General features: G+C 56.6%; 4 protein-coding genes and 1 long non-coding RNA gene across 7 annotated transcripts; 4 read left to right on the top strand and 1 right to left on the bottom strand.

Moving 5' to 3' along the window:
- The first annotated feature begins 6,911 nt into the window (after window positions 1–6,911).
- CD93 (CD93 molecule) lies at window positions 6,912–8,826 on the top strand. Its single transcript, XM_057433147.1, has one exon. The coding sequence runs from the start codon at window positions 7,054–7,056 to the stop codon at window positions 8,740–8,742; it is 1,689 nt and encodes a 562-aa protein (XP_057289130.1). The 5' UTR covers window positions 6,912–7,053; the 3' UTR covers window positions 8,743–8,826.
- A 9,226-nt stretch (window positions 8,827–18,052) lies between these two features.
- Window positions 18,053–19,867, top strand: THBD (thrombomodulin). Its single transcript, XM_057433148.1, has one exon. The coding sequence runs from the start codon at window positions 18,109–18,111 to the stop codon at window positions 19,771–19,773; it is 1,665 nt and encodes a 554-aa protein (XP_057289131.1). The 5' UTR covers window positions 18,053–18,108; the 3' UTR covers window positions 19,774–19,867.
- A 2,235-nt stretch (window positions 19,868–22,102) lies between these two features.
- SSTR4 (somatostatin receptor 4) lies at window positions 22,103–23,594 on the bottom strand. Its single transcript, XM_057433153.1, has one exon. It carries the CDS (start codon window positions 23,526–23,528, stop codon window positions 22,221–22,223), a length of 1,308 nt encoding a protein of 435 aa, XP_057289136.1. The 5' UTR covers window positions 23,529–23,594; the 3' UTR covers window positions 22,103–22,220.
- A 32,358-nt stretch (window positions 23,595–55,952) lies between these two features.
- Window positions 55,953–59,923, top strand: FOXA2 (forkhead box A2). 3 transcript variants are annotated; one of them, XM_057433151.1, is made up of 4 exons: window positions 55,953–56,101; window positions 56,372–56,508; window positions 57,231–57,300; window positions 57,871–59,923. In XM_057433151.1, the coding sequence occupies exons 3-4, from the start codon at window positions 57,232–57,234 to the stop codon at window positions 59,131–59,133; spliced, it is 1,332 nt and encodes a 443-aa protein (XP_057289134.1). In that variant the 5' UTR covers window positions 55,953–56,101; window positions 56,372–56,508; window position 57,231; the 3' UTR covers window positions 59,134–59,923. The 3 variants fall into 3 exon arrangements, with proteins under 3 accessions (XP_057289134.1, XP_057289135.1, XP_057289133.1); XM_057433152.1 differs by having other exon boundaries at window positions 56,028–56,118; XM_057433150.1 differs by lacking the exons at window positions 55,953–56,101; window positions 56,372–56,508 and having other exon boundaries at window positions 56,666–57,300.
- A 1,176-nt stretch (window positions 59,924–61,099) lies between these two features.
- On the top strand, window positions 61,100–65,812 carry LOC130611911 (uncharacterized). Its single transcript, XR_008975348.1, has 3 exons — window positions 61,100–61,314; window positions 63,164–63,246; window positions 65,741–65,812. It is a non-coding gene; the product is annotated as an uncharacterized LOC130611911 (long non-coding RNA).
- The last annotated feature ends 2,593 nt before the right edge of the window (window positions 65,813–68,405 follow it).

Genomic DNA, 68,405 nt, shown 5'->3' on the forward strand with positions numbered 1-68,405 from the left:
ATCACCACCCACGTCCTGTGCTCTTCCTTGCCGTGCCCTGCAGACCGCAGCAATGGGAAGAGGGAACTGCCCCATCTTTTTGCTGTTAGGTAAAGGCCAACGTTGCATAAACACGCTGACCCGCATTGTGCCAACACGCTGCGTGAATACCCATGCAAACGTGACATTGATGCTGCTCTACAGCTTGGAGCTCCTAAAAACACAAGGCTGGGGCCCTCTTTCCCCTGTGCTTTCCCACACAGTTCTCCAAGAGGACAACCCCATATACCGACAGCCAGCGTTTAACCAGCAACAGGCAACTCGCTCCCCATCTCCATCCCTGCACATGAGCCAACCAAGGGAATGGCTGGATTGCTTCTCCTCAGCAGAGCCCGATGCTCTTTGCTAGGGAAGGTGGCTCTGGGTTTGTGCTCGACCAACACAAACCCACTGCAGCCCTTGGTGGGTCGCTGTGTGCCAGCCTCAGCCTTACCCATTGCTGTAAGGTCTGAACATGACAAAGAGCCCAGCTCCCCAACACCTCCAATGCCAGAGCAGCAGCCTGGGTGCAGCATCCAGGATGCACCATAGAGCCATGGAATAGTTTGGGTTGGAAGGGACCTTCCAAGCTCATCTACTGCAAACCCCCTGCAATGAGCAGGGACGTGTTCAGCTAAAGCAGGTTAACCAGAGCCACATCCAGCCTGGCCTTGAACGTCCGCAAGGGTAGTGCATCCACCACCTCTCTGGGTACCCAGTCCTGGAGTAACCTCCACCAAAACACCTTAAAACTCCCAACCATCGGCCTCAGCACCACCAGGCTGAGACAAAACCACCTCTGAAAAGCATTTTGCAATAGCTCACCCATTTCTTCCCCTACCTGCTGCAGCAGAGAGCGCAGGCGCTCTTCTGGAGTCCATAGGTCCAGTGTACGCTGGGCTTGGAGCAATGCTCAGTACCCAACACGGAGAAGATCCTCACGGCCCAGGCTCTCCGAGGGGCAGTGCTGGGGGAGCAGCCCGGTGAAATAGCTGTAGTTGGAGGAGCCTGATGCTCATCAAGCCCTGAGGAGCAGGGTGGGAGCTGCCTGATCCCCATCACCTGGGGAAGAGGCTCCACCCAGGTGCAAGGAAACCCGAGGAGCTCTTGGCCACAGCCCCAGGGCTCTGCTGCTCGTTGTGAGACCCTGGCACAGGGTGCCCAGAGAAGCTGTGGCTGCCCCATCCCTGGCAGTGCTCAAGGCCAGGTTGGACACAGGGGCTTGGAGCAAGCTGCTCCAGTGGAAGGGGTCCCTGCCCGTGGCAGGGGTTGGAGCTGGAGGAGCTTTAAGGTCCCTTCCAACCCAAACCATTCCATGATCTCAGCCATTAGCAAGCCAGGAGCAGCTGGGTCAGCTCCTCAGTTGAACTCTGCACATTCAAGCCCTGCAGAGTTTATCACAGCTTAAGGAATGATGTTATCTATGGGAGCAGATGCAGTGAGGTCTCTCCCAGCCACGCCGGGTGGAAAACAGGCTCTTTTGGCTTGAGGACAGTGAGTTCAGCCAAAGGGGCAGAGTGCAATGGGTGAGCAGCAACACGAGCTTTACTTAACCACTAAAAGGAAGCAGCAGCCCCCGAGACTTCTCTATGTAGGGGTTTGAAGTGCTGTGTTCGTGCTGCTGCACTCTCCTTGCTGGCCCCCATCCCACGTGCTTCACATCCCTGCTTCCCTCAGCTTGTTAAAGCAGGAGCCATCCCAAACATGTGGTTGTAAGCTAATGATGCTGCGGGTGAGAGGAGGAGGAGGATGCTCGATAACAGCCCTCACTCTCGGTCCTTTGGGAGAGTCATGCTGTAGAAAGCAAACAGGGATGCGTTGGGGCGAGGGGAAGGCCAAGACAGAGACTGTGGGCTCTGATCATTCCATTCACTAAGTGGGAATTAAAAGCCAGTCTTTATCTGTGGAGCACGGAGCCTGGGGAGATGGAGATAACGCAGCTCCGCTGTTATCTCCAGCTGAGAGATGGAGGAGCCCGGCCAAGCCACGGGGCTTTCATGCCTTTCTCTTAATCCCCCCCTTCGTGCTAAATACACAAGCAGGAACCTTCAGAGGGAGAGTCAGAAGGTGTCCACCCAAAGAGATTAATTACATCGATCTGCCCTAATGAAGTCCATTCCTTCCAGGGAGTGATACAGGCCCAGGTTCCAGTACTGGAACCACATCCCTGACATCTTTGTTCCTTCTTTAGATAGACTAGAATCCTGGAATGGTTTGGGTTGGAAGGGAGCTTAAAGCTCATCCAGTTCTGACCCCTGCCACAGGCAGGGACACCTTCCACTAGAACAGCTTGCTCCAAGCCCCTTCCAACCTTCCAGCCATGCTCCAAACCCAGCAGAGCCTATAAATAAATCACAGCGATCTGAGCATCCCCCCACCCCATTGCTGCGCCTCGCAGGGGCAGATCCCCCACAGCACAGAGGGAGAGGCAGGACAAATAAACAGAGCAGCACAATCCGGCCCCAGCCTTGGGATAAAAGCTCCTTTCCTTCTCTGGCAGGTGGGAGAAGCCGCTAAGGCTCTCAGGAGAGGGAAGTGCTCTCCTTATGGGGCTGCCTTTCATGTGTGCTGCTGATAGCGTCTTATTGTAACAACCCCTTGCTGTTCAAAAGCATCCAGATCCTGGTAAGCTGGGATTCGCACAGGCTGCTGCAGTAATGGAAGTTTAGATTGGATCTAAGGAGGAAATTCTTTCCTGTGAGGGTGCTGAGGCACTGGAATGGGTTGCCCAGGGAGGTTGTGAATGCTCCATCCCTGGCGGTGTTCAAGGCCAGGTTGGACAGAGCCTTGGGTGCCCTGGTTTAGTGTGAGGTGTCCCTGCCCATGGCAGGGGGGTTGGAACTGGATGATTTTAAGGTCCTTTCCAGCCCTGACTGTTCCAGGATTCTACGACCTGCTGCCCGAAGATGATGCTCTTCAGTGCAACCACATCTCCAGGGCTCTGTGGTCCATGTGCTCCGGAATACACCAGAAGACCCCTGGTGATGGTCACATCCTTGCCTGCTGCCATCTGCCTGCTCATGCTCTTCCTCCTCCCATCAGCAGCGCCTCTTTGCTGTGTCTCTGCTGTCCCAAAGGGGCCAGAAGCCGCGATTGTGCCTCATGAGCTGTTTTAGCAACACAGAGCGAGGTGGAAACACCTCCTGCCCCTCCAGTGAGGCCCTGGTTTGTTAAAGCCACTTGGAGGAATGAACAGCACCAAAAGAAGGTCTTAACAAAAATAATTACCCCTAAAAGACGTGAAACTCTTCTCAGAAAGGTGGTTTTGTCGCATGGATTCACAGGGGGTGTTTTGTTTTCCTTTCTCTGCATAAAGGCTCCTGCAAAACTCCTGGGAGGATCTGCAGAGCATGGTATTCCTTGGGCAGAATTAGGAGAACATACTCCTAGGATGCCCCATCGCTGGCAGTGTTCAAGGCCAGGTTGGACACAGGGGCTTGGAGCAAGCTGCTCTAGTGGAAGGGGTCCCTGCCCGTGGCAGGGGTTGGGGCTGGGTGAGCTTTAAGGTCCCTTCAACCCAAACCAGGCTGGGGTTCTGTGATTCTACTGTAGCCTAAAGGGAATTCTAATATATCTGTTGATAGAATTACACAGAATAAGGTTTAAAATCTGCATATGCAGGATGCACATGTTTGTGTGTGATGTTGTGTTATATATATAAATAAATAATGTATGTATTTTCTGCAAAGACAAGTACTGGGGCAGCCACAGCTTCTCTGGGCACCCTGTGCCAGCGCCTCAGCACCCTCACAGGGAAGAGCTTCTGCCTAAGAGCTCAGCTCAGTCTCCCCTCTGGCAGGTTCAAGCCATTCCCCTTGGCCTGTCCCTCCATCCCTTGTCCCAAGCCCCTCTCCAGCTTTCCTGCAGCCCCTTCAGGCACTGGAGCTGCTCTCAGGTCTCCCCTTCAGGAGCCTTCTCTTCTCCAGGCTGCCCCAGCCCAGCTCTCTCAGCCTGGCTCCAGAGCAGAGCTGCTCCAGCCCTCGCAGCAGCTCCATGGCCTCCCCTGGCCTCGCTCCAACAGCTCCACGTCCCTCCTGTTGGATCCATGACTCACGCACAAACCCCGTTCCCCATCCCAGGACCCTGCCCACTGCTCCGGGCCCCACTGCTCGCCCCAGGAGCGCTGGTTCCATGCACGGCACCGGCCCGACGCGATGTCCTTGAGGATGTCCCCAGAGGAAGCCCAGTTCCTTCTATTCTTCTCTGCCTGCTGCTGGCGCAGGTGTCCCCCCCCGGCCCCATTGTCCCTTGTCCCAGCCTTGGGGCTTTGCACAAACAGCGTGATGTCAAGCAGAGGGTGCACGTTTCCTTCCTTGGCCTTGGAGAAGCACGGTTTAAGCAGTGCCTTCAGCAAGCTGACAGCTTAATGCCTTTAATTTAGTTATATATACTTATATTTAAGTGCAGTTTTCCATTCAGCAGGGTTTCTGCTGGCCAGAAGATAACTTGGTTTCGATTATTATCCAAAACAGGGTGTTTATAGATGAATTCAGCCCTGGGGATTGAGAAACACACACTCCCCCCCCCCCCCCTTTTAACTTCGTAACCAGGACATGATTGGTTTTCAAATGGGAACCGAAAAAGCCTGGTGTATTTAAGGGAAACAATAGGGTATTGGTGTGTTTTTAAGTCACTCTCTTGCAAAACCAGAGCTATAAATATTAGCATCAGCTTCAGAGATGAAGATCCCACCAAAGGGAAGGATTTCTGCCCGTGAAATTGCAGCCAGCAGTGAACAGCTCTGGTAGGAACACCCAGACATTGACTGGGGGAAAAGGAAACCCCAAGCCAAGACTAAAGGCACTGGGAGAAGCTGTCAGTTATATCCTTGCAAATCAAAGGCAAGGATCTGACACCGTGGTCTTCAAAGAGCGCTCTTCCCAGGGACAGGAGCCCTTTCAGCTGGTTTGCCCTCACACGCATCCCAGTGAAGGACATCACCAGGTACCCAGCTGGAATGACCTCCGATACAACCCCTGGGATGAGCTTTGTCCATAGCCCCAGCTTGGAAGCATCCGGAGGAGCTGTAGTTGGAAATGACCGCTTTTTGTCCATGGAATTTGGCTGGGTAAAAGAGAATCCATCGAATCCTAGAATGGTTTGGGATGGAAAATGCTCATTTGGGTCCCTGAAATCACTGCTTGGTGAGCCCTCAGCTCGTCTGGGGCTGGGAAGAGAAAACACTGGCAGTGTTTTTGTAAGAGCACAGCCACGTACTGCCCGAGCAGAAAGGAAATGCTTTTGTGTTGAGCTCTCCTGCTCTGGGCAAGTCCAAGGAAAATTCCCACCCCCCCACCCCCCGTTCCTTTCAGGGGGAAATCTGGAATAAAACCAGCTCAAAATGGCACGAAAAAGGGTTTTTTTCCCTCCCAAGGCTGTATTCCAGTGTGGCTGCTGGCACAAAACACTCCGGTTCTGGAGTGCTGGTATTGATCCCTGCACCGTGTCACCCAAGTGATGCTTCCCTCTGTTTGTCAGTGAGGCTGCTGACATCCAGTAGCTTGGGGTGCAGGGGAGCTTGGTGAAGGGAATCCAGCTCCTGTCCCCTCCTCCTTTGCATCCAAGCTCTTTGCAACCTCCAGATGTGCCAAGACCCAAACCCCAGGAGCAGTCCCTGCTGCTGGCCAGAGGACATAGAATCATGAAATGGTTTGGGATGGAAAGGACCTTAAGATCATCCAGTTCCGACCCCCCTGCCATGGGCAGGGACATCCCAGGAACCAAGGCACTTGTGGGGATGTGGGGAAGAACAGAAATCCGTAGTCTTTAGTATTGGGATTTTGGGAAACGTTTATGTTCAGGGTGTAAAGGAGGGAAGGGAACAAGGGCACTCCTTGTTTCGGTTGCTTGGTTGGGGTGCTGTGGCTCACAACCATCACGCAAACCCCCCTCAGTTAAATCAGCAAATAGGCAGGTTACTGGAGTGAACACTGAATCGCTGGTGATGAAGGATGCCTGCTCAGCAGCACCAGGTAAGACAGACTCACAGGTCAAGGGCTTCACGCCTGAATTTGTTGCTGCAAGAGGGAGGCTCCAGGAGAAGGAACTGGGCATGCAGGAGGGCGGGCGGACCATCCGGAAGGGAACTGGGATTTGCTTCTCTTAAACTCAGCTTTTGGCTTGCTTGGCACCCCCTGCCCTGCACTGCCAGGTTCTGATTCCTGATTCAGCATTCCAATTCCTAGTCCCATTTCCAGAATGGGTTTGGGTCCCAAAGCACTGATGCAAGAAGCCATTTCAAGCCCTGTCAGGGGCTTTAGCCACATGAATATTTGTTTAAACATCACAGCACTGCTGCCCTTTCTCTGCAGAGCCACCAACACCCACCAGACACAGCTGATGCTCTGCACCAACACTGGCTCGGGGTCAAGTGATCAGAGAGTTATTACCATAGAGCATCACAGCACCAGCCCTCGGCCGGTGATGCTGGGGCAGCGCTAACCCCAGCACAGAGGGTTTGCTCCGGACAGCATCGGGAGCTCGGCTCTGTCCTGGCAGCCTGGACCTTCCCACGACCTAACTCCTATTTCAGGGCTTGTCCATCTATTTAAAGCGCACGGAGAAGGGGGAAAAATGCACTGGAAAAGGAGCCAAACATTCGGTTTCTGTTGGAGGCCGACAGCAAGGGATCCCACGGCTCTTTGTTTGTTTGGGCTTGATATGTTTTTATCCCCTTTTAGCAATACATGCTTGAAAACTATCAGGCCCTATTAAGGGTTAGAAAAACCATCTGCTGCGTGAGCCCTCGAAACCCAAACCAAAAAGGCACACGGCTGGTTTTAACTTCGGGATAGCCTTGCCAGCCCCTTCAACAGGCCAAGCCCGAGGATGGGAGCGCGGGGGGAAAGAGGAAGACAGCGAGGCGACCGCCACCAACAAGCAGCGAGCCGCACGGCGCTACAGGAAACCATAGCCTCCGGTGATAAATAGGAGACCCGGAAACACGGGATGCACGTCGGGCGAGCGCGGCAGGACGAGGGGATGTGAGCCGGCGGCTGTCGAGTCCCCCCCCCCCACCCCGGTCCGTGCAGCGGGATGGATGCCCCCCGGCTGCTCCTGCTGCCGCTGCCGCTGCTGCTGCTGGCGCTGCCGGTGCCCGGCGAGGAGGAAGCGGCGGTGCTGTGCGCCGGCACCGCCTGCTACACCCTGCACCGCGCCACGCTGGACTGGGGCAGCGCCCAGGAGCGCTGCCGGCTCAACGGGGGCAACCTGGCCCCGGTGCGCAGCGCCGGCGAGGCCGCGCGGCTGCGGGACCTGCTGGCGGCCGCGGGCTGGACGGGGCCGGCCTGGATCGGGCTCTCGCTGCTGCGGGGCCGCTGCGTGCAGCCGCAGGAGCCGCTGCGGGGCTTCGCGTGGGCGGCCGGCGGCGAGCGGGGCAACTTCTCCTCGTGGCTGTCGGAGCCCGCCGTGACCTGCCTGAGCTCCCGCTGCGTGAGCCTGCGGCCCGCGGGCTGGGCCGACGGCCCCTGCCGGGCCCCGCTGCCCGCCTTCCTCTGCAAGTTCAGCTTCCAGGGCATGTGCGGGCCGCTGCCGCTGGCCGCGCTGCACCGCGTCACCTACAGCACCCCGTTCGGCGTGCGCAGCGCCCGCCTGCCCGCCGCCCCCTTCGGCACCCTGGCCGAGGCGCGGTGCGACGGCAGCCCCCGCGCCGCCTTCGCCGTCTGCAGGGGGACGGTGGAGGGGGGCGGCTTCGCCTGGCACCCTCCCGGCCCGCTCTGCCCCACCGCCTGCGCGCACAGCAACGGCGGCTGCCAGCAGCGCTGCCTGGAGGAGCCGGGGCAGCCCCCGCGCTGTGCGTGCCTCCCCGGGCACGTCCTGGCGCCGGACATGGTGTCCTGTGTGCCCGAGGACGTCTGCAACCCCAGCCCCTGCCAGGGCACCTGCCGCGCCCGTCCCGGCGGCTTCGAGTGCGGCTGCGAAGAGGGGTACACCCTGGCGCCCGACGGACGGAGCTGCTTGGATGCAGACGAGTGCCAGGCCGGGCCCTGCCAGCACGACTGCTACAACACGGCCGGCAGCTTTGTCTGCCTCTGCCGGCCCGGCTACCAGCCGGAGGCGCCGGGTAGCCCCCTCTGCAGCGACGAGGATGAGTGTGCCCGGCCGGGCGTCTGCCCCCAGCTCTGCATCAACGTCCCCGGCTCCTTCCAGTGCGCCTGCCAGCCCGGCTACAAGCGCCAGCCCGGGAGCAGCGATGCCTGCGTGGATGTGGATGAGTGCCTGCAGGGTCCCTGCCCCGGGCTCTGCCACAACCTGCCCGGCAGCTACGAGTGCCTCTGTCCCCCCGGCTTCCTCCTGGAGGAGGATGGACACGGCTGCCGCCCTGCACCCACCAACGCAGAGGAGCCCGTGGGGGTCTCCAGCAGCACCCCGAGGACCACGGGCATCTCACGGACCACGGGCATCACTGAGACCTCGGGCACCCCATGGACCACGAGCATCCCCCACACCACGAGCATCCCTGTTGGGGCAGCAACACCGTCCCCCACAGCAGTAGGGTCAGCTCCCGGCGCCGAGCACAGCGCCGATGGCCCCAGGCTGCTCCTCTACTACATCCTGGGCAGCCTGGTGGCCATCCTGCTGCTGCTGGCCTTCGCCCTGGTCCTGGTGGCTTGCAGGAGGAGGGAGGCCAGGAAGGAGAAGCGGCCGGCTAAGAGTGCGGCTGACAACTACTGCTGGGTGCCCGAGCAGCCGGAGAGCCATGGGGCAGGCGGTGAGCGCAGGTAACGGTGCCCGGGGCAGCAAAGGGGGAGGAAAAGCCTCCATGGGACAGAGCTGGTTTGCAAATGGGAAAGGGAAGAAACAGGGATGGGGGGGGGGGGCGGGGGGTGGTGCTGTCTGTTCAACGTGGGGTTACGTGTCCAAGAGCCTGTCCTGGGGCTCCTTGTGAACCAGGAGCTGATCTCCCCCCCTCAAAGGCAGTGCTGGTGGGAAGGCAGCTGGAATGTGTCCTGTAATGTGGTTTAGAAACCAGCCACTGCTCCTCCGAGAGAGGGGATCACAGGGACAGTGCTGTGAGGTGAAAGAGAATGGGGTTGGATTCAGCGCTGCAGAACCTCACTGTGCTTAAACCCAGCAAGTTAAAAGGACTGATTTCACTTCCTAAAGGAAACCAGTTCACTTCGCTTGTCATTTGGTCTCCCCTCCCTGCGTTTGAAATGCTGACATGAGAAAGCAGCGGAGTCCCTGCCCTGTCCTTGCACCCCCCCCCCCCAGTCCTTTGCCATCCCAAAAGCACTGCCAGTGTCCCCCCTTGCCCGCCTGGCCATGGACAGCCTGCATTCATCCATGGGTTTGCTTTGTTCTCCATGGGACGGCTCTGAAATCCTCCTGTGTTTCCCCAGGACAAGCACCGGTGGCTGCAGCCACAAGCAGAGGGTGTTTGTCGTGCTTTGTTGTTAAAGATCACGAGAGGTGATGGAAATAAACCTGTTTAAAACCACAGCAGCAGCCAGCTTCTCACAGGGAGCAGGGCTGGTGGGTGTCAGCCATCCGCCCCTGCTGCTCCCAGTGGCATTGCGCTGGGTTTGGAGCAGCGGGACAGCGGTGCTTCCCAAGGGATGGAGCCCCTTTACCTGGATCCAGCCCCTAAGCTCGGGAAGTGCACAGCCCAGGGAAAGCTGTAGACAAGGAGAGACTCTATAGGTCTCTATAGGTGGGGAAAACGAGGTTTAGGAGCACCATGGACCTGTTTCCTGCACGTTCAGTGTAAAAACACTTGGAAAATAGAGAAGACAACGCTCTCCTTCACATACAGCCGGATGTGAGGGGGCTTTTCCTCTTGGATCATGCTTTTGGGGTAGAAGCCTTTCCTGACATCTTGGGGTCCAGGCTGAGCGTGTTTTCCATCCCTCTCCCTCTAAAGGATACACTGGATGTTGTGTATGTGCTGTTGTGTATAGAAAGCGTCTAACCTGGCTTCAGAGCACAAGTGTTGTCGGGGTGAAGTTGTTCCACAGCCTTGCCTTGGTACCTCACTTCAGAGAGCTCTTCATACTCAGTGATCCCAGACAAGGAAGCTTCATCGAGCTGCTCCAGCATGGACCCTTCCCCAAACCCCCAAAGGGCGCAGAGGCCGTTCCTGCTTCCCATCGAGCTTCATTGTGTGCCCGCACTCCACACAGCAAAAGGGTGCTAGGGAAGAACAGGGATGTCCTGGGGGGGGACGGGGACCGGAGTTTCCTGAAGTTTCTGCTGGGTTTATTGTCTCCTCGAGGCTTAATTGCTGCCGAGATGGGAACTGAGCACAAAGGAGTCTGCGGCAGGCAGGGACCTGCATCCTGTTCTTCCACGGGAAAAAAAACCCTTTCCTGCTGGGTTTTTTCCGTCTTCGTGTCTCCATTGTGGAATGACCCAAACAAGGCAGGAAAAGGAGGCTGATGGAGGGGGTTTGATGCTCTGCCCTAATGTGCTTCCTTTTCTGCACACAGCGGCTGGGAGAAGCAGTGAACGCAGCAGTGGCGTCCTTGGATGCCCCACGGCAAATCCCTGCCTGTGTTCCGATAAGCCCGCGAAGCCTCTGGAATACATGAATGAATGAGACCAGGGAATAATCCTGCTGAAATCAGTGGGACAACCTACATCCATAAAATGCTGCCTGTGCTGCCGGGCTGTGCCAGCTCCAGGTCCCTGTGGGAAAAGGCAGGCACAGCCATGTTTGCTTTATGGAATTTTCCAGATGTTTGGAATCTCAGGAGTGTGTCTGCCTTATTTTTTAGTTAAGGTATCAATCAGTTGTTGTATTCCACTATGGAAAAGGGAAAAGGAAGCACAGTTGTGGGCCCCGAGCTAAACGTTGTTATTTATTCCAGGAATTCCTCATTAAAGCCTATAATCCCAATTCCTGTTACAACCTGTGTGTATTCCAAGGGTGTATACTTTACACAATGGAGGATGGGAGCAGGTCCAGATTAGGGAAGCCTGATTTGTGGCTTGGTTTAGCTTGGGGTCTCCCTGGTGGAAGATTTCCTGATGTAGCATCCTTCATCCTGGTGCAGTCACACCTGGATAATGTCATGTCTCCTTTTCTTCCTGCCACAAACCCAGCGGGAATGTTTTGAGCCGTTCCTCACTGGAGTTACCCAGGGCCGTGGGATGGATGGGTTGGTACCCTGCCTCACAGCCGGAGGAGACCGGACCTTCATCCCGTGGGACCGGCACAGCTACCTCTGCTCCTCATCCTTCCATTGAAGCAAGGGCAGAGCCAGAGCTACAGCTGTCCCATCACCACCAGGGCAGGGCAGGGCTGGTTCTCTGTACATGGCCAGTGCTTCATGGTGACGTTGTGTTTTTACAGTGCAAGATTAAGACAGTGGCTTGTGCTAAGAGCAAGGTTTGCCGATGCCTTGATGGCTCTTGGATGTTGCTTTCCTGATGAGACACCAATAAACCCTGCCCGGAACACAGTGTTCTCTGTGGTGTTTAATAGGAGATCAACCCCTCTTGGTTTGGTACACGTGGGCCTTGTGTTTTCTACAGGGCTGGTGCTGCCAGACCCCAGTTGGTGCTCATCTGTGTAGTGAGGTGGGTGAGTGGGGTCTCAGCCTTTCATAGAAGCTGCTCTCCCGAGGGAGGGCCAGTCACATCATGGCCCCCAGGGCCATGGGGTGGGGGCACTGGGTGATCTCAGTTGGATCCTAAGCCCATGAGCAAGGTCCTAAGCCCACAAGTGAGCTGCTAAATCCCCAAGCAAGGTCCTCAGCTCATGTTCAAGGTCCTAACCCCCAAGCAAGGTCCTCAGCTCATGTTCAAGGTCCTAACCCCCAAGCAAGGTCCTAAGCCCACAGGCAATGTCCCGAATCTACAAGCAAGGTCCTAAGCCCATGAACAAGGTCCTAAATCCCCAAGCAAGGTCCTAAGACCACAAGAAAGGTCCTAAACCCATGGCTGAGGTCCTAAATACATGAGCGAGGTTCTAATTCCGCGAGCAATGTCCTAAACCCATGAGCAAGGTCCTAAACCCATGAGTGAGGTCCTAAGGACTCAAGCAAGGTCCTAAGGACTCAAGCAAGGTCCTAAGCCCACAAGCAAGGTCCTAAGCCCACAATCAAGGCTCTAAACCCAGAAGCAACCCCGGATTTTGCTGTAGCTCTGTATGAGGGATCTGCATTTCTGGCTCCGGGCAGCATGTGGCCACAGACATCACTCGGTGCATCCAAAGCTGCCTCCGTGATGTGCACCACAGGGGAAGGCCGTCCTGAAAGTGAAAAGGTCACAAAGACAAGGGGAAACCTCAATGACTCATAAACCCCCCACATGTATCACCCGCGTCTGGGACAGCGTCCATGGGGTGCCCCGTCCGTCATTGCCACTGGCCTTCAGTAGGGTTGCAAAGCAGGAAAACCCTGCAGGACACCACATCTCATGATGGGTGTTTGGTGCCTCCATGCATCGAAGTACAAAGAGCGTTCCCAACGTCGTCCTGCCTGCCCCAGGAAGCTCCCAGAGGGATGAGGCCATGCCAAATGTACCGGGGGGGTCCCTGGCAAGCACAGGGAGCTGCCAAGGGTGGGATGATGGAAGCAGGAGGTACTCATTCACCCCCCATTTATCATTTTTCCCTGTTTCTGGGAAAGCTGATGGAAGGAAAGAGCTTCCACCAGAGGGATGTAGAGGAAAGGCACTGCCTAAGGCTGAAATGCAACCTACCAAATGCCATGCACAAAGAGGCGGCCCCTGCAACCCCAAATGCTTCGAGCATCTGCTCATTTCCTCCTTTCCTTGTTTTTATCCTTTTAAGTGTTTCTTGGCATTTGGTTCTCCTGAGCCCTTTCGAGGCTGATCCATGGAGCTGGAGTCTCACCAAGCAGATCTGAGCAGTGACAGCGACAGCGTGACCGAGGGCAAGAGCCAGCTTGTGGCAAAGATCCTTCAGCTTTCCTATGGGAAAACCCAGCCTCCGGTGCCACAAGCAAGTGTAGGTCTTGGAGATGGTGCAAGGCTCAAAGACAGCTCCAGGAGAAGGATTAGAGTCCAAGGGTCCTAAATAGGCAAATGTTGAGCATCTTCCCTGCTGACCCCATCTGGCCTCTCCGTGCCCTGTAAATGGAGCTGAACAGGAATTCACTGATCAATGAACATCAGTGATTAAATCACCCATTAAGTCAGCTACACTGGCTTGGGGTGGGGGTACAGGGATAGGAGAGGGTGCAAAGGCAGGCTGCCACACGAAGGTGATGGCAGGAGAAGTCACACATGTGCCAGATATTGCCAACACCCAGCCTTGGGAGGCTTTAATCCCTGTGGGAAACGGCACTGGCTGCTTTCCCTGGTTGCAGTCCAGGAGTGAACATAGGAACATGAGCCAAAGGCAAAGGCAAAGGTACCAGACATGCTGGCAGGACCTAGCTCAGACCCAATGAGCATGCAGCAAATGAAGCATCCTCAGTGCAGTGACTGAGGTCCCTGCTGCCCCTTGCAGGTCCCAGCCTCACCTGGGTGCCCCATTGTGCCTTATTCCTGGACATACTGTCCAGCACTTCCTAACCTTGAGGCGTTTGTCTCCTCGTGTCTGATCCAGAGGAGGCAAATTCACCTTTTCCACAAGGGATTCCGCCCTGGATCTGCAGAAACATGGCTCATACGTGCTGGTGGACACCCCAAGACCCCAAGCACATCACCCAGATCAGCGAAGAGAGGGGACCCCTGTGCAGTTTTCATGACCCCAAGTGGGATCACACACTGAACACATATAGATGGGAAAGCACATGAAGCCTGTTTAATGGTCTGCTATTCATTTTGGTTTAATCTTGATGTAATGATTTCAGGTTATATTGTTATATGCTGTTTAATTTAATTCAATACTATCCCATTTAATTTTCTTCCCTTCATTTTATTCAGTTTAATTTTATTTCATGAATTATGATGTAAGAATACGTTCTTCCCTTCCCTGTTCATTCTAGACTATTTAATTCTATTCTATTCCATGGTATTAATGATACTATATTGTATTATATGGTACTACATGACATTATATTGCCTAATACTATACTGCATTACATGAAATCGTGTCCTGTCCCCAGCATTCAGGCATCAGGAGCCTCCTTTCCAAACCGCAGCAGCACAAGCCGAGCCAGTCCATGACACGTTCCCCATAAGCGGGGGTCAGAGCAGCTCTTCGGCACCGCTCTGCCCGGGGCACCGGGACCCGCTGAGTCAGGCGCTGGCCCAGGGTGGGCGGTGATGTCCTCAGCCATCCATCAGCTTTCCGAAGGGGAAAAGTCCTCGGGAACTGCGCCGCGGCGGGGGTGAGTCACCGGGGCAGGGAGCAGGGAGCGAAGAGGGCTTAAACCACGAGGAACCCCGCTCCTTTGTCCCTTCCCGTGGCCGCACAGACCCGGGAACCCCTTGTCAGCAGCAAGCGCCGTGAGCTCAGAGCGCGCTGCCATGGGGAGGCTGCATTCCTGCCTGGCAGCTGAGGCGCAGTTCCCGTCCGGCAGCCTTGACAAGCGCATTTTCATCCGGTTCTGTGATAACAAAAACAACAGAAATCTGTGGCGGGTGTTTGCTTTTTTTCTTTTCCACCCGTTACGTCCTGGCTTCTGCTGCTCCTTGCTTTGACACCCCCCCCCCCCCCTCGTGTTTTTGCTGGTTGGGTTCTGAAGCAGATGATGAAGAAGGAGGAGGACAAAAAAAAAGAAGGGAAAGGAAAAGAAAAAGACGAAAAAGGAAAATAAAGATTAAAAGAAGGAAATTTAAAGAAAAATGAAAATGAAAAGAGGAAAGAAAAAGAGAACAAATTAAAAATAAAATATAATAAAATAAAGAAAAAAAGAGAAAAATAAAGAGAAAAGGAAAAAGAAAAAGAGAAAAATAAAGAGAAAAGGGAAGAGGAAAAAGAAAAAAGGGAAAAAAAAGAAGAAAAAGGAAAATAAAAATTAAAAGAAGGAAATTGAAAGAAAAATGAAAATATAAAGAGAACAAATTAAAAATAAAATAAAATAAATAAAATAAAAGAGAAAAGGAAAAAGAAAAAGAGAAAAATAAAGAGAAAAGGAAAAAATAAAAATAAAAAGAGAAAGAAAAAGGAAAAGAAAAAGACAAGAAAGAACGAGCAAAGAATAGAGGATGAAGAAGGGGGAAAGGAGAAGGAAATGAAAAGGAAAATCAAAAGGGAAAAAGGCCACCCGAAGTGAAATCCGTGCGATAAAAACTGGGGACACAGCAGGTTTCACTGGAGCCGAGCGAGGTCGGCATTGCCGGGCCCTCCAGGAATTCCTTATTTACACCCTTGCTGGCCGGGAAGAGCAACCGAGCTCTTTTTGGGGTTGTTTGGTGCAGGCGGTGGCTGGTTCTGGCCAGGGGGACCTGTCCCTGCGCCCACTTGTCCCTCCTCGCCACGGTCAGACCTGCAGGACGCTGTGAGCCAGGGAGGACGCTGCTGTTGGGTTGAGATCAGGGGGTGAAAGGGGAGATCGGAGGCTGGCAATCGCTCCTCCTGCAGTCCGAGTGGAAAACAGCATTCCCGTGACATTCCCCTTCCTGGAGAGACGTGGAGGAAGGAGCAAAAGAGGCCAAAGAAAGCAGAGGAGTCAGAGCGCATGAGCTCTGCTGCTCCTGCTTCCATCGGGATAGCTTTGGAGCTACCAAACAGCACAGCTGGTTTGGTGATTAATTATTAGCATTATTATCACTATTGCTATTCTTTTGCTACTATTACCATTACTATTACTATTAATTACAGGGCTTGGAGCAAGCTGCTCTACTGGAAGGTGTCCCTGCCCATGGCTGGGGATAGGAACTGGATGAGCTTTAAGGTCCCTTCCGACCCAAACCAGGCTGTGATTCTTTATGATTATTATTTTATGGCTATTATTGCCATTATTACTAGTATTATTACTATTATTAGGGGTTATTAGTACTCTTTTCCCTTTCTTTCCTTTTCCTCACAGCCTTTCATGAGCTACCATGAACCGCGCAGGGCTGGAAGAGGACAAGCCAAAACCTAAGAGTTTAATAAAGGAACCTCCTTGCAGTGAGTGAAATAAGGAAACGGGAATCTGTGGCTCCCGAGGGCTAATTGTAGTGCCTGTGTTGGTGAAACACCACTCTCAGAGCTGGCAAAATAAGCAGGTCAAATGTCCTTTCCTGTAAGCTTTGGATGTTTGTGTTTCATCTGGAGTTTGCTTGTGGCTATGCTCTAACTGCAGAGCTGAACACATGGGAAAGGGTCCGGCTTGTTGAGCAAGAAGAGGAGCCAAACCCCAGGGGGTCAGGCCCCCATGGTCAACCCGTAGCCCTGATCCTGGCTGCCTCGGAGGGGATTAGAGTGACTGACGTGGAATTGGGACATTGGAGCTTGCACAGAGGGGATGAGCTGCAGTGGCTGGAAGGGGGCAGCAGCCACTGTGCTGGCACTGGTGGATGTCCCAGTTGGGGTGGCTTGTGGGGCTGCAGTTGGTGCTGCTCCATCACTGCGGCCTGGCAGCTTTATTGACTCATATCACAGAACCCCAGACTGGTTTGTGTTGGAAGGGACCTTAAAGCTCATCCAGTTCCAACCCCCTGCCACAGGCAGGGACATCTACTAGAGCAGGCTGCTCCAAGCCCCATCCCAGCTTCAGAGCTTCAGGTTGGTGCTCACTGCAGTAAAGCCGATGCTGTACCTGTAAGCTAAAATGCTGAGCTGTAAATTGGGACTGCTCTGTTGAGAGCAAAATGGGCTGGTGTGGCCCTGGGGCATGAGTAAAACAAGGGCAGCCTGTGAAGATACAGGAATGAGCAAAACAGACAGGGCTGGGGCTGGTTCTTCGAGATGAGGAACAAATCAGAGCTAACCTAAACCACACACACACTTGTTAAGTAATTCCCAAGAGACTTTTCACAGGCACAAGCACAGAGATCAAGCAGTGAAAGATGATGGAGGACAGAGACCCCTGGAGACCACCACTCGGCATGAAAAGTGCATGTGTCATTAAAATGCAAATATTACAGTGAGTTCTAGGAAATCTAATTAAAGCATTTCCTGGGAAGGCTGTACATATAGAATCATAGAATCGTTAGGGTTGGAAAGGACCTTAAGATCATCCAGTTCCAACCATGGGCAGGGACACCTCACACTAAACCAGCTCACCCAAGGCTCTGTCCAACCTGGCCTTGAACACCACCAGGGATGGAGCATTCACAACCTCCCTGGGCAACCCATTCCAGTGCCTCACCACCCTCACAGGAAAGAATTTCCTCCTTATATCCAATCTAAACTTCCCCTGTTTCAGTTTGAACCCGTTACCCCTTGTCCTATCCCTACAGTCCCTAATGAAGAGTCCCTCCCCAGCATCCTTGTAGCCCTCTTCAGACACTGGAAGCTGCTCTGAGGTCTCCACACAGCTTCTCTTCTCCAGGCTGAACAGCCCCAACTTTCTCAGCCTGTCTCCACACAGGAGCTGCTCCAGCCCCTGAGCATCCTCGTGGCCTCCTCTGGACTTGTTCCAACAGTTCCATGTCCTCCTTATGTTGAGGACACCAGAACTGCACACCATACCCCATATGCATAAGTCTGTTGGGTACATGGATGCCTGTAGACTTCAGGCACGCTCCCCTTTGTGAAATGACTGGCGTGTGCGCCCAGCGCTGCTTTCTAAAGCCCCACATCCAGCCTGAGAGTTGCTTCGACCGACTCAGGCGGTAACACACCGAGACCAGCTCCCTCCGAAGCAGGGCCAGGGACCCGCGGGGCGCCCTACAGCAGGTGCCCTCCCTCCAGCGCTGGTTTCGCCCTTGCTCAAGGCGATCGAGAGCTTTTCCCGGCCCCGCTCAGCCCGCATGGACGGGGCGGGGGGGGACCCGGCAGCTCCCTCCCTTCGGGCGGGACCTCGGTGGGAGGAGCCGGCCCAAGGAGCGGGGGGGGGCACGGGACACCCCACACCCCCCCCCCCCCACCCCCCCCCCCCCCCCCCGCTGGAGGGGGCCGGGATTCACGGGGCCGCCCCCACCGCAATCTCTCCGCTCCACGACGGCGGCGGCCGCGGCCCGTCCCCGGAGGCGCTTCCTTCCTGCGGCGGGCGGCGGGGAGGGCCGGGGCCGCTATAAATCGGGGCGGGCGGGCGGCGGCATGCCAGAGATTTGCCGTGCCGGCCGGCCCCTCCGCCGCCCGCCATGCGGCGGCTCCCGCTGCCGCTGCCGCTGCTGCTGGCCGGCTTGGGGCTGGGGCTGGGGGGGGACCCGGAGCCCGGAGGCCCCTCGGGAGCGCAGTGCCTGGAGCACGATTGCTTCGGGGTGTTCTGGTCGGCGCTGCCGTTCGCGGAGGCCGGCGCGGAGTGCCAGCGGGGCGGCGGGCACCTCATGACCGTCCGGTCCACCGTGGCGGAGGACGCGATCGCTTTGCTGCTGCAGAACCGGAGCGGGAATCTGTGGCTGGGGCTGCGCCTCGGGCTGCCCTGCACCGAACCGACCCAGCGCCTCCGCGGCTTCCAGTGGGTGACCGGCGACCGCAGCACCGATTACTCCAACTGGGCGCCGTCGGGGCGGCAGTGCGGGGAGTTCTGCGTGACCGTGTCCAAGGAGCTGCGCTGGGAGGAGCGGCCCTGCGAGGCTCCGGCCGACGGCTTCCTCTGCGAGTACAACTACTGGAGGAGCTGCCCGCGGCTGCCGCCCGCCGACGGGCTCCCCGTCGCGTACGCTACCCCGTTCGGGGCCAGCGGCGGCGACTTCCTGGCTCTGCCGCCCGGCAGCGCGGCCGTCATCGCGGCCTTGGGGCTGGAGCTGCACTGCGAGGAGGACGGGGAGAGCGGGAGGCTGCGCTGGGGCCGCCCGGAGCTGGGGCCCTGGTCCTGCCGCTTGGACAACGGGGGCTGCGACGGGGCGTGCGAGGAGGACAGCGGGCAGGCGCGGTGCTCCTGCCCCGAGGGCAAGGTGCTGAGCAGCAACGAGCGCGGGTGCCGCTCGCCCTGCGCCGGAGCCCCCTGCCAGCACCACTGCGTGGTGGCCGGCTCCGACTTCGTCTGCATGTGCGAGGCCGGGTACCGCTTGGCCGCCGACGGCAGCAGCTGCGAGGACGACGACGACTGCGCCATGGTGCCCAGCGTGTGCGAGCAGGTCTGTGTCAACACCGAGGGCGGCTTCGAGTGCCACTGCCACCGCGGGTACGCGATGGTGGACGGGCACTGCCAGGCGCTGCCCATGTCCCGCTGCTACAAAGCGCCCTGCGAGCAGCAGTGCGAGGAGGTGCCCGACGGATACCGCTGCAGCTGCTTCCCCGGCTACGCCGTTGACCCCCGGGTGCCCACCCACTGCGTCCTGCACTGCAACCACAGCCAGTGCCCGGCCAAGTGCGACCCTTACACCCTGTCCTGTGAGTGCCCCGAGGGCTTCGTGCTGGACAACGCCGACGACAGGCAGGTCTGCATGGACATCGATGAGTGCGACATGAACTTCTGCCAGCACAACTGCACCAACTACCTCGGCGGCTTCGAGTGCCACTGCCCCGCCGGCTACCGGCTCGTGGACCAGATTGACTGCGTCGAGATCCTGGGGGAGGACGGGGAAGGAGCCTACTCAGGGGATTTCGGGCCCGGACCCCAGCTGCCCGTCCCCACCCGGACCCCACTGAATGCAGTGCACCTTCACCCCGGTGCCCTGGTGGGTATCACTTTGGGTGTCCTCTCCGCAGTGCTGGCTCTGCTGGCCCTGGCCTACCATCTGGTGAGGAGGTGCTGCAGGGCCCCCGCCACCATGGATTACAAGTGCAATTGTCCCCACGAAAAGGAGATGGGATTGTACCCGGTCCCCTCGGGGTGTGCAGCAGCCAGCCAGAAGCTGTAGGGAGCCCTGGCAGGACAGGCAGAGGGAGGTGGACGGAACTGGGTAACATTCACTCTCCTCATCCCCTGCAGCCTTTGAATGATAAAAAGAGTTTGGGAAACCCCCCCCCCCCAATATTCACCCCAGAGAGCAGGGAAGGTGGAGGGGCCGGAGCGCTGCTCGGTTCCTCGCCCTTTGTGGGCAGTGTGGATGTTCAGCTTTCCTTTCCCTTTTCCAGGAGTCGGGGGGGGGTTCAAGGGGAACCCTCGTGTGTTACAGGAGGGACATCTCCTTCTGGAGGTGACTTGTAAATCCGTATCTATCACGGGATGAGAGCAGCACTGGTTGAGTTGCTGCTACCCAGGGAAGGTCACTTGGCCCCAAACCCCTCTCCCTTCACTGGGAAGCTGGGATGGAATGGATGGCATTCCCAGAGTGGCAAAGAGATGGGATGCCCCTGCCCTTGTGTTCACGTTAGTGGGTTTAAACTGACGGGTGGTGGCAGAAGGAGCAAAACCCTTGTGCTCAGCACCTTGAAACACACCCAGCTCTTGCCTCCTGGCCCCCTCTTGCCTCTCGCCTCTGGCAGCTGAGCACTTTCCACCTTAAATCACTACCAACAGCAGGGGCCCTGCTGCTGTCACAGTCAGGGCTAAACCACTTGATTTTGCTTCCCTTTTACCATTTTGGGGCTGTTTTGGTTAAATGTGGACCCTGAGACTGCCAGGGTCATGTTTTCCATGGCAGGAACGGTCGTTCCCAGCCTCGTGTTCCCCATCCCGTTTCTTCCATGATTTTCTGCCCTTGTTGCCTTAAAACGCTGTGGTTTTCTTTACAAACCCACTGCACCGACCCCTCCTGCCCACAGGGTTTTGTCCTTTGGGCTTGCCCAGGGCTAAGTCTAATCCATGTTGAAGCCTATGGCAAAACTTTCCGGGGCAGGGGGGGGCACGATCCACCCCGCTGCGCGCTTCCCACCCGAGGATCATCGGGAAAAGCATTTGGGTGTTTTTTCCAGCCCCATCGTTCCATGGGGAGTCCCGGGGCAAAGCCTGAGTGGTGTTGGGAGCCGGAGCGGCTGCGGGGTGAGTGGTGGGAGCGGGTGCTGACAGCTTTATGCCCATGAGATATCACCCTGCAGCAGGGCTTGGCTTTCCCACAGGAAGCTTTGGAAGGCCGGGGTCAGCGCTTGCGAGGACTGGATGCTGCAGAGGGGCTGAAGGGCTCGGGAGGGGGGTCCTGTCTCTCCCTATGTGCTAAACACAACAAGCAGCATTCCCCCTCCTCCCCGTTCCCGTATGATAGAGCTCTTCTGCAGCCTCCAAGGGAAATAAAAGACACCCGTTGTATAAATCAAAGCTTTCCTAATGTAAATAGTCCAAGCCCCTGTTTTATACACCCGGCACGTTTGTAAATACTTATTTATTGGAAACATACCCTCTGCAATGCACATCCCATGTGTAGACAAATAAAGCTGGTTTACAGAAAGCTGCTGCTGAGATATTCTTTCTCCCCTTCCCTAAAATGACTCTTTATTCCCCCCCCCCACCTCACCCCATCACTAAGCACTGGTCTGTCTTAACCTGTCACAAGCCTGGTTGGAGTTGGGAAGAAAGGAGCTGTGGGCTCTTAGCTGTAAACAAGCCCTGCCAGTTATTCCATCGGCGTGATTCAAACAGCAGGGATGAGCCATAAATAATGGAGAACGGGAATAACATTAACAGGAGATAGTTAAAACCAAACAAGCTGGAAATGGGGAATTTAATGGTGCCCCAGGGCTGATGTTTCTCTGGGGGTGTGTTTCAGGTGTCACTGGAGGTGATGCTGAGAGGGTGGGATTCGCTTTTCCTGGCTTTTTCATGGGGAAAATTCACCCATTTGTGCTAAAATCCCTTTGCCTGGGAATTGGGGGGGGGGGGAGTGCAGATTGTTGGTGGGACCTAAGTTCTTCCCTTTCCCCGTTAGCTGAAGGGAGGTTTGATGCTCCCTAGTTCCTGCCAAGGCTGGTTTGCTCAGAACCCCCTTTTTCTACATAGAAGGAACCCAATGGGGTCACATCCATCCTGTGCTCCCAACAGTGATGGAGAAGCCCAGCCTGGTCCTACCCCTTCACTCGTCTATAGCCAGGGGGCTGGTGGGCTTCCCTCCATCCTTCAGAGCGTGTTTTGGGAAGGAGCAGAGAGTTGGGGGTGCGTTGTTCTGTATTATCACGGAGAGGCATTGCCCTGTGGCTGGTCACTGCTCACAACTGCATTTTGAGATCCCTGCCACGCGCCATCCCCATGGAGCCTCCTCCATGCCGAAGGTAACCGCAACGCTCACGCAGCTGATGCGACGAACCGCACCCCAGGCCAGTCTTATGGCTTTTATTTGGTTGCACGGCACAGCACGAGGGTCCACGGCAGTTTATCCCCTCTCCATCCCCGTTTCCCGCGCCCGGACGACACCCACAAGGCCTGGGGGCCACCCTAGAAGGTGGTGGTCTTGGCGAGGAGCGGCGCGGGCTTGCAGCAGGGCTCGGGGAGCCCGGGGTCCTGCTGGCAGGACAGGGCTGGGCACACGCAGCCCTTGCCCTTGTCGTCCCCCCGGGGGGCAGCGCAGTAGTCGAGGGGCTCTTCCTCCTCCTCCTCCTCCTCAGTGGCCCCCTCGCCAGCGTGGCAGCAGCAGAGGCTGGCATCGAGGCAGCGCCGCAGCACGCCGTGGAAGGAATGCCGGAAGTTCTCGGAGAGGAAGCCGTAAAGGATGGGGTTGGCGCAGCTATTGGAGTAGCTGAGGATGAGGGAGGCGTTGTTGACGGTGGCATCCAAGCGGCCGGGCAGCAGGAGGTTGACGAGCTGCACCACGTAGAAGGGCATCCAGCACACCACGAACATGGCCACCACCATCAGCACCAGGCGCGTCAGCTTGCCCTCGGAGCGCCGGCGCTGCTGCCAGCCCACCCGCTGCGCCACGGCGCGCATCTTGCCCACGATCAGCAGGTAGCACAGCCCCATGGCCAGCACCGGCAGCAGGAACCCCAGCAGGGTGGTGTAGACCACGAAAGCAGCCGACCAAGCCGGGCTCGGCCAGAGGAGGTTGCAGGCCACCGCTTGGCCATCGCGGGTGGTTGCGGTGCCGGCGAAGATGGGGATGGGCGAAGCCACCAGCAAGGAGAGGAGCCACACGCCGCCGTTGACCATCTTGGCCACCCGAGGACGGCGGTAGGTGGCCGCCCGCAGCGGGTGCACCACCGCGATGTAGCGGTCCAGGCTGAGGACGGTCAAGCAGAAGACGCTGGTGAACATGTTGAGCCCATCGACGCCCAGCACGGTGCGGCACAGGGCCCGGCCGAAGGGCCAGTGATGCAGGGCAGCCGACGTGGCCACGAAGGGGATGCTGAGCATGAAGAGTTCGTCGGCGATGGCCAAGTTGAGCAGGTAGATGTTGGTGGCCGTCTTCATCTTGGCGTAGCGCAGGATGACGAAGATCACCAGGGAGTTGCCCAGCAGCCCCAGCAGGCACACCAGGGCGTAGATGCACTGGATCACCACCATGCCCACGATCTCGCCCGCCTTGCTGCCCCACTCCGCCTGCCCCTGCTGCCAGCCAGCCTCCCCCATGGCCATGCTGGTGTTGGGGGGCACCTCGGAGGAGGCCCAGCTGGATACGGTCCACAGGGACACGCTGGATGCCTGGGACACTGCCGGGAGCTGCTCGGTGTCCGCACTCATGATGGGAGGTGGTCCATGGACGGGACACTGCCGGGGATGGGGGGGGTCAGCCTGCAGGCAGGGCATGGGCACAGAGAGTTGGGGGTGAGAGCTGTGGCACACTGGATGCGAAGCACGCTCCCCTGCCTTCCCTCTTGGATCATAGAATCATGGAGTGGTTTGTGTTGAAGGGACCTTAAAGCTCCCCCAGCTCCAACCCCTGCCACGGGCAGGGACCCCTTCCACTAGAGCAGCTTGCTCCAAGCCCCTGTGTCCAACCTGGCCTTGAACACTGCCAGGGATGGGGTGGCCCCCACCAGTGCTGCCACCACCAACTCTCACTGCCACATGCATTGGGCAGCTCCGGCTGTGCCCCCCCCCAGCTCCCTCCATCGCACCCATGCACTCCTCAGGGCAGCAGCATCCTTCTCCAGGCCTGAGCATCCCAGCTTTTGGGGGTCTTGTTGGGCATGGGGGGGGGGGGGGGGGTGCCTTCACCATGCGTGGGGGCCTGCCAGTGACAACCCTGGCCTGGGAATCAGTGCCACCATCCCAATGAAGCCCTGCACATCTCAATGGTGTCATGAACCCCTGCGGGGGGAGCAAAGGGAAGGAGAAACCGAGCGGGGGGGATACGTTACCTCTCAATCCTCCAGGGACCGAAGGAGCCTCCTGCTTTGCTCCGGGGAGGGGGGGGGCAGGCGCTGGGATCTGCTCCGGTGGGATGCAGGGGCTGTTGGCAATGCAAAGTCCTGCTTGACCTGAATCAGATGACCAGAAGGATCCGGACCTTTTAAAGTGAAGGACAGACCGTGCGTGCCGGGTGGGAATAAAGCTCATCCCCACCACCCGTTCCAGGGAAATCAGCTTGTCCATCGGGAATGCGCCAGCAGAAAGCAGCCAGGATTCTGGTTCAGGCTCTCCCGGGGGGAACGAAGCACCGGACGTCCCCTTGCTCTGCCTCTCCGAGGGGTGCGAGGTCCCGCTGCTCCCCCCCCGAGGGGACACGCCATCCCCCGGGGCCCCGGCGCTGCGGGCGCTGCGGCGGGCGGGATGCTGCAGCCCGGGCGCGGCGGTGATGGGCGGGAGGGAGGGATGGAGGGAAGGGTGCAGGGAGGGAGGGAGGGGGGGACGGGACGGGGCCTCCGCATCCCCCCGCACCCCAGGTCCCTCCGGGGTGTCCCCGCCCGGGCAAGGCAGGAGATGGAGGCAGGTTGCCCTGGAAACCGCCCCCCCCCGCTTCATCCGCGCTCGATCCCGCATCCCTCCCCCTGCCCCGACATTCCTCACTGCAGGGAGGGGGTGCAGGCAGGGACCCCCCTTTTCTGCAGGAGGGGAGCATCCCGCAGCACCCGGCATCCAAACCCGGGGACCAGAGGGTGAGGGGGGTGAGGACCAGCCCAAGCCTGGCCCCAAAACCTGTTATGTGCTGAAAACCTCCCCCCACATCACAGAATCCCAGAGTGGTTTGGGTTGGAAAGGACCTTAAAATCATCCAGTTCCACCCCCCTGCTACGGGCAGGGATAAGTCTACACCAAATTTCTTGGTGCAATGAGTAAAAATGGGGCAGAGATTCCATCTTTCTATTTTTAACTATTATTTTTTTAAGCATCTGTTGTGTTTATTGGGTATTTTGTGTGGTTCTTAGGTAGTTTGGCTGGTTTTTTTTCCTATGAGAGAGATCAAGGACATCTTCATGCCAAGAAACCACCACCAGCAGCACAGCAACAGCCCCGGTCTGGGGCAGGCAGCACCACATGCCATCACCTATGGGGCTGGGGATGTGTCGATGGCGCAGCCCCATCCTCATCCTCCCACTTCGAGCCACCAAGTGACTGTCTTTTCCTCAGTTTCCCACATCTCACGCTCCCAAGTCACGCTCCTGTGGGTCATGGAGATTTTGGGAAGTCCGGATGGAGCTGGGAGCAGGCTGGATGGGCTTATCTGTGTGTGGATGGGGTCCTGCAAGGGCTGGGAATGGAGCTAAACGTGTATATTATATTACTGAGAACAGGCATGGGAAAGCAGGTGCATTTTTCCTCTTGGTGCTTAAATATACAACCATAGTTAATTGAGCAGCTGGTGAAGATGGTTTGGCTACGACATCCCAGCTTAAATATCATGGATGCAGAGAAGCACAGAGGGAGCTGGTACCCGGAGCTGCAGGGACCATGGGGCTGGGCACAGAGACCCCATCTCCACACGCTGCTCCCCCTCCACCTCCACGAGGTGTTTTAATAGGGAGCAAATGGCACAGAATTCCCTATGTCAGCGGGTGCTGGGATGGGCACGGAGGCCACCAGGCTCCAGGGGTTCCTGTTGCAGCCGGCGACTGGAAAATGGGGAATAACACAATGAAACTGCGTGGAGATTACATCGGGCCGAGGAACAGGAAATGGTTAAATGCTTCTTTACTGTAAGGGAGGAAACTCCTCGCAGCGAGCAGGACTTGTGCCCACATTGTGCTGCTGGTTGTGAGTGCTCTGGGTGGGGAGAGGGGGCGTGAGAGCAGCATGTGGCTGCACCGCAATGTTTCATGGTGCCTGGTGCCACAAGAGCCTCCTTATGGGTGGCTGTGGGTGCAATGACACGGGGCAGTCTGTTCCTGCCCTGGGAATCGTAGGGTCACAGCCTGGTTTGGGTTGGAAGGGACCTTAAAACTCATCCAGTTCCAACCCTATGCCATGGGCAGGGACACCTTCCACTAGAGCAGCTTGCTCCAAGCCCCTGTGTCCATCCTGGCCTTGAAGCGCTCCTCCAGCAGCTCAGGAGCAGCTCTCCTCTTTGGGGTGATTTCCCAAGGGATCCTGCACCGTGTGCTTGGGAAAGATGAGTTTCTCTACGCCAAAGAGCCCCCCATTGCCAGCACTAATGGCTTTAAACCCTCTCCTGGTGCTGTGCTCCATGCTGAGCTCACCAGCCTTTCCCTCCCTCCTTCCTTCCACCCAAACCTCGCGGAGCAGAGATCTGAGATGAGAGCTTCTCCACCAAGTTATTTTAGTGGAGTCGCCCAAGCAGGCAGCCCAACCTGCTTTCCCTCAAGTGCAGCTCTCCAGATGGTCCATGTTAAAATAAACCCCAAGTCATTCCCTCCCCGAGACAGCATCAAGTGCTGCTTAAATAGAATCACGGAATCATGGACTGGTTTGGGTGCAAGGGACCTTGAAGCTCCTCCAGCTCCAAGCCCTGCTCCCAAGGGCAGGGACACCTTCCACTAGAGCAGCTTGCTCCAAGCCCCATCCAACCTGGCCTTGAGCTCTGCAGAGATGGGGCAGCCACAGCTTCCCTGGGTAAGATCTCATCTCAAACTGAAGTTTCTTTTCTGCCTGCAACATAAAAATCCACCTTGAAACACAGCCAAAAGTGTTAAAATAGGCCATCAAAAATGTCTTGTTCTCTGATCAGAATGAAACACTAATGAAATGCGGTGCTGGGCAGAGCAGGCGGTGGGGGTTATTTTTTCCCCTTTCAGGCTATTTTTGCGTTGAAATCTTTTCCTTAAAAAAGAAATGTGGTTTAGAAATGGAACTGCTGATATATTCCAACTTGAAAATGTCTGAAAAAGAGGCTTTAAAACGGCTCCAAGCTCTTATCCCAGGATGGAAATGGTGCTCCCAGCCACTGCCAGGCTCTGGGGCACAGCTGGTAAAGCTCACACCAGGGATTGTGCTTTGGAGGAGCTGTAGATGGATGTATCCAGTGGGAACATATACACGGGCTGTAACACGGGGCTGTGTCGAATTAGCCCCATTTCCATACCTCGGTGGTGGTGCGAACGCTCGGCGCGATGAGGAACGTTCCATTCCCTGCAGTGGCTCATGTTAACTCATTGCCACCGATTTACATCTGGTTCCTTATCTGATTAGAAACCAGGGCACACTGAGGGCTTTGTGGGGCTGAATCCAGCCCGGGGAGTGCATCAGGGCTGGGGGTCACTTCACCATCACCATTGAATCATAGCATCAGCTGGGTTGGAAAAGACCTTTGCGATCATCAAGTCGAACCATTACCCCAAGGCCACCGCTAACCCATGTCACAGTGGTGCCATCACCTTGTCAGCATCCAGCAGCTGCTTTCCCAGCTAAAACCAGGCTAATCCCTGCAGTGAGACCTGGATTAATACAAACACGAGGCAGCCAAATGTGCGTTTTCTCCACTCTCAGCCTTTCAAGCTTGAATATTAAACGTGAGCATCTTTGCTTTGCAGCATTTATATACGTTTCCTTCTGGCTGGGTTATGTTATGCACGAGCCAAAAAGACTTTGTATTCTGATGGAACATTGTACAGGTAGGAAGGAGGAGAAGGAAATCATCAAATCCCAAACTGTTGTGAATTGGAAGGGACCTTAAAGATCATAGAATCCCAGCCTGGGGTGGGTTGGAAGGGACCTTAAAGCTCATCCAGCTCCAAACCCCTGCCACGGGCAGGGAAATCAGACTCAAACACTTGACCCTGCTGCTCCAAGTTTAATCTTGGTGGTACAGCATTAATGGTTCCATCAGTTCATTCACGAAGAGCCCTCTCAAAGGGCTGCTCAACAGGAGAGCCAGTGTCATCCCAAAGGGTGGTAGTTGCCTCTGAGCAATAACAGCATCGTGGCCAGTGGCAGAGAAAAAGCAAAAGGAAGAGAAAATCAGTTCTAAATGCCTAATAAATTTCAATGAAATGTAAATTAAAAAAAAACCAAATCAGTTGATCTTACAGTTTTAATGAAAAAGAAACCACAAAAGGGGATAATGTGGTTCCCACTGGGGCGGAACAGCCAAGCACAGAAGGAAAAGAGGTGTAAAATGCTTCCAGTCATATTATAGAGCGGTTGGGTGTTTGTGCCTCCACTTTTGTGGGGGAGCAGACATCATGTTGAGCATCCCACCCTTCCCCCTGGCAAATGTGTCTTCTTCAGTTACTAATTCCCAAAAGAGTGGATGGAAAATGAGTTGAAACCAATGAAATTCAAAACCAATGGGCTTCTGATGGAAAAAAAAGCTCCTTCTGAAAACCTCTGTTTCTTGCAGAGGGGATGTGAGGTGCTTCAAGGCCGTGCTGTGAGAACCAGCAGCATCAGAGAACCCCAAGTTTGTTCCCGGAAAAGCCAAGTTTTACAGCCCATGCAGTTGGGGCATCCCCCTCTGCCCTTTGAAGCGAGGGGAGAGGCTTCATCCCCCCAGGCACTGCTGGAAATGAGACCTTTTAAGTGGAATTATTGTTACGTCTTCCCTGGAAACCTCTCTCATTCAATCACCTAATGAAAAGCAAAGGGCTCATCCTAGAGAGGGCTTCCCCAGAACCCAACCACATGCCACTGCTGCCCATACCTGGGGATACACTGATGATACCTGGCTCCGTCTGCCCTGCAGCATGGGGAGCCTCTGGGTACTGGAGAGCAAGGAGGGGAGGATGCGCCCAGCAGCAGAATCATAGAATGGTTTAGGTTGGAAAGGACCTTAAGATCATGCAGTTCCAACCCCCCTGCCATGGGCAGGGACCCCTTCCACTAGAGCAGCTTGCTCCAAGCCCCTGTGTCCAACCTGGCCTTGAACACTGCCAGGGATGGGGCAGCCACAGCTTCTCTGGGCACCCTGTGCCAGCGCCTCAGCACCCTCACAGGGAAGAGCTTCTGCCTAAGAGCTCAGCTCAGTCTCCCCTCGGGCAGGTTCAAGCCATTCCCCTTGGCCTGTCCCTCCATCCCTTGTCCCAAGCCCCTCTCCAGCTTTCCTGCAGCCCCTTCAGGCACTGGAGCTGCTCTCAGGTCTCCCCTTCAGGAGCCTTCTCTTCTCCAGGCTGCCCCAGCCCAGCTCTCTCAGCCTGGCTCCAGAGCAGAGCTGCTCCAGCCCTCGCAGCATCTCCGTGGCCCCCTCTGGACTTGCTCCAGCCCATTTCCCAACACATCCATGTGTGGCAAGGGGAAGCCTTCTGGGGGTTGTTTAATGGGAGCAACATCACAGTTACTGTCTGTGTGAATTTTTCAGCCCCTGTTTTCCTCTAACACAAGCAATAAAGGGTATCTAACTAAAGAGGAATCTGCGCAGGGCTGTGTCCTGAAGCCCTTTCAGGTAATTCCTCCCACTTCCAAAGTGTTCACTGACCGATTCATCCCAGCTCCGTCGCTCCATCCCAGAGGATGGAGGTCGCACATCATGTTACAGTTCCTCTGCACTTGGGCAGCACAAGACCACCCCTACGGGTGCTTAAAAAAGGATCCCCACCACCCTTCAGTGCAGATGACAACGGCCAGCGGAGATGCTGCCGGTTCCTGCGGGTTTGGGATTTCCTGGCAGAGCTCAGGGATCCTTTGTCCCGGAAAGGGCCAGCAGCGGGATACCACACCTCTGGGGTGGGACCAATCCTGCCCTTGGGAGCAGCGCCGAGCCGGGGCTGCTGCCTCCCTCCTGCCTTCCCCTGCCCCAGCAGCCAAAGAGCAAACGCCCTGCACGTCCAGCGGTGGCTTCGGCATTCCCATAGGATTCCCTTTGTTCCCAGGGACCGCACTGCAGACCCAAAGCTTTGGCAAAGGAAGCAAAACCTACCCTGGGCAGGAAAACTTCCTGCTCCGTGTGATCCCCCCCAGATCTTGCTGCTTCATGGGATGAGCATATTCTGCTCTTTCCTTTCTGCCCTTGGGGCTGTGCTACGTCCCCAGGGTCGCAAAGCCAGATTCGAGTCCGCCCACATGACTTCCAAGAGATGCTGTCCATGCTTTAGGACACCATAGCCCCCCCAAAAACCCTACAACCTTGTCCCAAGCCCCTCTCCAGCTTTCCTGCAGCCCCTTCAGGCACTGGAGCTGCTCTCAGGTCTCCCCTTCAGGAGCCTTCTCTTCTCCAGGCTGCCCCAGCCCAGCTCTCTCAGCCTGGCTCCAGAGCAGAGCTGCTCCAGCCCTCACAGCATCTCCGTGGCCTCCTCTGGCCTCGCTCCAGCAGCTCCACGTCCCTCTTGTGCTGCTGCCCCAGAGCTGGATCAGGGCTGCAGGGGGGGTCTCCCCAGAGCACAGCAGAGGGGCAGGATCCCCTCCCTGAGCTGCTGCTCACGCTCTGGGGGTGCAGCCCAGCACATGGGGGGGTTCTGGGCTCAAGTGCTCACTGAAGCAGGGTCATGGGGAGCTTCCATCACCCAACACCCCAAGTCCTCCTCCTCAGGGCTGCTCCATCCACCCTCTTCCCAGCCTGTGATTGTGCTGGGCATTGCCCTGACTCAACGCCCTCACTGCATTTCACGAGGTTTGCACCCATGGGTACAAGCTCAATTCATGGGTTCGCTCTCCCCAAAACCTACGGGATTTCCCAGGTACAGTGACTCAAACTGATTCCTGACACCCCACTTCGGTCCCCCACGGGCCTCGCCTCGTCCCTTTCACACCTCGGGGATGCTGGGATGATTTCCATCGCACCCCAAGGCTTTGCAGGGCTCGTGTCCGCTGAGCAGGGGAAGGTCGGAGCTGGGGAGGGCAGGAGGGGGCTGCAGCAGCCATTTGGATGTGTTTATACCCGGAGCACCAATGGATGGTGCACGGGTGAGCTACGGCTGCCCCGCTCCAGGGAGGGTGTCGCCGCCACCCTGTCCCGCTGCCAGTACCTGGATCCTTCCCGCCCGGCCCCTTCCCTTCCCATCCCATCCCAGGCATCCCGCAGCATCCCGGGATCTTCAGTGAGGCTTTTGTGGATGGAGCCTGGCCCTGGGAGAGCTTCGCTCTTTTTCCTCTGGGTTAAGTCAGGAAACCGGGCTGGGATGCACGTTGGAGGTTCACCCCGAGCGCACAGGGGTGAAAGGGAAGCTTGGCCTCACCCATGCTCCCTGTTGAGGGCAGCACACGTGGGATGCACCCACTCTCCGCCCCCGGCATCCCCACTGGGAACGCTGGAGGTGTCATCTGAATCACAGCTGGGGATGTGGCAATGGAGAACCCCAAATCTTGTCTCAGTGCTGCTGCTGATTTAAGTGCTCGAGCGAGGCAGCAAAGGGGAAGCTGGCACTTTCCCATGACCGGTGTTATCCACACGGAGGTAAAGGCAGAGGAAAAGCCCCTCTGTCAGATTATAAACCAAGCCTTTTGCACTGGAAACGCATTCGAAGTGGGAAAGAAAAGGCACTGAAAGAGCCTTTTCCCATTGATGCCTGAGTTTGGAGAGGGGAGGAAGCTGGTGTCAGGATCTGAGGGTCTCATCACAGAGCGGGGACAGGGCACCTGTGTGTCAGAGGATGTTATTGCACGGAGGGGAGGGGGAACCTCCACTGGCTTTTTAGGGAAAAAAAAAGGGAAAAGAATCCCTGATTTTCCTGATATTGTTTTGCACCTCCAAAGGAAATTCCAGCACTGGGAACCTTCAGGGAAACAATGAGCGCAGGGCTGGGGGTAAAGGGGGGGTGCCCCAGCTTGGCGTGGTCCTCTCACACCCAGGGCAGGCCCCACATCCCACCACAGCCCTTTCGGACACAGCCAGAGCCCCACTTTACTGCTGGCAGAGAAGGGGTGCTGCAGAGATCCCCCTGCCCTGCACCCCATGCATCTCACACAGCTTGGATTTGGCTTTGTGGTTTCCTCCAGCTTGCTTTTTCCAGAGAAAACCACCCAAATTCCACAGCACCTTGGGATGCTCCTGGAATTTCAGGCACAGAGGTGTCTTTTCTTCAGAGGGGGCAATATTTGAGCCTTGCTGCAACTGTTCCTGCTGCAGGGGTTAAATGAGCACGTCCGCATCGCTGCACCTTGTACTGAGAATTCTTACTTCTCCTCTCTGAAATAACAAGGCCAGATCTGGATCCACCCCTGGGGTAGCAGCAGCACCAGAGGGATGTGGAGCTGTTGGAGCGAGTCCAGAGGAGGCCATGAGGATGCTGTGAGGGCTGGAGGGAGCAGCTCTGCTCTGGAGCCAGGCTGAGAGAGCTGGGCTGGGGCAGCCTGGAGAAGAGAAGGCTCCTGAACGGGAGACCTGAGAGCAGCTCCAGTGCCTGAAGGGGCTGCAGGAAAGCTGGAGAGGGGCTTGGGACAAGGGATGGAGGGACAGGCCAAGGGGAATGGCTTGAACCTGCCCGAGGGGAGACTGAGCTGAGCTCTTAGGCAGAAGCTCTTCCCTGTGAGGGTGCTGAGGCGCTGGCACAGGGTGCCCAGAGAAGCTGTGGCTGCCCCATCCCTGGCAGTGTTCAAGGCCAGGTTGGACACAGGGGCTTGGGGCAAGCTGCTCTAGTGGAAGGGGTCCCTGCCTGTGGCAGAGGTTGGAGCTGGAGAAGCTTTGAGGTCCCTTCCAACCCAAACCAGTCCATGATTCACAATCTCATCTCTCTCAGCCTGTCTCCAGAGCAGAGATGCTTCACCCTCAGAGCATCATTTTAAAACATATTTATCCTATTTTTCCACTTTTTTTTCCCACTGTTTTTCCTACAAGCAAGTCCTTGGTGCTTCCTAAATGAAGCTGTGAATAAAGCAGCTACCACTGCATGGACCCTGCATGGATGGAGAGCAGGGCACCTGAAACCCCAGCACTGCCTCCCTGCCCTCTCCATCACACCGAAGGCAGCAGCCAGCAGGCTGGGCTTGGCTGGCTCCAGCCATCAGCACAAATCAATAGCAGACCAGCTGCAGGGAGGCACAGCTCTGCAGTGATTTAGTTTGTTTTAAGGGCCTAATACCTTCCAGCTGGTGGTGTGTAAATGAACTGGCTCCGTGCAGGAAAACCCGGAATGAAGCGTTTGACACCGACCCCTCTGCTGCTGAGACAGGAATTCAAGACTTGTGGCTCAGCAGAGGGAAGGGAGCTGCAGTGGGGAGAGCAGAGGAAGGGAGAAAGGTCTTTCCAGCATGGGGAGCTGGGTATGTCTGCACACAGCCCGTGGCCCCGGTGTCAGCAGTGATGCACCCCAACGTCAGCATTGATGCACCCCAACGTGTCGCCCATGGCCGCTGCAATGGAGCAGAGCTCTCAGCGCCAGCAGACATCTCCATGATGTTCAATCATGGAACCCCAGCCTGGTTTGTGTTGGAAGGGACCTTACAGCTCCTCCAGTCCCAACCCCTGCCACAGGCAGGGACCCCTTCCACTAGAGCAGCTTGCTCCAAGCCCCTGTGTCCAACCTGGCCTTGAACACTGCCAGGGATGGGGCAGCCACAGCTTCTCTGGGCACCCTGTGCCAGCGCCTCAGCACCCTCACAGGGAAGAGCTTCTGCCTTATCTCCAACCTGAACTTCCCCTGTTTCAGTCTGAACCCATCACCCCTTGTCCTATACCTACAGTCCCTGAAGAAGAGTCCCTCTCCAGCATCCCTGTAGGCCCAAATCAATCAGTTGGGAATGAGCGTTTCTAGGGAGCCCTGAAGATGTTTTCTATCATTCCCTGGAATAGACAGCTGGGAAAATGCCCCCAAAACAACTGCTTTGGTACCAGCCTCTGCTACAGGCATCTTCCAGCAGGGTCCCAAGCCTGGGCAGCTTCTCTCCTCCCCATATGTGCCTCTTCCTTCGGTGGCTGCACAGAAAACCCTAGGAGGCTCTTCCAAAGCCAAACTAATGCTGTGAAAAGCCTCCAAGTCCCAGCCATTAGATGTTCCTTGGCACCCCAGCACCCCCAGGATCCCGTTTCCACTGATCCCTCGCTCTTGGCCAACAACACGCGTTTTGAAGAGAACAAACTGTTTGCACAACGCCCTCCTCGCGCAGTCCCTGCGGTGCCCGTGTCCTCACCCTTCCTGCACTTCCCTCTGCTGCGGAGCCCATTCCTTTCTTTCCACGCCGAGCTTGCAGGGGATGACAATGACACAGCCAAACCCTGGTGATTCGCATGATCTCATCCCAAACACTAATGCCGACAGTTTGAGCTCATTTAACATCTTGCCAGCTTGGGAGGATGGAGCGAGCGTGGCTTTGCTCTGCCTGCCTCTATCGGAGCATAGAAAATCACAGCTCTCCTTTCAGGTGCGGAGATTGCAGCAGAACCCCCCCATCCCCATTCCATCCCAGACGGGGCTCTCTGAGGGCTGCACACCCGTTCTTGCCCCCAGAGCCGTGTTAGTGGGAGGAGGGTTTGCACTGAAGGGAAGCAGAGAAGCAGCACGAGTTTCTCTGGGTCAGAAACACAGAAGGAGGAGAAGCAGCCCCGCATGGATTCCAGCTTCCTGACGGCGCTCTGTGCCTGCCCAGCCGAGCTGGAGAGAGCCCAAAGGCAGGGTTCAGTGACTCAGAAAATGCTTGATGTGCTGAGGAGGGCAAAGAGCCTTCCCCTGGCTGAGGGAAGGGGGAACGGGATGGGCCCCAGGCTGAGTTATCGGAACTCCTGAAAACGTTGGGCTGAATCAGAGCGGTTCCTGGCAGGCAGCAAGAGCTTCTCATGGGTCAAACATCCCCATGCGAACACGACGCATCGGCTCCGCTGCCAGCGCCGTTCGTGGGACCACGACATGGCCCTCACCCTGCTGGGTCCCCTCTAGGGAATGTGCTGCTGCAGCATGGGGGTGCTGAGCCCCTTTCCAGGGCTGCTCCTCACCACTGACCTCCTTATCCCCTCCTCTCGTCTCTTTTTACCTGTCAGTGAGGGGAATAACGCTATATAGGGTCTCTGCTGTCTCTAGCAACACGGAGTAGCCAGGGTTTGGGTTCTCCCTACCCACAAGAATTAAGGTTTGGGGGTTTGCTTTTGAGATATTACACTATAACAAACAGTAATACCTGCTCTAGTGGAAGGTGTCCCTGCCCGTGGCAAGGGGCTGGAACTGGCTGAGCTTTAAGGTCCCTCCCAATCCAGGTCATTCCATGATTCTATGCCTTCAATGCCACTAATAGCATCAGGATTTGGCAGGGAGAAGGAAAGGCTCTCGAAGCCTGCTTGGGTGCAAAGGGAAAAGCTGGCTTTGCTCGCAGCGGCTGTGCACATCCTTCTGAGCGTAGGAATGCTGGATGTCCTAGGGAATTATGGACCTTGGGATGACCAGGTTTGGGTTTTTAAGGTGTGCAGCACCCAGTGCTTGTAGGAAACCTCCAAGTCAACAAATCCCAAGGAAATAGTCCTGGGTTTTAAGCAGGTGATGGTTTTCCCCCTGCCCCAGCCTTAGCAAAGGGGCTGGTTTAGCTCTCCTTAGCCTGCTTTTACCATGTGGGGAGTAGACTCCCCCCAGTGCCTGCTGGCTGCAGAGCTGCCTTGCTCTCTTACTACAGCTGGCCCCCAAATTGATAGCCAAAGGCTCAGCCCCACACAGAAGAGCAGGAGAGGCTGTGGATGCTGAGGGTATGGCAGAGAACAGAGCTTGGGGGCGAGTTAACAGGTAAATAAGGGTTCCTCAGGTGGTTTTTATCAGGATGAATTCCCATTTAAAGGGTGCAAAGGGCCCCCTCAGTGGTGAGGATGCTGCTGGTAGAGGCTGGTGTTTCCCTGGGTGGGATGGCTTGGCAGGGCTGAGGCATGCAGAAAGCTGTTGCTGTTATAAATCTCCCCTGGCTGGGCTCTGAGAGCATCAAGGGAGCAGCTCCAGCAGATAAGGGTCAGTGCATTGCTCCTTGGCTCCGAGCTCTGGCTGGGGAGCTGGTCGGCTGCGATGCAGCGCTGGGAGGTGGTGGGTGCTGCTGTCCCCAGCCGGCTGCAGTGCACCTGCAGTGCTGCCTTGCTGCTTCAGTGGTGCCTGGGGTTTCTGGGCCCTGGGAGCTCTGCTCTGTTGCAGAGAAACCCTGTGTGACCTTAGAGAAATGCCTTTGCCTTCAGGCCAAGCCTGGGGCTTGTTTCCTGACAGGAGGGAGGGTTTGGCTCTTGCTTTGCCTGTTCAGACTGCTGCAAACCGGTGCAACCATAGAATCAACCGGGTTGGAAAAGCCCTTCAAGCTCATCCAGTCCAACCATTGCCCAGCACTGCCAAGGCCACCACTAACCCATGGCACTGAGGCCTCCTCTCCACGGGGTGTGACCACTTAAATGAAACCCCTTTGCTTTCTGCCAGCTGCAGCCTTGGGTTTTACCTTGTACCTGCTCTTGGCTGAGCTGAGAGTCTCCAAAGCTGCTTTTCCATCCTCTGCATGATAGACACCAAGGGTAGAAGCCCCCTGCCTTCCCCTGTGGCTGCAGGGCCCACGCGATGCTGGCTTCACCTCGCTGTGGCACCATTCTCTTCTTGCTGATGTGGTGTTCCCTGTGCAGAGGAAAACGCTTCCATGCTCAGTGTGGAAACGCAGCTCCCCTGCAGGCAGCCCCTGCCTGCTCCATCAGGCGCCACGCTGGGAGCCTGTGTTTGCCATCCAAACCCTGCTGTGCTCCCTGTGCCTGTGCCAGATGAAGAGGGTGCTGAGTGGCTGATGGAGGGAGGGCAGAGCGGCAGCGGCTGCTGCTCGTGGTCCTTATCACACTTAATCACTGGCAGGGGAGCTGCTGCTGCTGCTGCTGCCAGGGGCTTGGCTACGCTGGGCTTTGGTAACACAGCTCAATGGCCCTTGCTGCTCAATGGCATGGTCTTGAGGGATGGTGATGGACAGGAGGAGGTGATGCTTTACAGACATGGAATGCTTTGGGTTGGAAGGGAGCTTAAAGCTCCTCCAGATCCAACCTCTGCTCCCACAGGCAGGGACCCCTTCCACTAGAGCAGCTTGCTCCAAGCCCCTGTGTCCAACCTGGCCTTGAACACTGCCAGGGATGGGGCAGCCACAGCTTCTCTGGGCACCCTGTGCCAGCACCTCAGCACCCTCACAGGGAAGAGCTTCTGCCTCAGAGCTCAGCTCAGTCTCCCCTCGGGCAGGTTCAAGCCATTCCCCTTGGCCTGTCCCTCCATCCCTTGTCCCAAGCCCCTCTCCAGCTTTCCAGCCCCTTCAGGCACTGGAGCCGCTCTGAGCGCTGGCTGCAGGAGCCCAAACGCGGGGCTCTGCTGCCCTCTCCTGTCAGCTCAGCCCTGGAGCCTGCGCTGCCCGCACCCGGTTTTGGGGTGGTTTCGGTGTCTTTCCAGCCCCGCTCCGCAAACTGAAGCGAGGGAGGCGTGCGGGCACGTCCCAAGGGTTTTCCCACATGCCATAGCCGCAGCTCACCCGGTGGCTCTGCAGGGCTGAGGCTCCGCATGCACCTGCAAGCTGCAAGGATGCCTCGGGTTTCTGCTTTAGGAGCTTTTAACGCTGTGTAAGTCCCCCAGCAGAAACCCAGCTCCAGCAAAGAGAGCTTCTCATTTAGGCACTGGGACAGGATCCTTCCAGAATGCCCCAAAACAGGCACTGACCCGTTTGGAAAATTCCTTTTCCCTCCTCAAATCCTCTGTTACTGGGAGATGTGGTAAAACTGCCCCTTCGATCAGGAATGGTTCTCTGGCCCGAGATATAACAGGCAAGAGGTGTTTGACCAGTGCAGTTAATGGCCAGTACCCTGCGGGCATCTTCATCCCAGCTGCTGCTGCCTCGTGTTCCAGAAAACAGGATCTTTAAACATTCCAGACCTTTTCTCCTCTTAACTTCAGGGTTTCTGCCACTCCATGGGGAGAAACTGATTTCAGGAAAGCACCAGTTTTTGGCAAGGGCATTAAGAAAATAAACCTCTGGGTAGTTTCAAAGCTACCTTGATACTGAAGAAGTGTTTTGGGAGAGTCCTCGATGTCTGCATCCCCGTGCAAATGATCACAGAACCCCAGCCTGGTTTGGGTTGGAAGGGACCTTAAAGCTCTCCCAGCTCCAACCCCTGCCACAGGCAGGGACCCCTTCCACTAGAGCAGCTTGCTCCAAGCCCCTGTGTCCAACCTGGCCTTGAACACTGCCAGGGATGGGGCAGCCACAGCTCCTCTGGGCACCCTGTGCCAGCGCCTCAGCACCCTCACAGGGAAGAGCTTCTGCCTAAGAGCTCATCTCAGTCTCCCCTGTTCTGGCAGGTTCAAGCCATTCCCCTTGGCCTATCACTACCTGATAATGGAAAAAGTCCTTGATTGCAGTTTGTGCATTTCTAAAGGCAATATCTCTAAACCCCAGGAGAAGCCCAGAAAGTTCATGGTGTTTGTGTCCATGTTCGGATGCCAAGACCACTGTTCCCACCCCCAGCACGTGGTGTGGTACCTGTGTGGGTCCTGCATGGCCCACGCAAGGAATGGCTGGAGCTTCCAGCTGCAGGCAGGTTGCTGACACCTTCCAGGCTGCTTTGCTGCTGTTTTACCCCCACAATGCCTGGCTCATATCTGAAACCCTGACTTCATTCCCCCCGCAGGGGTGTTATCCCTGCTGCTGCGGGGCGATGGATGCTGGTGCTCCATGCATCCCGCTGTGCCGCTGCCGGAGCTCGGGCAGGGAGCTGTGCTGAGCAGGTATTTGTTTACCCGGGCTGGGGAACCACAGTGCTGTTACTTATTCCTGCCCTGGCTGCTGTCCCACAGCTCCTGGATGCTGGCAGTGCTGGCCGGGAGCGCCGCAGACACTGCTGCGTTTCACAGCCCTGCTCAATGCCCCTGTGTCTGCGCCTCCAATGCACCTCCACGGCAGCCCGGGGATGGGGGAGCAGCGTGTGGGGTGCATAGGGTGCAGGACATCCGGGGGGGGGGGGGGATGCAGGGGTGATCCCGAACTCCATGATCTGGACATCCCTTTGCCATCAGCCATCACAGAGAGGGGATGCAATGTGGGTCCGGCCCCCGGCTGGGGCTTGGGGCCGTGGCCAATGTACACAGGACACGTCTCGGAGCGAGCACCGGGCAGGGGCTGCTCCCTGCGCCCCGTCTGACCCAGCGTTCCAGCCCGCTGCTCCATCCCAATGCCTCTCACGTCTTCCCCGTGGGCTGGGAGACGTGGCATGGGCTGCGGGAGGCACGGCCTGGCCGAGGGATGCTCCGGCTGCATCCCATCTTTCCCATCCCCAAACCCCATCGCTTGGGTCTGTCAAGTGCCATTAATAAGTGAGATTTTCATTTGCATGCATTGAAGTGGGGGGGGGGGTGTGCACAAGTTCCCTCCGTGTGCCCCAACCTTGGCTCTGTTGGCACAAAGCTGTGCTGACAAAGCAGGGAAGGGGCAGAGGCATGGCGTGGAGCGGGATTCCGTCACTCAGACCCCATGGATTTGCAGGGTTTGTGCCTATAGATGTACCTAACAGACTTACAGCAAGTTGAGTGACCAGCAAGTGGGTGGCTTGGGGAGCACATAGGCTTGGCCGTGCAAGACAGCACCACAGAGGAAGCAAAGAGCTGGATTTATCTCAACTCCAGCAACAGGAAGAAACCCCTTAATCCCAGATCACCCAAAACCCAAGCAACATCCAAACCCAAGGAACTGAGGCTGGAGAGAGGAGTAATTCAGTGAACTCCCCATTGCTTTGCTGCGGTCCAAGGGCTTGGCCATGCTCCTCTGCTCTGGATGGGTCTGGGGGTGGCAAAGGCAGCTCCTGCCTTCTGGCCATCAACCAACTTGAGAAGTGACCCCAAGGAAGGTTTGGAATGGGAGCCGCCTGAAGGGATGTGCAGGATGCACCGGCTGAGTATTTAAACAGCACAGTGGAATTTGTCTAAATCCTGCTGGATTAAACGCAAGCGTGCTGATGGATGAGCTTCTGCCGGGGGGATCGCAGCAGGCCACGTTGTACAGGAATACAGTGGCCAAACCAGGGCTCAGGAGCTGCCTTTGGTATTAGGCCCTGATGCTGATGCGCAAGGGACACGGTGCTGCTCTTCCTGATGGGAATTGTATCTGTAGTTTATCCCTTTGGCTACAGACAACCCCAATAGGAAGGGGAAAGCACTGGGAGCAGGTGAGACCCAAGTGCTGTGGCCACCAACCCTCACAAAGCTCATTGGAAGTCATGGGGATGTTTTTCAGAGCCCCTGGTTATAGCACAAGGGTTTCTCTTGTTAGTCCAGAAAAAGAAGGAGGAGGATTTCCCTTCCTGTTGTGAAAGGAAGGCAATGACACCTTTGTGTTAAATCCCTCAGTGATCCCAGCTTCCCCCCTGGTGTTCTCCATCTCTGGCCACAGCTTTTCACAGGGCATTTCTGGGAAGAGCGGGATGCAGCCAGGACAGAGGGATGCATTTATCCCCCCTCACCTCTGGCTGCAGGGCCGGGCTGACATCACCCGGCCCTCACACCATGTTAATTTAGCTGCACCTTATTTTGGAGAGCAGGAGCCTTGAGGCTTTGCCATTTCCTCTGGGCTCCTCCGAGCTGAGGTTTCCTGGCTGCCCAAACGGAGCAGCAGGGAGCTGGTACAGCAGGGCAGCACTGAAACCCAGCTGGGCAGGAAGAGAGCCCACAAACAGGGAACCTGCTGGAGCAGAGCACGATGTGGATGCAAGAACCCAGGGAGCTGGGAAGCATCTCACCCTGTCTGCGGTCCCCAGGTCGAGATGGGCCAGTGGCCACGGGGATGGGCTCTGATGCTCAGAAACGGGGCCTTGCTGGAGGGCTGTGCACCCGGCCTCTGCTGCTCCTTCTGTAGAGCTCTATTTGATCGTGGTCAGACTGAAGGACTCTCCCACCCATCCCCTCACCACGCATCTCCCTGTTTGCACTGGGGGAGGAAACACCCCTCGCGCCTTCTGGAGCCTCTGGCACTCGCAGGGGAAGGCGCTACCACCTCAAAACCATTTGCAAATAGCTTCTGTTTGCTCAGATAAACACTGGAAAAAGGATATAATCTTTTCTTCCCTCGCAGCAGCGTGTTTATTGCCCTCGGTGCTGCAGCCCTGAGCATCACTGAGCACCAGTTCCAAGGGTCTGTGCAGGAGGGGCCACAGTTTCACGAGGGATTTTCTCTGAGCAGTGTCAGGCACCTTCCATACCCCTGGCAGAGGAGGCTGTGTAGGGCCAGCAAACCCCTGGCCTGGAGTATCCCCACTTTGGAGCTGCTGAATGCCATGGAAAACAGTGAATATCAACCAGGGAAGATGAACCTGGCTTTGCTGTGCTCAGCCCTGACTCCTGCCCACCCCCATCAGCAGCGCTGGGAGGAAGAATCACACAATCCCAGCCTGGTTTGGGTTGGAAAGGACCTTAAAGCTCCTCCAGCCCCAACCCCTGCCACGGGCAGGGACCCCTTCCACTGGAGCAGCTTGCTCCAAGCCCCTGTGTCCAACCTGCCCTTGAACACTGCCAGGGATGGGGCAGCCACAGCTTCTCTGGGCACCCTGTGCCAGCGCCTCAGCACCCTCACAGGGAAGAGCTTCTGCCTCAGAGCTCAGCGCAGTCTCCCCTCGGGCAGGTTCAAGCCATTCCCCTTGGCCTGTCCCTCCATCCCTTGTCCCAAGCCCCTCTCCAGCTTTCCTGCAGCCCCTTCAGGCACTGGAGCTGCTCTCAGGTCTCCCCTTCAGGAGCCTTCTCTTCTCCAGGCTGCCCCAGCCCAGCTCTCAGCCTGGCTCCAGAACCATTTGCATGGTTTAAGATGCTGCAAACGGGGCTGGACTCAGCATCCCCTTTGCTCTCCCGGGGTCAGGAGTGGGATGCTGGTGCACCGGCCCCCAGCCTGGTTGGATGCTCCATGAAGAGCCTGGGAACACTTCAACCCGCGGTGGCGCAGGCTCGGTGTGGCAGCCTGAGCTTAGCGCCCACTGCCCCGCGGGCTTTGCCTGCTGTGTGCACAGCTGAAGGGGAAAAGTCCCCTCCTGGTTCAGTCCGCACTTAATGCCCTACCCGAGGAAATGCCTTTTCCTGCCTGGAGCCGAGCGGGCTCTGGCAGCCGGGCGAGCAGAAAGAGGCCTCAGGGCTCGGCTCTGTTTGCACAAGCACACAGCTGTGGCAGTGGAGGGTGTTCCCAGCTCTCTGGTGCTCTCAGCATCCCCGTGCTGGGCAGGGAGGCAGGGAACGCTCCCGCTCCTCCCTGTTCTGACACCACACGGCATTCAGCACCTCTGAGGAGGGGATGCTGTGGTCCAGGGCTTTGCTGTCGTACGCAGCATCCTCTGCCGGGGGTAGGGAGGGCGCCTGACTCTCAAAATAGCCTTTTCAAGCTCGTTAAGCCCTGCAGTGTGGTGCCTCCAAGGGCAAGCCCTTCTGAGCCCAGGTGAATGCATGCCATCCCTGCGGCATGCTCCTACTGCTGCTCCCGTTCCCATGCTCCTACGGTAGTTATTTGCACTCACTGACCCAGCAGAAAGCAAACCCCACTGGCAACATGCGGATTTTATGCTGCTTTAGTGTGTTAGGGCCGCGGGGATGGTGTTTGGAGAGAGGTGGTACAGAGAGAGGGGTAAAACCCTGCAGCCAAAAGAGCCAGGAGCATCCCCCTGTGCCGGCTGCTCTGGGGCTTGGTTCCCATCAGCCAAAGGAAACGTGGTTTGGTTTTCCTGTGTTTTAAGCAGATGCCTCCAGCTGGATCACGGCACTGCTGGGCCCTGAGCTGCCACTGGGTTCCCCTCACTCTGTGGGGCCTTAATCATGAATGTGCTGGGAACTGCAAGGTGTTCCTAGCCCCAGGGGGAGGGCATCAGTTGCCATCCAAACAGAGTGCTTCTAAGTTAGAAAAGAAAGCAATGCAGGTGCGTGTTCTTGTTGGACACCTCCAGGAGCAGCAGAGCTCAGTGGAAAGGGCAGGGTTTTGAGCATCAGCTTGTCCTGGGTCTGCTGATGGACCTGGGTTCCCTTGTTTGCAAACCAACAGGATGCGCCTTGTACCCTGCAGCAGGGAGTCACAGAATCATGGGGTGGTTTGGCTTCGAGAGACCTTAAAGCTCCTCCAGCCCCAACCCCTGCCACGGGCAGGGACCCCTTCCACTAGAGCAGCTTGCTCCAAGCCCCTGTGTCCAACCTGGCCTTGAGCACTGCCAGGGATGGGGCAGCCACAGCTTCTCTGGGCACCCTGGGCCAGCGCCTCAGCACCCTCACAGGGAAGAGCTTCTGCCTAAGAGCTCAGCTCAGTCTCCCCTCGGGCAGGTTCAAGCCATTCCCCTTGGCCTGTCCCTGCAGGCCCTTGGCCAAAGCCCCTCTCCACGTTTCTTGCAGGTCCCCTTAATGTTCCAGGTATTCCTAATATCGATTATTCCAAAAACATGCGGTCCAGTGTGCAAATCTGGAATGTTTCCCTGCAGAAAAGCCTCCAGAAACTAAAAGAAAACACAAGATTTTAGCGTTAGGTCGGAGGTTTCCCAGGAGTTTGAGTTTGCCCAAAGCCCATGAAATTCAGTGGGCTTTGGGGAACAAAGCCCTCCAATGCCGGCCAAAGGGGTTCCCACTTTTCTCCTCCTCTTCGCTTGTACCTGCTGGGTGAACAAACCAAAACAAGCACGGAAGAGTTGGGGAGGATGCTGCGAAGGGGGCAGGGGGCTGGGATCTGAGCTCTGTTATTACAGAGAAAATGACCTGGCACTGAAAGAATTAAAGTAATGTCACCGGTGTTTGCTCTGGCTCAGCTCTAATGCGCAGTCACCTTGACATTTCTAACAGAATTTTTCAAGTATGTAAGTTCACAAAAATTATGCAACTTGACAAAAGCAAAGAGGGGAGGGAGAGCGGCGCCCGGCTGGGATCAGCGGGAGCTGGAGGCTGGATGGGCCCCGTGGCCTGGATGGGGAGTGATGATGCTGGATGGAGCCTGCTCCTGCGTCTGCGGGTATGGTGGGGTGCAAAGGGGATGGGGCACTTCGGGCTACCCCTGCGTGCCAGCTCGAGGTGGATTGGGGCTGTTTGCTGGGACACTGCGGAGGATGCAGCCCCAGCCCTGCTTTCCTGGGGGTGCTTTGAGTCTTTAACACATTGCACTTAAATCACGGTGTGTGAAAGCAAAACCAAGCAGCCGGTGGTTCCCCAGCAGCCCACCAGCCCCTCTCCTTTAGGGACCATGGTTTGGGGAGGGGGCCCGGGCTGCGGATGCCGTGGTCCAAGCTGACACTGGGTGATTGCTCATGCAAAGCCCCGGTGGAGCTCATTTGCCTGTGTAATTGTATGCTTTGCTGTTAAGCGTATTGATTCTGAAAAGTTAATCAGACCATTTGGAGGTGCTCTATCTTAAAAACAGAGAATCCCATTAAACTGATTAAAAGGGAATCATCTGAAATAACCCCCTGCAACTTAAAACTGTTGAAATAGCGCCTTGTATTCAAATAGAATTATTTCAGTCAAACAAGGCTGCGAGGAGCAATCGCTCACCGGCGCCTTGTGTGTGCTGGGAGCCGCGGGCAGGATCCCCTGTGCTACAGCATAAGGGGTCTGCTGGGATTCGGGACCATGGTGGTGGTGGTGAGGGGCTTGCTGGGGGACGGCCCTGGGTGCTGATGGTGGGGATGGGGGTGTGATGAACACGTGGCCACATCTGTGTGAGGGATGCAGCACAGCCTCAGTGGACTTCTTGCAGCATGGGGAGGATCACAGAATCAATGGGGTTGGAAAAGCCCTTCAAGCTCATCCAGTCCAGCCCTTACCCCAGCACTGCCAAGGCCACCACTAACCCATGGCACTGAGGCCTCATCTCCACGGGCTGTGAACCCTTGCAGGGCCGGTGCCTGCAGCCCTGCCCTGGGCAGCCTGTTCCAATGCCTGAGCACCCTCTGGGGCAGGAATTGTTCCTCAGCTCCATCTAAACCTGCCCTGGTGCAGCTTGAGGCCGGTTCCTCTTGTCCCATCCCTTGTTCCTTGGGAGCAGAGCCCAGCCCCTCCTGGCTCCATCCTCCTCTCAGGCAGTTGTAGGGAGCCATCAGGTCCCCCCTGGGCCTTCTCTTCTCCACACTGAACCCCCCAGGTCCCTCAGCCCCACCGGTGCCCAGTACAGGGGTTAAACCTCAGCGGTCTCTTCTCAGGAGCATGGGTTACGTGACTGCACCTGAGATGTGCTGTGTTTCCATGGGTTTTATGCACCCTGGTGGAGCCCAAACAGCTCGTTGGACGTGATCTTTGCCCTGTGCTGGGTGCCTGGTTTGAGATTGTGTCTGGGGACTGCTCCTCACCTTGGGGGTCAAAAGGACTTTGGTGTGGATGTAAGATGTGTTTTACAGACCTGGAGGCTCCTGCCCGCAGGCTCTTGCATCAGTAGGAGCGCTCCGAAGCATCCCACAGGTCCCAAGGGCAGGGGCCCCCTGACGAGGTCAGTGCCTTGATTTAAGCAACACCTTTGTTGGGAGGAGGAAGGAGATAGCGCAGGGTGCAGGGCCTGATCCCTGCAACGCTGCTGTCCCACGAGCTGCAGCCTCTCACTGTGGTTTGTGAGCTCCCCAGATCCTCTTCTCCAAAGGCACCCACCTCCATGCCAACAGCAGTGCGGAGTCTCGGGCAGACACGGCAGCAGGAGCTGATTTCAGCCCTCTGAGGGGCAAGCAAAGGTTTTATCTCCAAGAGGATTCGGGATTGTTCCTGATTGCATCACTCCCCGAAGCCCGCCGAGAGCCGGTGCCTTCCATTGCCCCGGTGATGCTATCACCCGGCACCAGCGGAGCAGGACTTGTGACTGGAGATAAGTGCGGGATTGTTCAGCTCCTTTGCTTCCAAATGTGTTTATTTCCCCCTTTCCAAGTCTAGCATCTCCCCTTCCTGATAAGTTCAGCTTGCCAGGCAGCCTCTATTTGTAAAGAAAGCCCTGCTTGTCACCTCTGCAAGGAGCAGAGTAATGATCGCATCCCTGAGGGCGATGAGCACTGGTTCCATCACCTGAACAGGGAGATTTGTGCAGGGACTGGACCATACTGGGGGCTTCCCGAGTATTCCATCCATGGCCTGCAGTTTGTGAGCTCCCTAAATCCTACAGGACTGCTTTTCCCCATAGGACAGGCACATTGAGCTGCACGCTATTGGAAGTGAGCAAACACACAGAGAGGTTTTATCCTTGGGAATGTGGGGTGGTGTGCAACATATACCACTGCTTCTCTGCCCATGGGCACACTTACACACTGCTCTTCACACACAGGGAGATGGGAGAAAGGCTTTCCATAGGCAAACTGTGTCATGTCATCCCTGTAACCTCTGGAGAGTTGGAATGATGCTGCAGACTTGGCTAGGATGCTGGTCCCCATAGTCGCAGGTGGTTTGGGACCATATGTAGCAGGTCATAGGGAGTTGGAAGGACTGGATGGCTTTATCCTCGTGGGATTGAATGAGCAGGAGCAGGGAGGGCTGTGGGTGCCTTTCCCTCTTCTCCAGGCCCTGGGTGATGTTTCTGTGTGCTTCCCAAACCTTGTCCCACTCCCTCTGAGAGCCTCCATTTACCTTTCCTGGCCCTGTGAAGCAGGCAGGGGAGGTATCATCATGCCAGACGTCCATCCCTGACCTCTGCAGTGCTTTATCTGCTCCACAGCCACGGAGCTGCTGTTCTGCAGCATCCTGAACAGAGGATGTGCTGTTTTTCACAGCAGCGTTCATGGCTGCGAGCTGCCACCGGAGAATAAATCCTGTCCCCTCCTTGCTGGCAGCAGGGAATCTTCTTCCCAAGGCCGTCTGCTGTGTGCCAGTGCTGAATCCCCCCGTGCTGGGCCTAATCCATGGCACAGCGAGAGGAGGGGAAGCATCTTCTACAGCAGGAGGGGAGCAGGGATAATTAATAAGGATGCCATTAGCATCTGTATGTGCGGGGGGCTCCAGGAGCAGCAGGATGCAGGGCAGCTTCCTGAATCCACATCCTGGCATCCCTGCCCTCCCAGGTGCTGTTTGCCCACCCGAGAGGCTTGGAGGCAGCTGTGCCCCTGGGGCCAGGAAGCATCTTCATCCTCCTCCTCTTCCTCCCACCTCTGCATCACAAGGACCAGGGTATTTCCTCGGCTGTGTTTGCTGGGGACCCCGGGGAGCTGATGAGGTGTTAATGTGAGGGATGCTGGGGGATAAGGTGTGAGATTCTGGGACCAAGAGCAGTGAGGGTCCCCCGTCCCCCCCCCAACCTCACTGCAGACCCTCTGCAGGAGAGCAAGCAGGGAAAAACCTCGTTTTGCAGTGAAAACCACCCAAAAGCCTGGGAAGAGGCAGGGAGGGGGTGTTTGCATGTGGGTGGTGGGAAGGCAGGGATGCTGTGGGTGGGAATGGCTTCTGTGGATTGGGAAAGCTGTTCCTTGGGGGGTCTTTTGTGATGGAAGTGGAAGGGGAAAGAGGGCGGGTAGTGAAAGTGGTGGCAGTGGTGAAAGTTGTGATGCTCTGGTACCCTCCGGCTGCTTCTGCAGCGGGGACTGGGGCTCAGTGACCATGACCATGTATGACAGCAGCCCATGGGGATGATGGGGTGCACGGGGCAGCTGCAGCAGGAGCTGCCACTGGGCTTTGGCTGGCTCCTGCTCAAACCCATGAGGGCAAAGCGAAGCCGCTTGGTTGCTCTCAGCAGTGGTGTGGGTGCAAAATGCCCTGCACCAGGGCAGCATTTTGCTCATGGAGCATGGGAAGGGGATGTTTCCAAGGCTGGGAGGCCTCTGAGGGTCAGGTCCCCTCCAATGCAGTACGCAGAGCCCATCCATGAGGGTGATGGGGAACAGGGAGCAACACAACCAGTCCCAGGTGCTGGTGGGAAGAAGCTTGGCACAGGAGGGTCCATGGGCTATTCCCTTGCCCTTCCCATGCTGGCACAAGAGAGGTCCCAAGTGCAAGAGCAAAGGAGAAATCATTCCCCTCACTTTCCTATTTTTCATTTCCAGCTCTTTGCAGTCTGGTCTTTCCTCATATTTTCATGTCTCACTCATCACTGCTCCCTCTGACCTTTGTTTTCTGATTAAAAATACCACCTTTTGGTATTAAAATACACATGTGACACATCCAGACACCCCATTCCTACTGCTTTCCTGTCTCAGAACATACCCAAAGTCTAAACCTCAAACATAAAACCGTAATCCATGCTCTTCATTCAGTAAATGCTGGTGGATGAGGATGTTCGGGCAGCACATCTGCAACCGGTGCCTGCAGGGAGATAAGGATGAGCCTTGCTGTTTGCATACAGAGCCGGGCTGATGAGGGGTGTAGTGGTCCCATGTCCCCTCCAGAGTGGATTTAACTGCTGGTGGGAGACCTCGGGAGCTCTGTCTCCTGTGCACAGATTGAATTAGCTGGGCAATGGGGCCCGGAAGGGCTGGGGCATGGAGACTGGGAGCCGGCTCCCGGAGATAAGCAGTGCCCAACCGGAGCGAGCACTGGGTGGGACTGGATCATTGTATGTCCCCAGGGAATGGGTCTCCAAGGGTGGGAAGAGAAGGGAAACAAGGAGTTCTGCTGCTCGCTCCCTGCCGCTGCCTGCAGGCGTAGCCTCAGACCAGCACCGGCTCTTTCCCAGCTGGATGAGGTGATTCAGCAGTCTGCAGCTCTGCATCTGCAAATATTTGGAGGAAAATATCCACAAGTGCCTCAGATGTCAGCTTTTTTCCTTTTTTTATATCTCTCTTTCCCAAGCTATCATCATCTGGTTATTCGTGAAAAAGGGGAAAACTGAGAAGGTGGGGATGTTCAGGTGCCTTTAGAACCCCAGCCTGGTCTGGGTTGAAGGGACCTTAAAGCTCCTCCAGCTCCAACCCCTGCCACAGCCAGGGACCCCTTTCACTGGAGCAGCTTGCTCCAAGCCCCTGTGTCCAACCTGGCCTTGAACACTGCCAGGGATGGGGCAGCCACAGCTTCTCTGGGCACCCTGTGCCAGCGCCTCAGCACCCTCACAGGGAAGAGCTTCTGCCTAAGAGCTCAGCTCAGTCTCCCCTCTGGCAGGTTCAAGCCATTCCCCTTGGCCTGTCCCTGCATGCCCTTGTCCCAAGCCCCTCTCCAGCTTTCTGGGTCCAGATTTTAGCACCAGCCCCTAGTTCCTCACCCATGGCTTCACCTCCATAGGGCTGGCATTGCCTGTGGGCTGCCTGCTCACCCCATGTGCGTGCCGCGTGCTGCCAGCCCGGTGGCTACCAAAATCCCCCTGGCACACACCAGGGATGGAGGAGCCACCACCCCTGCCCCTGCACCCAAACAGGCAGCTGGAAATAGCAGCAGCTCTGTTGGTTTACAACCACATCCCTGCCTTTAATGGGCTGTTTTGCTCCCCAACAGTTACGGATTTGGGCTTTTCTTTATGAACAAACCTCTCTTTTCATCCCTGCGTGTGACCCATCGGCTCCTCAAAACCAGGGCGTGCGTGAGGCCAGGGCTCTCCCCGTGCTGGAGCTAAACGGGAGCTGCCCCCGTGTCCCCATTGGAAAAACAAACCCGAATCCTGTAACTATAAAGGACCCTTGTCCGCAGTGGCCCCTATTCCCATGGGGAGCGGGTGAATGCAAGTCAATGGGTGCTGCTGCACCCCGGTGAGCAGCGGCAGCCCCGGAGCCGGCGCCGGGCGCCCCAGCTCTGCCTCCCTGCGCCATTCCCGGTAGGAATGTTTGCTGTCACCGCAGCCTGCGGCAGCGAGGAAATATTTTCCAAGCCAAGGGGGAAAAAAAAAAGAGGCCTCCCAGTGTATTTCACACAGACGGCTTCCAGCAGCCCTCTGTAGCCGTCTTGTTCTGCCGCCGCCGGGACACCGACCCGGAGGAAGAGAGGAGGCGAAGGTGGGAGAGCTTTAAAAAGCTCTGGTTAAGCTTGTTCCACCCCTGCAGAGCGGGGCTTTAGAGGCTGCAAAACACCCGGCGGCTGCTTGGCGGGGAAGAGGGGGGCAGATGGGTTCCCATTGGGATGCTCAATCCCCTCCGTGCCCAGCAGCGTGGCCTTGGGTGCTTAATTCCCCATTCCCCAGCATCATAGAATCATAGAATAGTTTGGGTTGGAAAGGACCTTAAGATCATCCAGTTCCAGCCCCCTGCCATGGGCAGGGACACCTCCCACTAAACTAACACTATCACTGCCCAAGGATGGAGAGAAGCGGGGTCCCACGCATCGCAAAGCAGGGATGTAAAGGGATGCCCCAGCTCCTTCCCGGGCAGGGCTGGGAATGTAGGTCAGAGCCCTCTCCTCATTGAAACCCAGTGACGATGATGGTGCTGCAGGTTGGGCTGAAATATGTACCTCCGGGTCTTTACTCTGGCACCAAAACAAAACGGACTCAGAAAACCTGTGCAAAATAACCCCTGCTTGTGAATGCAGCCGATTGGAAGGTTTTCCAGCAGAAAGCGCTGTCCGACCCGTGTAAAATCATTCCTGAGGCATGTGTTGGTTTGGGCACTGTTTCCTCTAAGGGAAAAAGAGGGAGAAAGATCAGAGCTGGGGGGGGATGCTGGGAGAGAGCCTGCTGCTGCCTCCGGAGGAGCTTTTCCATCCCTCTGCAGCGCGGCGCTCCCTTGGAATTGCGCTTTATTTAGCAGCCGCTGCGGGGTACGTGCTGCCGAGGGGGCAAAGCAGGAGCGGCTGCTGCGGGCTTGGCTGTGATGCTGGTCCCCGGGGGGATGCTTCTGCTGCATCCCCCAAGGATACAGGGACGCTGGTTTTACCTGGGGGGAAAAACTGGCTTAGGTTTAGGGGGGGAAAAGGTCCCAGCAGCGTGCAGGAGGTGGCCCTTGGGTGAAAGCCAAGTCGGTGTTGTGGCTCCATCCCCATGGAATGGGCAGCCTCAGCTTTTGGGATGCCTTTTCCTAAGCTGCCCCGTTTCTCACCAGCCTCATTGTGGCCATTTATAGCGCCACAAGCAGGTGCTGAATGCTCTTCCTCGACTTGAGGTGGGGTTTTTCATCGGAAAGATTCATTTTCTTAGCATAAAGAAAGGTTTGCTGAGCCAGATGATGGCGAAAGTTAAGTCAACCACACAATCAAAGCTTTCCTGGATCCTCAGGACAGGCTGAGATTGAGTTTTTGGCCTGGAGGTGAGTGGGTGGAATTGAAACATCACTGCAGGTGGCAGCAACCTATAGCTCTAGTGATGGGTGACACTGACCCACGGGTGTCCCTGGGATGAGGTGGACCAAAGACCCCACCATAACCAGGCTGCACTGAGCTCACAGCATCAGGGGTCCGGATGTCCCGGCATCCCTGAGCAGATTTATGGGGTGATCCTGGGCTGCTATTAGTGGTCAGGGAGCCGCAGACTCACAGACACAGGCTCAGGCCCAGGCGAGCTCCTGTGTTTTCTTTCGGAGCCGAAACCTCCGCTCCGGCTGTTTTCCCGGTGGCTCTGCCAGGCACACCTCGTTCCCATGAGCCGGCGGCTCCGGATGGGGCACCCGGGGAGACGGGGTCCCTCGGGAGCAGCGGGGTCCCCTGGGAGCAGCGGGGTCCCCCAGCCCCGTGGCAGCCGGGGAGGGGGCACAGAGTGAGGTGCCACAGGGTGTCAGACGGAGCCGAGGGTGCCACCGCGCTGCTCGCTGGGCCCGGAGGAGCTGCGGCGCTCGGCAAGCGGTTCCCTCTGCTATTTATACCCGCTGCGCGCGAGAGGAGCCTTTCAGTATAAATGAGGCTATTTTAAAGGTCTTGGCCAGGTATAACTGGTTTAAACAAGGCCGGTAATGACTCAGAGGGCTATAAATGTCCGTCAGAGTCCTCAGTGGAGCTGTCGGGGATTGATCTCCCCGGCAAAGAGGCCTCCGACCAGGCAGCCTGTGCACGCCTCTGTCCCCGTGCTCCAACACCAGCCCCACCAGCAGCACCCCTTTAACCTCCCCGCATCCATGGCCTGAGGGTTCATAGATGTGGTTCCTCCACGGTTATCTTGGGTTCTGTGTGGGTACAAGCCCTGCAGTCCCCCTGTCTCCATCCTCCAGCCGCATCCCCTCTGTGGGTTGAGCGTGGAGACAATGGGATGCTCCAGTGACTTTGGCTGTCACATCTCTTGGGTTTTATGGGATGTGTTAGGGCTTTTGTAACTGGGTCCCCATTTAACTGGTTGCCCAGAGAAGCTGTGGCTGCCCCATCCCTGGCAGTGTTCAAGGCCAGGTTGGACACAGGGGCTTGGAGCAAGCTGCTCCAGTGGAAGGGGTCCCTGCCTGTTGCAGGAGGTTGGCACTGGGTGAGCTTTGAGGTCCCTTCAACCCAAACCAGTCTGGGGTTCTATGATTTAAGGCAATGGGGATGATGCTCTGGACCTGGGGCGATGCACTGGACCCCCTTGGGCTGCAGTGGGGTTGCTTTATCCCACTCCATAACGAAAGCTGCTGCATTCCTCCTCCTGCAGCCCCTTTTGGAACTGAAGCACCTTCAGAGTCTGCCAGGCTGGAAGGTTTCCAGCAGAAAAGGGGTTTTGTTAGGAAATAACAGGGGAGTTTTTAAAGCAGAGGGTTTGGGAGGAGTCTCTATATTCAAGTGTTTGTTTTTTTATTGTAAAACCAAAGACATTTCAGTTTTCAGAAACTGATCATTAAACGTGAAAAAATATTTCCCCTTCATAAAAAAGTGAAACCAAAACCTGAATATTTTGGTCAGGTAAAACTTCCCCAGCCTGCCAGGGCCTTCTGGGGCCTGAGCTAAAGAGGACATCCATGGCAGGACTTCCCTGGGATGTGAAGAAGACTTCTCCTCCTTTTCTTTTCCATCTGGAAAGCTGGCATCAGTGGGCATCTCCCTCAGCACCTCCTTCTCCCTCCACCACGTGAAAGCAGGGCTGGGGTGAATCCTTAACTCCAGGCTTCCCACACCAAGCCCTCTCCCTCCCCTGGACATCATTCCAGATGCCTGAGCATCTTGTTTACCCAGCAGAATGTGCTCGTGGAGCAAACCAGTGCCGGGGCATCACGTGGGCCACGGTAAACAGCCAGCAGATGCACTCTGTTTGTTCTGCTTCAGAGCCTTTCCAGAAGGCACCGTTCTGATGGTGGGCTCCTTGGAGGGGGGTTTGCCCACACCCATGTCCTACACGGTGGTGGATGCCCGACGCCAGCAGCCCTGGTGCCCATCGCAGCATCCCCGGGTGCCATGGACCAGGGAGGTCCCCGCTTTGGGCTGTCCTTGCCCATTATCAAATGCCCTCAGGTTTCCCAGTTGCCTCTTAGGAGCTCATTGTCCTCATCCATAGTGGTACCATCCCTCCCTGAGCATCCCAGTGATGCCAGTGGGCTGGGGGGACCTCCCCATCCCAGAGACAGGACAATAATGGAACCTTATTTCCTCTCCCCAACACATTTTTCAGGCACTTCTAGGGTTTTATTTTACCCTGTGGTGCCAACCGCTGATTCCAGCGACTGGTTACCTTCAACTGGCACACTGAATAATTACAGAGTGGGGAGGAAGGCTAAAATAGCACCTGGAGGACTGAAGATGCCAGAAATAGGGATGCCAGCCATGTCCCGACTAGCCAGATCCTTGGGGATGACTTGGGATGAAGTGAGTTTGTGATGGGGTACCTGAGAACCTGGGAATATCACTTTTGAGCAAGCTGCTCTAATGGAAGGTGTCCCTGCCCTTGGCAAGGGTTGGAATCGGGTGAGCTTTAAGGTCCCTTCAACCCAACCCGCTCCCTGGTTCTATGACATCCTTGGGCTCCGATCAGATACCAAAAATGACACAAATCCTGTGCATTCCTGGTTCTTCCTTTCTTAGACTGATTAAAGCTTTGGAAAATATTTTCATGGATTAAGAAGCCCCATTAAATGTGGAATCTAATTAGGAGAGAACTTGAGTTCTTCAAATAGTTAAGTCAACATTACACGGTGTAATTGTGGTAATTCCCGGCGGTGCCGCAGCTGACGCCGCCTGTTTTCATGTGTAGGTGACTCCATGGATGGGGGAAAAGCACTTCCCACCATGGAATTCCACCTATTTCAGTGGTTCCCATCTAAATCCCTGGATAAGGAAAGGATCCCATCAATGAGCAAAGGACATTGTTTCCTGACGTGCCCCCATAGAAATGACGGAAGCATCCTCAGGAGCGGGATTGCCCACCTGATCCTGAACGTGACCTTGGCATTGGGCCATGGGGCTACCTGGAGGGCTTTGGTGAGGATGCTCAACCTCTCTGCAGTGTGTTTCCCCAGGTCAGAAATGGGAATCATCGTCCTCATCCTCCTCTTCTTCCTCCAGTTGTCTGTTCTGCTTGTTTGGACAAGGGCCTGCAGGGACAGGCCAAGGGGAATGGCTTGAACCTGCCAGAGGGGAGACTGAGCTGAGCTCTTAGGCAGAAGCTCTTCCCTGTGAGGGTGCTGAGGCGCTGGCACAGGGTGCCCAGAGAAGCTGTGGCTGCCCCATCCCTGGCAGTGCTCAAGGCCAGGTTGGACACAGGGGCTTGGAGCAAGCTGCTCCAGTGGAAGGGGTCCCTGCCCGTGGCAGGGGTTGGAGCAGGGTGAACTTTAAGGTCCCTTCAACACAAACCTATGACAGACAAGGGTGCAACAGCAGCCCAGGGAGGCAGAACTGGATTTAAGTGCCAGGGCTGGAACAACAACAGCACGAGCATCCTCTGTAACTGAGGAGCATCCTCAAGGGAACAATTTGGGTCAAAATCCAAGTGAACAGGACTCTCATGTGAGCAACCCTCTTTTGCTGATCCACAGCTTCCATTCTACATGTGTGTGTGTGTGAGAGAGAGAGGTAGAAAAACCTCTTTAGTGACAACAGGATTCAAAGTCCTGCTGACCTGAGAGGGAAGTGGCACCTCCTGAGGAGTGGTGTGAGACTGGGACCCACAGAGCTCCAGGAGCACGTGCCACCTTATGCAGAGGTGCCAGACAGGCTCGGGGCACAGTTTTACTGCACAGGGAAGTTCTCCACATGGATTCTCTCCTTCTCCTGTGGAGCTCACTGGGAATTTCCATGCCAAACCCAGCCATGCTGAAAGCACATGCTCACCTCATGTCCAGAGGGGAAAATCAATGCTAAAGCCAACCACACCTCATCCTAAATGTCCAAAGTCAGTTGTGAGCAGGGAGCTGAGCGGGCAGGATCCCTGAACTGATGATCTCCATCATGTCCAGTGGCCACGTCGCTAATTTCATGGAATTCTCCTGGAATTCTGAGCTGTCTGTGCTTTGTGACGCTTCTAGGGAGCGAAAAGCTCTATGGAGATGCATTAGGTGGGGAGTCTGTCCTAAGGCAGAGCCAGGGTGCACCGGGAGCCCCTTTCTGCTACCACCCTGGGTGGGTGATTTAGGGGTGATCATAACCCCCCGGCACAGGCAGGGTGCTCCCATGGAGTGAGACCCCTGCCCCAGGGGATGCAGTCACCGGGGGTCCCCCGGGGTGTCCCCCCGACCCAGCGGACCGGCAGCAGGCGACAGGGGGCGCCCCGCCACCGCTGTTGGACGTCGGGACGGGGGGGGGGACCCGCCGCTCCCACCCCGCTTTTGGGGTGTCCCCCCCCTCCCGACGGAGACAGCCCCCCTCGGGTCATCCCCATCCAACCCCCACAGCCCTAAATACCGTCAGAAAACGGCTGCGGTGGGAGGGAGGGAGGCGGGCTGCTGCTGTCGCCGAGGGTATCGCGATAGGAGCGTGCCCTCCTGGCTGGAAGCGGGGTTGGCGGTGACTCCTGAGGGTGCTGGAGCCCTGGGAGAGAGCTGTAAGGTCCCTCAGAGGGCGGGAGGTGGAATCCTGCTCTGCGGTGGGTTTGGGTTAGGATCTAAGAATTATCGCGAGCCTCCGCGGATGGATGGGGCGGGTTCATCCCCCCTCTGGGGAGCGATAAATAAAAAAGATAAATAAGTGGGTGTATGAATGAATGAATGAATGAAAAAAAACCAAACCCGGCGGTTTAGGGGGGGTTTAGGAGGTGGGTTAGATATAGGTGGGGATCTAGGAAAGAGGCGAACCCGAATCCCCCGGGGGGGCGGCAGGGATGCTGCCGGGGAGGCACGGCCCCGGCCCGGGGCGGGTGGAGCAGGAGGAGGAGGAAGAGGAGGAGGTGGTGAAGGTGGAGGGGAACCTTCGCTCCCTTCCGCAGGGGCAGGAGCCGCGCTCGGTCCCGCTCCGCCGGCCGGACCCCACCGGGAGCCGACGCGGCCGCAGCGCCGATGGGGCGGGCGGCGGAGCCGGGTGGGTTTTGGAGCCGGGTGGGTTTTGCCGTCCGTCCGTCCGTCCGTCTGTCCTTATTTCCTTCCTTCCTCTTTTCCTCTCTCCGAGGCTGCCGGGGGCTTTTCGGAGCGGCAGCGCTGCCCCCGACGGAGCCCACCGGGACCCCGCAGCTCCCGGCCCGGCGCCGGGGGAGCCCCCGGGGCCCCCGACGGCGCTTCCCGCCGAGCCACCCCCCCCCTTTCCTCACCCTCCCCGCCCTCCCTGTTTGTTTTAGTTACGAATTTGTTGTAGGTACCTGAGCCGGAGCCCGGGCAAGAGCCAGAGCGGCGGCTGCCGGGCCCGCCGATGGGGCCGAGCCGCGGCACGGCCGGGCGGGCGGCGGCCTGAGCCCGGCACCGGGACTCCGCCGAGCACCGCGAGGAGGAAAGGTGCGTTGGGGACGGGACGGGACGGGGGTGCTCCCGTCGGGGCGGCGGTGTGGGGGGGAGGCAGCTCCCGTCGGGGGTGCTGGGGGGGGGGGGGGGGGGGGGTATCGGCTCCCTTCTGGGCTGCCCGGGGAAAAAGTGGGGTTGTGGATATCGGTTCCCACTGGATCCCCCTGCAAACCGGGGGGAAGCCGGGTCCGGGGGAGGTCGTCCCGGCGCGGCGGGGTGCGGATAGGTGCGCGGGGGGCCGCGGAGGAGCCTCTCCCGCTTAGGTGTGAGCTGATTATTCAAATGGGCAGCCGAGGACCTGGGGATTGGAGGCTCGCCCGGCCGCTCCGTGCTATATCACTCGGGCACCCACGTCACTGCAGCACTTGTCCTCCTCTTCCTCCTCCTCCTCTTCTTCCTCCCTCCTCCCTCCTCCTCCTCCTCCTCCTCCTCCTCCTCCGGCTCCTCCATCGCCTCCGGGCGACTCTTCACCGCGAAGCGCTGCGAAAACCCACCCAAGGAGTAGCAGCGATTAAAAAACCAGCGCCAGCGCCGCTCGACACCCCCCCCCTTCCTCCCTCCCTCCTCTTCCTCCTCCTCCAGAGGCTCCGTCGGAGGGGAGGGACGGCTCGGCGCTTTTTTTTCACCCGTTTTTTTTTTTTTGGGGGGGGGGGTTGCTCTCTGTCGTCGTTTGTTGTGGCTGTTAAATTTTAAACTGCCATGCACTCCACTTCCAGTATGCTGGGAGCGGTGAAAATGGAAGGCCATGAGCACACGGACTGGAGCAACTACTACGGGGAGCCCGAGGTAAGCAAAGGGAGACCGGGAATTGAGGGGTTGGGAGGGGAGAGGTGTCCTGGGGTCCCCATCGCCGTGCCAGCCCCGGGACACGGTCAACTTCGGCACCGAGGGCTGAGCGGGGAGCGGGCAGGGAGCGGGCAGGGTGCGGGCAGGGCGCGGGCAGGGTGCGGGCTGCCGTTCGCTATTTCCCCCCTCCCGTTCCCCTTCCCTCTCCTCCAGGTATTTCTCTCGCTTCCCTTCCCCTCGCTCCCAGGACGGAGCCGCCGGTCTTGCGGCCACCCCGTCCCGGTTCTGTTTTGTTTTATTTAATATATATTTGCTTTTCATTAACAAGAAAAACACCCCCCCCCCCCCCCCCCGCACCCCCCCCCACCCCCCTCCGGGATTTAACCCTTCCTGCCCCGCGGGGCACGGAGCCCCGGCGCTGCGGACGCTCTCACCGGCGGCGCTACCGGCTGGGCTGGGCTGGGCTGCGGGGTCCCCCCACGGCTCCCCGCGTCCCCGGCGGGGCCACCCCGTCTTGTCCTCCCCCCCCCCCCCAAAATCTCCCTCCTCTCTCTTCGCTTGCCCCTGCAGAGTTATTCCTCGGTGAGCAACATGAACGCGGGGCTGGGCATGAACAGCATGAACACGTACATGACCATGTCGGCCATGAGCACCACGGCCAACATGACGGCCGCCACCTCTATGAACATGTCCTACGCTAACACGGGCATGAGCCCCTCGCTCACCGGCATGTCCCCGGGCACGGGGGCCATGCCTGGCATGGGCTCAGCCGGTGTGGCAGGGATGGGCACTCACCTGAGCCCCAGCATGAGCCCTATGGGTGGCCAAGCGGGTTCCATGAACGCCCTGGCCCCCTACACCAACATGAACTCCATGAGCCCCATCTACGGGCAGTCCAACCTCAACCGCTCGCGGGACCCCAAGACCTACCGGCGCAGCTACACGCACGCCAAGCCACCCTACTCCTACATCTCCCTCATCACCATGGCCATCCAGCAGTCACCCAACAAGATGCTGACGCTGAGCGAGATCTACCAGTGGATCATGGACCTCTTCCCCTTCTACCGCCAGAACCAGCAGCGCTGGCAGAACAGCATCCGCCACTCGCTGTCCTTCAACGACTGCTTCCTCAAGGTGCCCCGCTCCCCGGACAAGCCGGGAAAAGGCTCCTTTTGGACGCTGCATCCCGATTCGGGCAACATGTTTGAGAACGGCTGCTACCTGCGCCGCCAGAAGCGCTTCAAGTGCGAGAAGCAGTTGGCCTCCAAGGACAGTGGTGGGGCGGGCGGTGGAGCGGGTGGTGGGGGCAAGAAGGGGCCCGGGCAGCCCCCGAGCCAGCCCCTAGGGGAAGGCAGCTCCTCGGGGGGCTCCGAAGGCTCTGCCGGTGCTGAGTCCCCGGCCAGCACCTCGCCGTGCCAGGACCACAAGCGAGCCCTGGCTGATTTGAAGGGGACACCAGGGCTGAGCCCCGGGGAGCCAGCATCCTCACCGGCCCAGCACCTCCTGGCCCCCCCGCACGCCGGCCTGCCCCATGACGCCCACCTCAAGCCCGAGCACCACTACGCCTTCAACCACCCCTTCTCCATCAACAACCTGATGTCCTCCTCCGAGCAGCAGCACCACCACCCTCACCACCACCACCACCACCACCACAAAATGGACCTGAAGGCCTACGAGCAGGTGATGCACTACTCGGGCTACGCCTCGCCCATGCCCGGCAGCCTGGCCATGGGGCCCGTAACGAACAAAAACGCCTTAGAGTCCTCCCCTTTAGCCGGAGAGACTTCTTACTACCAAGGTGTGTATTCCCGGCCCATCATGAACTCCTCCTAAAAGGGGTGAGGGGAAAACCCACCTCCCCATCGAGGGGGGCAGCCCCCGGTACCCCCATGCAGCCCCTGGCAGAGCAGTGGACTATGAACGCTCTCGAGCACGGTACATATACATATATATATATCTATATATATTTTCTTTTTATTTCCTTTTCCGTTGGCTCCAGATGTTTGCATCCATTCGGGAAACAGCAGCCGTGTGTCTCGCAAGCATCTCGGGGGTCACCCCCCAAAGCCACCTGTGCTGGGGTTGGGCTGCAATTCCCTTGTTTTCCCTTGGTTTTGGTGGGGAGGGACGGGTTGGGGGCGAAGGGATGGGGAAAAGGGGGTTCTATTGGGCTTACTTTATTACTTTTCGTTGTCGTCGTCGGAAGGAGGTATAAATATATCTATTTTTTTGTGTGGAAGTGACGGGGAAGAAAAAAACCACAACGAAACACAAGCAAAATGAAACCCTCCTTCAGTGTGAAACCCATGCTAGTTTGGAATCCCAGGACCAAAAGTCTTGTAATATTGTAAAAAAGGGGGAAAAGAGGGGTAAAAAAAAAAAAAAAAAGAGAAAAGAAAAAAAAGAGAAAAAAATTGTGAAAAATTATAATAATAATAAAAAAAGTCAGGATAGATCGTTGTAATTGAAACAAACGCTTGATGTTACCGGGAGAGTAAACTACTTGGATCTGATTAATTTATCGTTTCTGTACGCTTTATTTATGGCTTATAAATGTGTATTCTGGTAGCGACTAGCCAGATTTTCACAGAACTCTATTAAAGTGTTATTGGCGGTTTTTTTCCCCCTGCATCTCTGTTCCGCCGGGATTCGCCCGCTTCTTCCTCCTTCTCCTCCTCGGCCGGGCCGGGGTCCCACCGCCGCTCCGACGCTGTGGTGCCGTCCCACTCCACTCCCGACGGGTGCCCCCGGAGCAGCTCAACACGGGGAAGGGACGAGGAGGGGTCGGGGAGCCGCTGCCCCTAGCAAAGAGCCCCTCTGCTAGGGAGGGACACCCCGTCGGGGCAGCTCCTCACCCCTGCGAGCGGTGGGAGTTGGGGGGACCCCTGGAACCTCGCGAAACCGGCGCCGGCAAACCGGGATGCTCTTTGTGTCTCCTTCCCCTCCCGCTTCTCCCGGCCGCCCCATAGACACCCCCGGGTTATTTTCCGTGTCTTTGCCCCCTCCCCGCTGCAATCTCCCGCCCGTCCTCCCAACCACTTGTTGTTTTCCCACGCGTTTACGGCGCTCGTAGACGTTGCTTTGCGAAATAACATTCAAATCCTTCTTAAAATTCCGCATTGTCCGCGGGAAGAGAAAAGGGGAGGAAAAAAAAAAAAAAAAGGGGGGGTGGGAAAGGGGGTGGGGGTGGAAAAAAAAACCTTCCCCAAAAAAAAACAAAACAGGGATCCAGGCAGAAATCTGTCCGTCTCTATACGGGAAGGACACACACGTTGTGAACCAAGGCATGCAATGTGTTTCATTAGCACATAAAAGGCTCCCGCAGGGAAGAGCACGGGCGCGGGGGTGCCGCCGGTTGGGGCTCCGCGCCCCGCCGGTACCGGCCTCGGGATGCTCCACAAGCCGCTTTCCCTCAGTTCCCTTTATTTTTCCTTCCTTTTCCCCGTTTCCTCTGGCCTGTTTCGGGCTGAAACGCAACGAGGAGGACTTGGGGCAGACGGGGAATAAAAGGAAATAGGCTCACTAGGAGCGTTATTCCTCCTTCTCCCCAGCCCCTTCTCGGTGTATTCCCCCCTCCTCGCCCACCCCCCCAGCCCCGTTGCAACCGCTTCTGCTCCTCCGGTTTAAGAGACCGTGATCTGTGAATAAACAAAGTCAGTAAACAAAAAAGAAAAGGGGGGGGGGGGGGAAAGAAAGAAAAAGGGGGGGGGGGAATCTAGATCCAAATTCCAGGAGGGTAAACTTTCAACACCACGTCATACCTCAGCAAATTTACACAGATATTATATTGCGTCCCTTTCCTTCCTTCCCCCACCCCCCCGCGCTCCTTTCGAGCCATTGTGCTTAACTGAATTTTATAAAGCTGATCGATATCTTGGTAAAATATTCATTTTTAAACTAGCGGGCAGCGAAATCTTTGCTTTGTGCTAAAGTCAACACCAGCACAGTTTCGGCTCCCATAAATGCCGGGATGCTCCCGGCTCCCGCAGAGCCGGGCCGGCGGCCGGGGCGCAGGTAGGTGACGCCCGCCGTTCCTTCCCTTTCCTCTCCTTCGGGTCCATCCTCCTCCTCCTCCTCTTCCTCCTCCCCGGCTCGTTGGAGCGGCGGCACCGGATGGATCCTCCCAGCGGGTTTTGGGGGGCCCCATCCCCGCCGCCTTCCTTCTCCCGGCTGGTTTTTTTTTTGGGGGGGGGGAAGCGCGGACAGGGGAGACAAGGGGGGGTCTGGGGCTGTTTCTGCCCTGTTCAACACCAGATCTCGGTGCTACGGGGTGGGAAACCTTGCGGCGGGGTCGGCGGCGGGTCGGAGACGTGCGAGCGGACACTTGCTTGGTTAATATTTATCTTTATTTAGTCATTATTGTTATTGTTATTATGAATTGTATTAATTTAATCACCACCACCCCCCCTCCTTCCACATTTTCCCTCCGTGGCTCTCTGTGGTTCCGGGCTGGGAGTCACCACAGCCGTGTGATTCCTCCCTTGTCACCGGCCAAGAGCCGGCCCCGCGGGCCCGGCCCCGCTTCCTGGCAACAAAATACAGGGAAAACCCTAAACAGTTCCTCGATATAAGGAAAAACCCGGGAGTTTTGCCGGGATCCCATTCCCGGGGCTCTCCCGCTCCGCACCGGACACGGACACGAGTGACACGGCCCGGGGGGGGGGAAGATGCGGGGCGGCGGATCCCGGGATGCTTCCCGCGGGGGGTGTATGGCCCAGGATGGGAGGTCCGGGGGCCGGTCTTAGTGAGGGCCGGAGCGGGTGGGTCTATATCCGTGCCCATGTCCGTGTCCCCGTCCCCGCTCAGCCGTGGCGGGTCACATCCCGCCGGCAAGAGCCGCTCGGCGACTAATGGGCTCTCAATAATTCATAACAGCCCGGCCGGCTCGTAATGCAGCTCTGCGCGCTCGCCAATTACTTGTCATTAAAGGCCTGTCGCCCCTGCAGGGAGGGGGACGAGAGTGGGATGAAGGGCCCTGTCTTGCGGCCACCTCGGAGCATCCCTCCGGGGGAAGCCGAACCACAGCCCCGTACCCCGCACCGGGGCCGGGCAGCGTCCCCCGCTCCCTGCAGGGGAATGGGGGGGTCACTGCTTTTTGCCCGCGACCTCCCTCTGTTTTCCCTCCTCTCCCTGTAGCCGAGTACCCCCAGCTCCTTTAGCACCCCCCGTCTCCGGGTCTCATTTCTCCCGTTAACAGCGGGGCTGAGCGCTCGGCTCCGTTTCGGTCGTTAATTGCCCCCAAATCCGCCTTTATTTTGCAGGGGGACCCAGGGGCAGCAGTGGCGTTGGTGAGGGCTGAGCTGGATTGGGCCGGGGAGGGGGGAACAGGTCTGAGCCCCCAGATGAGCCCCTATCCATCCTTCACTCATATATATTTATGCATATATATATATGGGGTTCATTATTATTTTTCCTGACTTCCCATTCACCGAGAGGTGGGAAAAACATTTATTTAGTTGCTCGCCCCCCCAGTGTCATTCAGCGATGGCCATGGAAGCACAAAGAAGGTGGCACAGCTCGGGTGGGGAGCGTTAAGAAGGGCTCGCTGCCCGCTCCCAAACCTGCCCCCTCGGCGGGGTAACCGCGGGATAAGTGCGGGATAACTCTCCGCTGCCTGCCCTGCCCATGGACTGTGGGCAGAAAGTGCGTTTATTGATGATCTTTTAAAACCCAACTCAACCCGGGACCGGACAACTCGGGGGTGAGATGAGTCTAATTATTGCTGGTTCTAAAAAGAGCTGGAACACCCAAGTAGGGCTTAACTCGTCTCCTGGGAAACTGATGGAGACCTATTTTACAAGCTGTAATTCTGCTTTAGACTATTGCAGGCTAAAGGCAGTTCACACTGTCCTCTTTCTTCTAGAAATAGTCCTAATCCTGTATTTCGGCCGGGTAAAGTCCGCTTCTGCTCCGCACTAGATTAATCCAGAAACCACATAAAACCAGGTAGGGAAGAGGGTGGAAAAGGGGAATACGAAAAAATAACCCCAAACCCATTCGGAGTTTGTTCCCTCTGCCCTGTCTAACCTTCAAAAGAGTAAATATTAAAGGACGATGCAGAATCTGACGGCTCCTTATTTACGGGGAGCTTCGTGGCCAGCGGAGCTAAACCCGGTCTGCGGGGCCGCTTTAGGGAGGAGAAAGATTTCGGGGTTCTTTTATTTCCTTCTCTCTCGTGGCGGTCGTTTTCCAGGCTCAGGAGAGCGAAATATTCCTCCTTTCCAGATGGAGCCTGGGCGGGGAGAGGGGAATTTGGTAGGTGGTTATTTTTATTGGGAAAAAAAAAAAAAAAAGAAAAGAAAGCAAAGCAAAATAAATCAAAGCAAAACAAAAGCAAAAAAAAAAAAGGTAAAACAAACTAAAGCGAATTAAAACAAGAACAAAAAGGGGAAATAAAGAGGAAGGAAAATAAAACCCAAACGAACTCGCTTGCAGCCACCTTCAGGCACCGCGATCCGTTTTCGCCCCATTCACGGAGTGCTGGTGTCTAACGCTCCCCCCCACCCCGGTAACCCCGGGATTCGGCTCTAAACCACTGGGCAGGGTTGGTTTTTGCCGGTGGGATACAGACCCCCTCAAGCCCGAGCCCAGGGCAGGGGGAGATGCCCCAGAGGGTGCGAACGGGGTCCGAGGGATGGGAAACGCTGCATCGAGCCCGGGATGTTGTTTTGGGAGGGTCAAGGGGTGGAGAAATGGAGGGATGCAGGGATGGATGGAGTGATAGAGGGATGCAGGGATGGGAGGATGCAGGTGTAGGTGTAGCGATGGGTGGAGGGAAGGTTGCAGGGACGGATGCAGGCATGAATGGAGAGGTGCAGGGACACAACAGTGGATGGAAGGATAGATGAAGGGATAGAGGGATAGAGGGATGGAAAGATAGAAGGATGGATGGAGGCACAGAGGGATGCAGGGATGGATGTAGGATGGGTGGATGGATGAATGGATGGATGGATGGATGGATGGATGGATGGAGATGGATGGATGGAAAGACGGACTGGGTCTGCCCCCCCCAGGCCGCAGGGCTCTGGGGAGCGTAGTTACGGGGGGTGTTGGCAGCGGCACGGGCAGCGCTAAGGAACGAAACGGGACATAAACGGGCCGGGAGGGCGGTGGGGAGCAGGGGCTGTGCTGCGGCGGGGGGGGGTGGTGGGGTGGTGGTGGTCTGTTTGCGGGGCAGCCGCGCGTGAAATTGTGTGTAAAAAAATCATAAAAAAGGAAAAAAAAAGAAAACTTCATAAAACCTGCACACGGCGACGAGGCAGCTGCGGAGGGGCGTGTGGGGGTGTGGGGATCGGTGGGGGGCGGCGGTGAAACGGGGCCGGAGGGGGGGATCCTGTCCCCCATTCCCGTGTCAGAAGGGGTTTGTGGTTGCACACGCGCGTGCAGGGCCACGTCCGTGCACCCCGCCACGGCCCCCGCGCTCTTTCGTTTCATTGCTCTGTCTTCCCTTTCCTTTCCCCCTTTCTTTCCTCTTTTCCCATTTCTCCATTTCTTTCCTTTCCCTTCCTTTTCTTTTCGTTTCTTTGCCATTCTTTTTTTCTTTTTCCTTTCTTTCCTTTACATTTCTTCGCCCTTTCCCCCCCCCATTCCTTTTCCTTACTTTGCCTTTCTTCCCCTTTTCAGTTTCTTTCCCCTTTCCCCTTTCTTTCAATTTCTTTCCTTTTCTTTCCATTTCTTTCGTTTTCCTCATCCTTTCCCCTATTTTTCTCCCTTTTTCGTTTATTCCCTTCCCCAGCTTTTTTTCTTTCGCCCCTCTTTCCCTTTATCCCCTTTCTTTTCCTTTCCCTTTCCCCCCTTTCTTTCAATTTCTTTCGCTTTTCCCTTCTTTCCCTTTCCCTACTTTTTTCTGTTTTCCCAGTTTCTTCCCCTTTTTTCTTTTATCCAATTTCTTTCCCTTTTCCCTTTATTTACCTTTTTCCCCATTCTTTTCTTTTTCTGTTTTTTTTTTTTTTTACTTTCCTCCCTTTTCTCCCATTCTTTCCTTTTCCAGTCCCTTCTTTCATTTCCCCCTTTCTGTCATTCTATTCTTTTCTTTCCCTTCCCCCTTTATTTCCTTCTCTTTCGCTTTTCCCGTTTTCCTTTTTTTTCAGTTTCTTTCTCTTTTCTCCCTTTCTTTCCTTTTTCCTCCCTTCTTTCATTCCCCCCTTTTCTTTCCCATTTTCCCGTTCTTTCCCTTTGCCCCCTCGATGCTCACACCTCACCCTCACATCCCACCTTTTCCCACTCTACCCTTTCCCATCTCCCAGAGCCCCTTTCCAGGGGAGAGGAGTCGTTTCCCTGGCCTGGCACAGCGCAGCCAGGTGAGGCAGCCCCGATGCCACTTGGATGGGCACCGGCGGAGCACCGCAGCAGCGGGTCCCTCCTGGTCCCCGCTGGCCACGGGCTCCTTGTTTCAATAAACCAAGGGGCAGGAAAGCCCCTGACACATCGCTCGCTGCAGGTAACACGGATTTCTGCAGCAGGGAGAGCTCTACCTGCCCGAACTGCCTACCACCGATGCCAGCGTGTAAGGTGCTCTCCCTGTGGCTTCCTGCTGGTTTTGCCTCACACCAGCAGTAAAAAGAATGATCCTCATCTCTCCACGGCTGGAAAACAGCTGCAAACAGCACGGGGGAGCGGGAATGCGGTGATTTTACTTCCCACCCTGTATTGAACGCATCGAGATTGAAGGATTTTGGAGACCCTGAAATGTTTTGTGTGTCACTGTCAGCTGCGGGGCTTCACCATCTGCCTGCACTTACTCCCCCCCCCCCATTTGTTGTGATAATGGCACAAGAAATCAGTGTCGGGGGGAGCTGGGGCAAACTTCTGGGCTCCCCCGAGCGTGCTGCTGCCGTGTACAGATCCCTTATTAAAGCCACAGATTCCCATCTCCGATTGCCTCTTTGTGTCTGTACTCGTGTGTGATACCTGTGTCATGCTCCAGCAATTCCTGATGGGAATGGGGAGAAGCATTATCCCAGCCTCAAAGGGGGCTCTGCTGGGATGGAGACTTTTAGGCTTCAAGGAAGTGAGTGGGGGGAAGCATAAATCATAAGAGCACCTTGAGAAAGTTGAGGAGTTAATGGATTTGCGGGGCTCTTTGGGGGATGCGCGTTGGTGCTGTGCTAAAAGAGAGCTCAGGAAGGGCTTTGGAAGGGAAAGCAACCATAAAATACCCCCAAAACGATGATTAACCCCCTTCCTATGCCAAAGCTTTTTTACTATGCCCCACCATGGAGCTCCCCTCTGTTCCTCTGCACCCCTCATTGTACTCAATGCATTTCTATCCCTGGTGGCCTGCAAATGGGTGTCCCATGGGAAGGGATGGATGTACGGATGCGTGCTCCTGGTGCATCCCCTCTGAGCTGACAGCCTGGGAGATGGGGACACGAGGCCAACGGCCCCGGGGGGATGCAGTGGGACGGGGGCAGAAGGTGGGTTTAATTTCAGGAGGGGTTGCCAGGACTTTCTGTCACCCCTGGGCCCAATCTGAGGCATCATTTGCAAACTAATAAAATGGCTGCAGATGTTGAGCCGACAGCAGAGCATGTTCCTTGGGAGCATCCTGACAAACTCCGGCTTGGAAAGTCATCAGCGTGCCCTGGTTTTCCCTTTGTTTCATCTCCTCCCCAGTTGCTTCCCTCTTATCTGGATTTTTAGGGGGACAAGGAGGAAAAAAAGGCTGGAAAGGACCTTTTGCATAAGGAAAGGTAAAAATCTGATGCGTGACCTGGAGGAAAGCCCATATCCAACCCCACAGTGCATCTGCCAGAGCCAGGAGGTGTGGAGAGACACTCAAAGACATAAACCCCACAGGAGGCAGGTGCTTCCCTGGCTGTGGAGTACTTGAGGATGTGAGGAGGAGGAGGAGGGATACATCAAGCAGGAATGGAGCTGGGTTTCAGCAGCATAAGAACCCTCTGTGACCAGGAGGGGGTTGTATCTGCTGAAGAACCTCTTAACCTTCTCTATATCCTGTTACTAAAGGGGAAAAAAGGAATCACGAGGAGTTCCTGCCTCTTCACCTAACCATAGAATAAGAGAGGATGCTATTCCCCAGCTCTCCAAGGTGGTGGGATCCATGAAACCAGATGAGCTTTGTTGTGGCCAAAAGCCAAGCACCAGCCAGGTCCTGGGAGAGGGGAGGAGGACGGATGGGTGAAAAGAGAAGACATCCAAGCTGTGGTGACAGGACAGGGCACTTGCTCCAGGCTGGTGAGGCTCTGGGTTATATGAGTGCAGGGCACGTGTTTTACCTGCTGGTTTCACCTGTGCTTGCTGATGCAGCTTGAAGAGATTTGGGAATGTTTTCCTTGTTCTGCGCTATGTCCTCAGCTCCCACATTCCCAAAGTGTTACTCCGGTTTCCACATTAACCCAGTTTAGTAGAGCTGATCCCCATCCAATGACAATGCTCTTCCCTCAGATGAAACTGGGGATATTTTGGGTGAGGGATGGCTTCTGCTGGGGCAAGACAAGGGCAAGGCGTCTGTGTGTCAGCGGCTGATGTGCTAGGATGGCAGCTTGGTCTGCAGGCAGGGCAGGAGGAATGAGCAAGGGGCTGGGACACGGAAGGGTTTGGGATGCAGCAGGGTTTAGGATGCGGCAGGGCTTTGGATGTGGAAGGGTTTAGGATGCAGTGCGGTTTGGGGTGCTGGAGGGTTTGGGGTTTCCGGGCTCCCTGGGGTTGCAGGGACCTGTCCCCTCTCCGCTGTCTCTGCCACATCCCTGTTCATCCTCTCCACCCTGCAAGGGGCCGGGAGCCTGGCTGGGCTCTGCCCTGAGGTCCTGCCTGCAGTGCGGATGCTCCGGGTTGTGGTCCCCTGGAGCCGGGCAGGGTCCAGCCATGGGTCCTGCTCCCGCAGGGAGCAAAGGCAGAGCCGACATATTTCCCCGAGTTACTTATTAACCACTGTTCATTTGACAGGATCAATATTTCAAGCGAGGGAGTAAACACTTAAGAAGCACCACTCTGCCCGGCTCTCCTTCCCTTGCAAAATGATTTATTCCCTAAAACGCATCTGCCTGGGAAGGAGGCAGCGCCCGGAGCCGGCGGCTTTTATCCGTGGGATATGCAAAGCACATTTATTTTGTCTTTTATCTCTCATATTGCATGTTGATCCC

This window comes from Pezoporus wallicus, unplaced genomic scaffold, assembly GCF_028554395.1.
Source record: "Pezoporus wallicus isolate ANWC-B61680 ecotype Strahan unplaced genomic scaffold, APGP_CSIRO_Pwel_v1 contig_5416, whole genome shotgun sequence".
In the NCBI taxonomy this organism is placed as follows: domain Eukaryota; kingdom Metazoa; phylum Chordata; class Aves; order Psittaciformes; family Psittacidae; genus Pezoporus; species Pezoporus wallicus.

Excerpts from the sequence above, each read along its gene's own strand:
- CD93 (XM_057433147.1), top strand. The coding sequence starts at position 7,054 with ATGGATGCCCCCCGGCTGCTCCTGCTGCCGCTGCCGCTGCTGCTGCTG.
- THBD (XM_057433148.1), top strand. The coding sequence starts at position 18,109 with ATGCGGCGGCTCCCGCTGCCGCTGCCGCTGCTGCTGGCCGGCTTGGGG.
- SSTR4 (XM_057433153.1), bottom strand. The coding sequence starts at position 23,528 with ATGCCCTGCCTGCAGGCTGACCCCCCCCATCCCCGGCAGTGTCCCGTC.
- FOXA2 (XM_057433150.1), top strand. The coding sequence starts at position 57,214 with ATGCACTCCACTTCCAGTATGCTGGGAGCGGTGAAAATGGAAGGCCAT. Across the intron at positions 57,301-57,870 it reads ACTACTACGGGGAGCCCGAG|AGTTATTCCTCGGTGAGCAA; the intron begins GTAAGCAAAGGG and ends TTGCCCCTGCAG.